At 43.9% G+C, this 72089-nt stretch overlaps 1 protein-coding gene and 1 long non-coding RNA gene across 2 annotated transcripts; both read left to right on the top strand.

Annotated features, from left to right (window-relative positions):
- Positions 1 to 11465: 11465 nt before the first annotated feature.
- LOC309568057 lies at positions 11466 to 18016 on the top strand. Its single transcript, XR_014225989.1, has 3 exons — positions 11466 to 11558; positions 13982 to 14095; positions 17881 to 18016. It is a non-coding gene; the product is annotated as an uncharacterized lncRNA (long non-coding RNA).
- A 12723-nt stretch (positions 18017 to 30739) lies between these two features.
- On the top strand, positions 30740 to 47566 carry LOC309568046 (uncharacterized protein; the record flags this gene model as incomplete). The annotated part of the gene is made up of 5 exons (XM_082273626.1): positions 30740 to 30848; positions 39304 to 39420; positions 42118 to 42261; positions 43788 to 43940; positions 47454 to 47566. Exons 1-5 carry the CDS (start codon positions 30800 to 30802, stop codon positions 47564 to 47566), a joined length of 576 nt encoding a protein of 191 aa, XP_082129752.1. The 5' UTR covers positions 30740 to 30799.
- Positions 47567 to 72089: the final 24523 nt, after the last annotated feature.

Genomic DNA, 72089 nt, shown 5'->3' with positions numbered 1-72089 from the left:
GCTTGCTGCATTAAATTCTATGGTAGAACCAGTGATATGTTTGATCAGAAGCACAACCTTGTTCCAAAAGGTTTTGATTATGTCACAATTCCAACAAATATGCAGAAATGTGCCTGTGTGAGCTAGGCATCTCCAACACCTTCCAGAGTTCTGTGGGGACCACGTCTTCATTTTCGCTGGTGTTATGTACCATTGCGTGCGGATTTTAAATGACGTTTCTTGAGTTTTTGTGCTCAGGGAGCATCTATGAGTGAATACACAGGCTTTCTCCCATTCCCTATCAGAGATTTTGCGTGATAACTCGAGTTTCCATAATTTCTTATATTTGTCGTCAAAATTCGGCGACGGGGCTATAAGCCACTGGTAGGTCATCGATGTCGTTTTCGATATTGGAGACTGTCTCTCACATATCCTCTCAAAAGCAGTTAGTTGTCTAGCCCACAAAGTTTTCTTTTTGTTATTTTGAACAAAGCTGTGCAGCTGGATATAGTTCCACTGGTTCAATGAGATGTTTTGGGGTTTTAGGTTGTTTAGTTCGTGAAGAGATAGGATTTTTTGATCACGAATGCAATGTTTAATGAGCAAAGGGTGGTCAGCAGAGCACTTTATATTAAGACCCGGAACAAAGTCTGGGTTGTGGGAAACCGGGGTCAGAGGGCTTGGGTTGGTGGATAAGTTATATGATTTCGCTAGCTTGTGATAGATGGTAAGGGTGGTGTTGATTAGGGGGTGGTGTTTAACTTCAGAAGGGAAGTTGTGAGGGTCTGTCCAAAGCAGGAACTGGGTCAGATACCGGGAGCAGTGCCTCTCCATGGCCACCCAGTCCTTTTGAGTTGAATGGCAGTGCCAGTCAATCGCTCTGGTAAGGTGAGTGGCTTGGTAATATTTATAATAATCCGGGACCCCTATGCCTCCATTGATCTTGGGTAATTGCATATATTTTAGTTGTATCCTGGGTCTTTTGTTAGCCCATATGAATTTTCTTTGAATAGTCGTTAGTTTCCTGAAAAAGGAGGGAGGTATTGTGATGGGTAAAGCGTGAAATAAATAAAGTAGTCTAGGCAATATGACCATCTTTAGGATGGCTGCTCTGCCGAACCACGAGAAATGTTTAACATCCTATTTACTCAGGTCATTAGTGATGTGTTTCAGGATTGGGATAAAATTGGCCTCATAGAGGGCATCTAGAGTTGGGGTAAGTTTGATTCCTAGGTATTTAAGTGAGGTCGAATCCCATTTGTAGGGGCAATTAGATTTAGTTAATTGTTTTACTTTATCGGGGAGTGAGACGTCCATGGCTTCCGATTTGGAATGGTTGATTTTAAAGTTTGATATGTATCTGAAGGTGCGGAAATGTAAGTTCAATTTTGGAATGGAGATATGCGGTTGTGATATATAGAAGAGGAGATCGTCCGCATAAGCAGAAACTTTGAATTCTCTTTCTTTAATGCCGAAGCCATGCACATCTGTGTCCCCGTTGATATGTCTAATTAATGGTTCTAACGCCAATATAAAGAGGATGGGTGACAGAGGGCAGCCTTGTCTAGTTCCATTCTTTAGATGGATAGGGGCGGAAAGGATGTTGTTCACCTTAACTTTGGCTGTGGGATTAGAGTAGAGGGATTTTATCCAAGATATCATACTACTTTTCAGTCCTATATGTTCACAAATCATCAACATGTAGTCCCAGGCCACTCTATCGAAAGCCTTTTCGGCGTCGGTTGAGATTAACAGACCTTCAATTCCTAAATTGTGGGCTCCGTGTATTAAATTCAGGGATCTGATAGTATTATCCCTAGCCTCACGGCCTGGCATGAAGCCTACTTGTTCGGGGGCCTATAACTTGTTGTAATAGTGGTCTTAACCTATTTGCCAAGATTTTTGCTAACAGCTTCACATCAAGATTTAGTAGGGAAATCGGTCTATAGCTGGCGCAGGTAGTCGGATCTTTATCCGCTTTCGGAATCACTGTGATGTGAGCAGTAAGAAAATCCTGAGATGGTTTATGCTGTTTGGTTAGTATGTTTAGTGCGTTTGTAAGGGGATCTGTTAAATAGGTTTCAAACATCTTGTAATATTGGGACGTTAGTCCATCTGGACCAGGACTCTTCCCATTTTTAAGATCTAGAATTGCCAATTTGGTTTCTTCTGGGGAAATTTCCTTTTCTAATGCCTCCACATCTCCATCTGAAATCTGAGGAAGGCCACTGTCAATGATATACTGTTTCATAATTGAATGTCTGGGACCTATGAGGTCGCTGGGTCTATTCTGAGGGGGCAAGTTGTAAAGCTTCTCATAGAAAGATCTAAAGGATTCCGCTATCTTTCTTGGGTCATGTGTTAATCTATTAGATTTGTCTTTGAGTGACATAATGTGTGTAGAGGTATGCGCGTCCTTTAATGCCCTTGCTAGGTACTTGCTTCCCTTATCCCCAAATTCGTAGTATATTGCCTTTTTAAAAAAAAGTGATCTTTTTATTTTGTTGTTTAGGATTTCGGACAATGATTTCCTAAGAGATAATAGTTCTTGGTGGTGTTCTTTGGTTAATGACATTTTATGTTGAGCCTCAAGAGTCGAAATTTTTGTGATCAAATCTTGGACCTGTTGCTCCTTCTCTCTCTTTCTCCTGGCCCCGCACTTAATGAATTCACCTCTCACCACACATTTGTGGGCCTCCCACAGGATCATGGGGGAGATATCAGAGGATTTGTTTTCATTGAAATAATTTGTTATTGTAGTTTGGATTTTACTTTGTATTTTAGCGTCTATTAAAAGAGAGGGGTTTAGCCTCCAATTGAATACTGGTTTACAATGTGTGGTTGAGGAGAGAGAGAGTGATATCGGAGCGTGGTCAGATGAAGAGATGATCCCGATGTTAGCGTCCGTAAGGTTGGGAAGGTCCCTCTGGGTAATGAGCAGATGATCTATTCTCGTGTATCTATTGTGCGATGCCGAGTAGAAAGTGAAATCCCTGTCAGCCGGGTGTAGCGATTTTCAGGCATCCACCAAGTTCAGTGATCTTAGTGCATTTTTGATTTTTTTCAGTGATTGGTATTTAATACATGAATGACCTGAAGATGTGTCCTGAAGGGGATTTAGGGGGACATTGAAGTCTCCCCCTAAAATAATACATCCTCTGGCAAAGCTTTTTAATTCATCAATAATTCTTGAGCAAAAGGACACATGTGCTTTATTTGGGAAATATACATTTGCTAGCGTGGTTGGACGTCCGAATAATGTACCAGAGAGGAACAGAAACCTGCCCTCTGGATCTGAGTGTTGTTTTTCAACTACAAAGGGTGCAGATTTGTGTAATAAAATAGCGACTCCTTTGGTCTTAGTGATGGTACTAGATGCCTCATATATTTTAGTGTAGTTTTTGTCAATCAGGGTAGGGATCTTGGGTCCCTTGAAATGTGTCTCTTGTAAAAACACAATTTGAGCTTTTGATTTTCGTAGTTCATATAACAATTTCCTCCTCTTTTCTGGAATATTAAGGCCGTTCACATTATGGGAAATTATCAGGGGATTCTTTCCCAGCTGCGAATAAGCCATGGTTAGTCAGGGGACAAAGGGGTATTGGACACGGGCAATGAGGGGGGGGGGAAAGGGTGGAAGAGAAAAGGCAAAGAGAAGAGAGAAGAGAAGGAGGAAGGAAGAATAGACAAGTAAGTAGTATCACCAACACGATGATCAACAGACCGTGAAGGTGAGAATCAAGATTAGGTACAAATCAAAGAATTATTTAACTTTGAATGAATTATGAATAATATTCCCTACTGGGGGGTGAGTGGAAGGAGTACAGTCCGGCCTGTCCGGTGAGAAGTCGTAAAAATTTGAACAAAGTACGGACAACACGCCAGTCTGAAGCCGGACAACTCCCCATCCATTATTAAACAAACAGGAAAAAAAAAAGATTTAACGTAAGCCTAAATTCAATATATAACAATAGGCAATGAATAAAAGGACTGCAAGATATGGTACATTTGGTGAATAACCAATGTATCCCTGGGTTCGGCAATAGCGCCCAAGGACACAAACAAAAAAAAAAAAAAAAAAAAATTTAATAATAAAATATAATAAAAAATAACTTTTCCTCTTTCCCTCTTTTTTTTTTTTTTTTTTCTCCTCTCCCCTCAAAGGCCAATGAAAATTAAAGAGGTACTGTGAAGTAGATTATGACTCCTTGAACTGTTAGCATGTTTATCACGTAACAATTGCTGTGATATGGGTCTAAGAACTTTTCAACATTTTTGGAGGAAATAGGGGCAAACGTCACCCCGAGAATTAGGGGACCCCCGCCTCCACATCCCCAATAGCAGGATAGCATTAACTATTGAGTCACATAAACCACTACATTGGATGAATCAAACCTTTTGAAAGAGGGAGAAAGGATGGATAGATTTTTTCCCTTTTTTTCCCTTTCTTGATCTTCATAGTTCCGCGTGGATGCTATAAGAAGTTAGTTACAGTACCTTGGAGTAGACCCAGGAATATAACCCGGTAGGTGTTTCAATAACGGTCCTCTGTGGAAGTCCCAGTGTAGCTGTCTCTTTTTGCTGCAACCCAAACTATCTCGGAGGTAGGGAGATAGAAGGACAAAAAAGAAAAGGAAAACAAACCCGTTATGGGGCGAGATTAATTAAATCAAGTATTGACAACATGAGATATGTCATTGCGAGAAAACATGGGTAGGTATGTCATTCTAATGACTCAGTATATCTGAGACTCCTGAGATTGAAATCAACTGCACAATATCGGTAACTTGTGGTGAACTAAAGTATTGCGAACCGTAGCATGAAGAGAATTCCATTAATGAAAAGTGGTAATGTCTTGTACGATATTATAGTGAATTCCTCATAAAGGCAAATCCCTGTGCGTAGGAACCTTTCACAATAGTCAGTCAATCAGGGCTTGCATGAGAGCAATCCTATTTTCATAGATAATGTGGAAACTAAGCATCATTGAGCCGGTTGGTCTCTTGTGTCTGTGTTTATTTCCACCTTCAAGAAGTGGTAACCTGTATGTTGACAATGACCCGTGGACATAGGAGAACAGTACATCTACCCATTGTTTCTGTGGGTCTAGCACCATCTACTGAACAGATGTTCAAACATCAATCTACACACAAAAAAAAAAAAAAAAAAAAAAAAAACTTGAAAGCAATTGAGCAGAACCAAAAAACAAAACAAAAAGAAAAAAAGGAAGAGACTTGCAGTCTTTTTCAACTTGAGTGAGCAGGATCAAGTGTGATCTTTGGGTCTGGGGGTTTTAGGAGGTGAGGAGAAGGCGTTGTGAGGATCTCTGCCTTTAGATTTCTTTCCTCCAATTTTAGTTGCAGGTGACCTCATTGATGTTGAACATGAGGCTTCGTGTGTGTCGCTCATGGATGTGGGCAACATAAATTCTGCATACCAGTCTGGCAATGAGATTGGCTCCAAATTTAGGTTAGCGCAGAATGTGGGGAGATCGTCTGGTGTGCGAAGAAAAAATTGTTTCCCTTGATATGACGCCTGGACCGCAAAGGGGAATTTCCACCTGTAGGTGATATTTCTCTCCTTTAATGCTTCCAACACAGGTCTGACAGCCCTTCTATTTTTCAGGGTGATGGGGGAGAGATCTTGGTATAATTGAATAGGCGTTTCATTGAACAAGATCTCTTCATTTTGCCTCGCCTTATAGAGGATTTCTTCTTTAACTGGGTGGTTTGAGAGGCAGCATATAATGTCTCTCGGAGGGTTGGGATCTGGAGCTTTGGGTCTGAGCGCACGGTGGGCTCTGTCGAGCTCAATCGGGGACTCTGGGGGTCTCTCCAGAAGATTATTAAAAATGGAGGTCAACACTGGTCTGATATTTTCACCGCTGACCGATTCAGGTATCCCCCTAATCCTGATGTTATTACGTCGTCCCCGATTGTCCAAATCCTCTAGTTGACGATTCATGGCAATAAGATGTTCAGAGTGTGAGGTGGCTACAGTCTCAAGTCGTTTAATAGCCTTATCTCTGCCTTTTCCTGCTCTCTCCCCCACCGCAATTTGTTCAGTGATCCTCAGTATGTCTGCCTTCAGGTCAGTTATAGCTGTGGCAAATGAATTTTTTATGTCTGCAGTTATGTCTGCAGCAAACACAGTCATGTCTTTAAATGTGAGTTGTCTGTCAGAGTGTGGAGAATCTCCCACCGTATCCTCCGATGCGGTGATTGAGTCTGCATCATATTCTTCTTCTTCCTCCTGTGTTGGTCTCCTCGCCATGTTGGAACCTGCTTTGTTCCTCCTCACGGGAGCCTGGGTTTTGAAAATATCGGCGATCCCCTTGCTGCTAACAACTTTTCCAGAGCGTTGTAATTTCCCCTGGGATCCTGTCTTAAGTATCCTGCCCATTGTATGTTGTCTTACATTAAAAATGTGGCTGCATGGAGGATGGGGAGCTGTCCTGTGACCGGCTCTCTCTTTTTAGTCGGCCATCTCCGCTGTGCACAGACTTTTGAGTGCTATTGTGTCAAATGGGCGGGTGGGTGAGCCCCGGTTTTACACAATGTCCGCTACACGCAAATAATGCCAAGTTTCTCTGGTTTCCAAGGAGGGGATAGCGGGTGTGTGGAACTACAGCCAGCTACACTAGTATGTCTCCAGGGGCAATTACTGGAATTGTTTAGTGGTGTGCTACTTGCTGAGTGTCTCTGTCCCCTTCTGCAGCCAAGATGGCGGACTGCTATGCTGTGTGGGCTGTAATATTTGTTGGGGCCTTACTTTGAGAAGCTGGTGGGGATGGGTGGGCAATTGGGGCGCCCCTAGGGGGAAGGATGGTCTCTGTGCGCTTCGGCTCCACCAAAACCCGGAAGCCGCGGCCTACTCCAGGAAAGGCCCCGGCTCCGGAGCCCAATTAGGCCGCCGAAATACCGGACCTTCAATCCGGTGTATTACTGCACAAAAATGTCCAGTGACAGTACCTGGAGTGCCTGTGGGTCCCCCCGAGGCGATTGTAGGCGTTTGCGGCCCTCCCCGGATGCAGCCTCACCCGGATCCCGTATCGCGGCCGCGGGCGCCGCAATTAGGCGAGTCCGCGGCTTCAGAGCCCGACTAGGCCGCAACCTCAAAAGTCGCTCCCGGAGTCAAAATGGTCACACAGATGGGTTCCTTAGGCTCCGGTGTGGAGGATTGTGGTGTTGATGTCGCTGTCAGGGTGATCAGAGAGGAGGATTAGGCCGGATTACTTCTGCCAGATAGGAGCCTCTCCACCAGACGTCCGTCCCGGTCCGCTTCCGACCACGCCCCCTGTATTCTTTATGTAGTGCGCTCCTGAGCCCTGCATTCCTTATTTAGTGTGCTCCTGAGCCCCGCATTCTTTATGTAGCTTGCTCCTGAGACCTGCATTCTTTATGTAGCACGCTCCTGAGCCCTGCATTCCTTATTTAGTGTGCTCCTGAGCCCTGCATTCTTTATGTAGCATTCTTTATGTAGCTTGCTCCTGAGACCTGCATTCTTTATGTAGCACGCTCCTGAGCTCTGCATTCCTTATGTAGTGTGCACCTGAATTCTTTATGTAGCGCACTCCTGAGACCTGCATTCTTTATGTAGCGCACTCCTGAATTCTTCTTATGTAGCACACCTGAATTCTTTATGTAGCACACTCCTGAGCCCTGAAATTCTTTATGTAGCGCACTCCTGAGACCTGCATTCTTTATGTAGTGCGCTCCTGAGCCCTGCATTCCTTATTTAGTGTGCTCCTGAGCCCTGCATTCTTTATGTAGCTTGCTCCTGAGACCTGCATTCTTTATGTAGCACGCTCCTGAGCTCTGCATTCCTTATGTAGTGTGCACCTGAGCCCTACATTCTTTACGTAGCTTGCTCCTGAGCCCTGCATTCCTTATGTATCGTGCTTCTTAGCCCTGCATTCTTTATGTAACGCACTCCTGAGCCCTGCATTCTTTATGTAGCGCGCTCCTAAGCCCTGCATTCGTTATGTAGCTTGCTCCTGAGACCTGCATTCTTTATTTAGTGCGCGCCTAAACCCTGCATTCTTTATGTAGCATGCTCCTGAGCATTGCACTCTTTATGTACTGTGCTCCTGAGCCCCTGCATTGTTTATGTAGCGTGTTCCTGAGCCCTGCATTGTTTATGTAGCTTACTCCTGAGCCCTACATTCCTTATGTAACGCGCTCCTGAGCTCTGCATTCTCTCTGTCACGCTCCTGAGCCCTGCATTCTCTTTGTTGCGCTCCTGAGCCCTGCATTCTTTATGTAGCCCGCTCCTGAACCCTGAATTCATTATGTAGCGCCCTCCTGAGCCCTGAATTCTTTATATAATGCACTCCTGAACACTGCACTCTGTAAGTAGCACACTCCTGAACTCTGCACTCTGTAAGTAGCGCACTCCTGAACTCTGCACTCTGTAAGTAGCGCACTCCTTAACTCTGCACTCTGTAAGTTGCGCACTCCTGAACTCTGCACTCTGTAAGTAGTGCACTCCTGAACTCTGCACTCTGTAAGTAGCGCACTCCTTAACTCTGCACTCTGTAAGTTGCGCACTCCTTATCTCTGCACTCTGTAAGTTGCGAACTCCTGAACTATGCACTCTGTAAGTAGTGCACTCCTTAACTCTGCACTCTGCAAGTTGAGCACTCCTGAACTCTGCACTATAAGTCGCGCACTCCTTAACTCTGCACTCTGCAAGTTGCGCACTCCTGAACTCTGCACTCTGTAAGGAGTGCTCTCCTTAACTCTGCACTCTGCAAGTTGCGCACTCCTGAACTCTGCACTATAAGTCGTGCACTCCTTAACTCTGCACTCTGCAAGTTGCGCACTCCTGAACTCTGCACTCTGTAAGTAGCACATCTCATTGACGAAATGTGAAAAATAACATATACGGTACTGTATATCTGAACAATCATTCCATAAACACATACCACATACACTGCACATATACTGTAGTTTGAGAAAAATATGCTTAAAAATAGTTTGCCATTTGCAAAAAAAAATATGTCCCCGAATTTAAATTTAATAATCTGGTCACCTTATATATAATAGTAGTCACATTCAGGAATAAAAAAATATAAAATATACAGGCTGTTGGAATTAATAAAGCCGGGTCTTAGGGTGTCAGTGTGCTGAATGCTGCCAATGTGGGGGATCCTATATCTTTTTAGAAGCAATCCATTCCCTGCATTGAATTACCCATCACCCCTGTGGAGGATTCATATCACTCTGGGTTTAATCTGATAGCGATTATTAACCTACATTGAGGTGAGTGGCAACTGCACATATAGGTGGTTAATGGTTTGCTGGCTTCCTGGGATCTTGCTCCTACTTTTTTCACAGAATACACTTATTTATTTCTTGGATGATCATGACCTATTGATATGGAAGTTATAGACATTGGCTTTTATATATTTTATATTTTTTGATTTTTGTATTTATTTACGGCTTTTCACTGAAGATTTATATTTGGATTTTATATTGCTTCTTTACACTTAGTACATTATGTACATTTTATGATGTATTTTTATTTGCATTTGTCAGTTTATACTTGCACATAACCCCTTTTTTAGTAGTCTTATGGTATTTATATGTTCTTTATTCTGGGTATTTTTAGCGCTGATTTTATATACCTAATTATTCTATTTACTGTATGTGGTGACACTACAAAAATTGGCTGCTATTTATTCTTTATACACAGTCATATATATCTCCATCTACTCTCTCATTGGTGAGCTTAGCGCATTGGTTCATTATCTCCATCACTGTGTTATTTTAACTGACAATTGCTCGGTTGCGTGACATTGTACCCAAAAAAAGTCCTTTTTTTCCCACAAATAGAGCTTTCTTTTGGTGGTATTTGATCACCTCTGCGGTTTTTATTTTTTGCGCTCTAAACAAAAAAATACAGACAATTTTGAAAAAAAACAAACAAACAATATTTTTTACTTTATGCTATAAAACAAATAAAAAATCATCTGCATGTATTGAACATTGGAAAAATGCTCAAAAAAAAAAAAAAAAATTAAATAGGTGGTATTTAACACCCTATAGATTATCTAAGACGTTCTCTTCTTACAATCCCCACAGTTGGAGATGTGAATGCCAAATAGGAACCCTTCATCATATTTTATGCAGTTGTAAAAATATTCAGAGTTTGTGGAATTCCGTATCATCATTTATAGCGTCCCTCATGGATGTTTTAACCCCACTTACACCAGCAATTGCACTCTTAAGCTTGACCATTTCCAACCCAAGGACGTCATATGACGTCCTGGACTTTGAGTAGAGATATATGAATGATGGGTGATTTTTAAGTACCGAAGTTTGGCGTCATTCCACGAGTGTGCGTAATTTTAAAGCGTGACATGTTAGGCATCTATTTACTCGGCTTACCATCATCTTTCACATCATACAAAAAAAAAATGGCCTTGTGTGTTTTTTAATTCCATTTTTTTTTTATTCATTAAAAAATTGCTGCGTGTGACATAAAAAGTTTCAAAGACCGCCATTTTATTCTCCAGGGTCTCTGCTAAAAAAAAAAACATATACAATGTTTGGGAATTCTGAGTAATGTTCTAACAAAAAAAAAAAGATGATTTTTACATGGCTACCAACAGGCTACCATGGACCAACGATAACAACAGAAAGAGGAATCAACTTGAAGGGGAAGGACACGTCAAAGAAATATGGACAAGAACCCTTTAGACAGAGCTTATGTAACCTTATGTAAAGGAAGTCTTAGCCTAGGTAATGAAATTTGCCATGGCACCCCAATCTGTCTTTGTAGTGGATATAATTCCAGCTACAGAATCTTCCATCCAACCACATATCAGTAGAATAGACTGAAAAACTACGTCTGTGGATCTAGGTCTTGTGTCCAGTGCCAAACACCTCCTTCCAGGAAGTGAATGTGGCAAACTTCACATATAGAAACATAGAAACATAGAATGTGTCGGCAGATAAGAACCATTTGGCCCATCTAGTCTGCCCAATATATCTGAATCCTATGAATAGTCCCTGGCCCTATCTTATATGAAGGATAGCCTTATGCCTATCCCATGCATGCTTAAACTCCTTCACTGTATTTGCAGCTACCACTTCTGCAGGAAGGTTATTCCATGCATCCACTACTCTCTCAGTAAAGTAATACTTCCTCATATTACTTTTAAATCTTTGCCCCTCTAATTTAAAACTGTGTCCTCTTGTGGTAGTTTTTCTTCTTTTAAATATGCTCTCCTCCTTTAATAATACAAAGAAAAGACCAATTGCAGGACCAGTATGTCTCACAATTTTGGCAGTGCCTGCTCTTCTCTCTGAATATAGGCCACAGTGTTTCTTTAAGGAATTGTCTACAGTCAAGTCTATGAATTTTTGCAAAGAGGAACATGGTGTGATGAAAAAAATCAAAAACAGATGGCAGTCCCTCCCTCCCTCTCTCTTATGAAAAGAATGCTGGGAGCCACCATGAATGTGAATCTGCAGAACGGGGAAAGAAAGAGAGAGAGACGGATACCTACGTCTATTGGCCGACAATGCAGCTTCTAATAGTGTCCTTCTTCTGGTTTATAATATGTACCAGTGGTAAGCATATTTTTTTTCTCCCAGATTTGTCACAGATACTTAATGGACACTGAGAATATGGTTTGGATTACCTCAAATGGGACAGTAATATTTGTCAGCCATGTATCTCGAGAAATATGTGAGGACTATTCCTGGCCTGTTTGATTCTGAACATGTTCATTGAAAGAGCTAATCACATTGGCCTCTGTTCCATGTTCTTCATTGTCAGAGACGGACCGTCTGTCACTGGCGGTCTTTTCCTATTGTCTGTGTATTGAGGTGTGATGTGGATTCTGTTAAGCCTGTCTGTCCCATTGTTAATTGTTAATGAACTCACATGTTGTTTCTGTCCTGATGGCTAGATAATTAGTTCAGGTTAATTCTATTTCTGTATACAATTTCCCCTGCATAAGATAATGTATTTAGACGACCCCCTGACCTGATGGGGTAATCTGATCAGGAGGGGGATGTCCATGCTGTATATAAACTGTGTGAGTTGTTTAATAAAGGAGAAGGTTCCTTAACTTGTACAAGCTAAGTTGTCAGCTAGCTTTGTATGGGGGCAGCTAGGATATTTGATATCTATGTTCAAGACTGGGAGGAAGCTGTGAAATTTGCACATCACACGGCAGTGGGAGGCAGCTATATACATATTTTTATTAACAGTTCACATTTATATACTTTGTACTTATACAAAAACTTTTTTTACCTTTAGCACATCATTTCCAGTGTGCAGGCTCATTCATAATTTTTTTGCACTTTACTAGGCTGTGTGAGTTAGCTGGTAGATTTTCATTCCAGCATATATATATATTTTTACAATAGCATCATACATCTTATGTTTGTAGAAGAGTGAACTACAAATTTGCACTGGCACTTTTAATTACAAAATTATTTTGATCATCCTCATATGTCCATCTAAAGGGGTTGATCAGTTCATCCTAGCCGGGTTTGGGTTATATAGGAATTTGCGCTAGTTTTTTCCTTGGCCTTATACATATGTAGCACATCTACAGTCAACCAGCAGCATTTTCCGTTGACCCTCACCATTCATTTTTAGATTTTCTTATCCAAATTTGACATCCAGGGCGCTTGATTATATATTTTCCTTGCACTACATAGTTGATGGTAGATCTAAAGGAAATTGCACAATCAAATTGCATAGTATATGGCCAGCCTGACAATGCAGGACCAGTGGTGGTTGCTGATCCTGCATTGTAAATTATGATGTTGGAGAGTAGGGCGCCTTTATGTCTTTAGAGAAAAAGCATTTTGAGGGGGGGGGGGGGGCAGTCCTCACCCCACCAGAAACAGTGGTGTAGCACCCTCCTAGGTAGGTGCTAGTGAGAGAGTATAGTTTTTGGCTCTGTCTGCCTATCAGAGGAGCAGCAGGCAAATCTATATCGCTTTCTGTCTAGCAGAGAGCAGGATCTGTGAGTGAGGTCTGCTCAGTGTGTTCAGCGTGTGATTCATTGGGTCTAGAAAGTGTTTCACACTGGTCCAATAGGGAGGCATGTTGGACAGTGGGATGAAACCTGACCAATGGATACATAGGCTTTGATACAGTCCTGGTGATTGGTAGAGACAGGCTGTCTCGGTGCATTCTGGGATACTGTATAAAAGCCAGGAGCACATGTGATGCGGGGTCTTTGGCTGGAGAGCAGAGTCCCGGAGGGAGGGGGGCATCTGCCCCCTCCTCTGTAGCAGTGGCACGTGGCATCAGGAGGTCATCCTGAGGGCCAGAGGAACGGAGCTGAATCCAGAGGTCCAGGAAAGCTGACTGAGGGGGAGACACTGGGAACCCTAGAAAAACAGTATAGTGAATACAGGGGATCGTGTCAAGGGGCCTGACCTGAGGGGGGTCACCCCGGAATAGGATAGTCAGTGGACGGGTTTCAGTTGTCAAGAAAGGGGATACTAGGAGAGTGTCCTGAAGATAACATTAGTTCATCAAGTCATCTGGAAAGAGACCTAATCCTAAATCCATCTAAGTGGCAAGGTGGATCAACAGCCTGGCTGTATCAACAGATAGATGTCCTCCAAACTTTATGCATAGTTTATCTGGAGTATCCCACTATTCCCTTCTCCCATCCCTAGTTTATCAATAAAACAAAAAACAAATACATACCCCTGGACTAATTATTGACTGAGCCAAGAAGTAAAGTGAATGTCAACGTTGCTAACTGTATCCCAGGCGGACCCGAAAGTGCAATATCCAGCAGTCCTCAAGGGGGCAGTGCAACAGTGGGAAGGAAGATTTCTGGACCATGAATTATTCCTCTTCCTGGAAAAATGGACAGTATCTGCTAGAAGGAGGGGAGGGGGGGAGGGGATTAAAAATCCTGGGCTAACCCAGATCCATTGTGTTTGTGACTGTTGAAGACACAACAGTGCACATATTTCTTCTACCGGTCTCTCTTTTTCTCTTGTCACCCCACTAATAGCCCTGCAATGCAAGTACTGCTCGGATAAAAACTCTGATCACTGCGCATCCGAAGACACCACAGAATGTGAGGACGGCGAAAGGTGTGCCACAGTGTCTGGTCTCTTACAGATAGGTAAACATCAGCATACTGAACAAACTTTTGGTGTTTTTAATATTTTTTTATTTAACAAATGGGGAATCAAACTGTATAAAGTGCTGTTTTTAACCACTTGCCACCCGCTCACAGTAGATATACAGCCAGGCCCCCGCAACATACCCGTACTTACCTCCTGGTTTGCCACCCCTGCTGACCCTTTTTGTGATTGGACACAGCACAGGTTTGTCAGCAGGGTACAGCTAATGAATATGGCTGTAAACATGCTGATTGGCTGTTGCCAATCACAGCGCAGATTTCTGTGTTGATAAACACACAGACACTAATCTGGCTGTTACTTCTCCCTGAAATCAGCTCCGACTTCATGGAGAACAAGCAGCCGGCTCTTTTAGTAAAAGCAACACTCATTACACTTGATAGGCACATAGTGAACCTCTTGATTGCTATTCAGTACTTCCCTACTGCCAATGGCTGATCAAATACCACCAAAGAAAGCTCTGATTGAGGGAAAAAAAGTACATCAATTTTATTAGGGTACAGCGCCGCACGATCGCCCAATTGTCAGTTAAAGTAACGCAGTGCCGAATCGAAAAAAAATGGCCTGGTCATTACAGGGGCAAAACCTTCCGGGCCAGAAGTGGTTAATTACCACTGCTATATAAACAAAAAAATGTTGACACCCAAAGGTCTTCTATCGGGTTGAGGTCAGGACTCTGTGCAGGCCAGTAAAGTTGCTCCACCCCAAACTCGCTCATCTATGTCTTTATGGACCTTGCTTTGTGCACTGGTGCGCAGTCATGTTGGAACAGGGAGGGGCCATCCCCAAACTATTCCTACAATGTTGGGAGCATGAAATTGCCCAAAAATGTCTTTGTATGCTGACACCTTGAAAGATTGTATTAACATGCCTTATTATATTTCATATATATTTCAGTTTATGCCCATTCTGTGATGGAGTGTGGGCCCTTGCATTTGCATGGTAACGAGCCAGACTGACACTCATTCATACGGCCCTGGACATCAGACAGCTGTGGTTTGCATTTAGACGACATGTTAAACACCTTTTCATTCATTCATTTGGACACTTGACAGGGTTAAGTCTGCGCATGGAAATTACTGACACCACCTAAACACATTTGACAATTGCTTGCATTAACACATGACAACTGAATACAGACAGAGCGACTCGTCCCACAAAACACAGATTCAGATACAAGAACACCTCATATTGACACAGATGCATAGCGAAAACAAAAGCCCTTTCATGTACTGTTCTGTGAGATATGTGCTATTGTTAATTTGACTGATGAATTGTAACCAGTTTGGAGCAGTCTTTCCCTCCCAAAAAGTGCCTTAAATATGAGCGAAACTTGCAATAAAATCAGTTGTGTCTGGGTTAAGTTTGAGTGCTATGTGTCGTCACAACTCCCGGCTGGATGAGGGAAAATTCACTATCCGGGAGGGTTAGCAACTGAAGGGTCTTATATCATCTTGTAAATTGCCTCCTGACGAGATCTTGAGCTAACACACCTTAAGAGTTCCCTTCACTGGAACTTAGGGGCCAAGCCCAACCCCTGAAAAACAACCCCACACCATAATCCCCCCTCCACCAAATGATTTGGAACAGTGCACAAAGCAAGGTCCATAAAGACAGGGATGAGCGAGTTTAGGGTGAAGAAACTTGACTGGCCTGCACAGAGTCCTGACCTCAACCCGATAGAACACCTTTGGGAGAAGGCCTGGCTCACAGTCCCTGCTCTAATTCATCCCAAGAGTGTTCTATCAGGTTGAGGTCAAGACTCTGTGAGGTCAGTCAAGTTCCTCCACCCCAAAACTCGCTCATCCATGTGTTTATGGACTTTGTTGGAACAGGAATGGGCCATCCCCAAACTGTTCCCACAAACTTGGGAGCATGAAATTGTCTAAAATGTCTTGGTATGCTGACGCCTTAAGCATTCCCTTCACTGGAACTAAGGGGCCAAGCCCAATCCCTAAGAAACAACCCCACACCATAATCCCCCCTCCACCAAATGATTTCGACCAATACACAAAGCAAGGTCTATAAACACATGGATGAGTGAGTTTGGGGTACTTGACTTGCCTGCACAGAGTCTTGACCTCAACCCAAAAGAACACCTTAGGGATGAATTGGAGCGAAAACTGCGAGCAATTCGTGAGGTCAGTGCTTGACCTCACAAATCGCTTCTGGAAGAATGGTCAAACATTCCCATTCATGTGCATGTAAAGGCAGGCGTCCCAATACTTTTGGTAATGTAGTGTGTCTTAGCCCCTCCTAGGGGAATGAGTACATGGTACACAGTACCTTTTATTATTCATTCACCATAAATAATGTAAAAAGTAAAATAAACAACACAAACAGTGAAAAAGTCCTTTATTTGGAAAAAAACCCCCCACAAAAAACCTCAATGTTTTCCAATGTAAATCCAACTTCAATCACACCATCCAGTGATGTAGATCCATTGTAATCATGGTGATCCACCAACATGACAACTCACCACTGTTTCAAATGACAGATCCCCACCTGGTTCTGTATGTAAACATGCCAGCAGGGATTCTGGGTGACGTCATTGTCCAAATATTTCCATGACCATATTTTGTTGATGACGTCACCCAAAAACCCCCGCCAGGGGCTGACTGGCAACTTTCGGCACAGGGGGCAAGTACAACCCAGAGGCCCATGGTGCCTCTTCCTACTCCCCCTCTTCCTGGCCTCCTCCTGACCCCCCATTCCAGGCTGAAGTTCCGCTCCAGGTACTCTCTACTCACTGGCCGAATCCAGGTTCCTAACCTGGCCACCAGAGGGGGTTGGGTGAAGCTGGGACAGCTCGGTCGAGGCTGGTCAGGGGAGGAGAGTCTCCAGTGGGGCATGGAACCGGCCTCAACTCAGACACAGTTTACACCATCCAGGTTAGGGGAGAAACCTGCGCTCTGTCCTTGTCTTCATCTTGCACTCAGTAGGTCAGCGGTGGGGACTTTTAACTTCTCTTCACCAGGAAATCATTAGGCATCGCTGTGGCAGAAGCAGTGCAGCCTTTTTACGGAGCAACAGAGTGCCCCCTGGCCCAGTTCTCCCCTAAACCCCGCTGACGTGTTTACAAACATAAACCACTGGTAATCTGTCATGTCAGTTAGAGGATAAGTCCACCCTAAAACTAAAATTCCTGCATCTATAGACCTCCACGATCTAACACTAACCTATCTAGCCCTGTAAAGAAGAAATCAGTATACATACCTTTTTTGAAGCCGATCTGACCCGATCTCCAGCGGCGGAAGCTCTGCAGAGGACACGGCCGACAACAGCTGTGAAATGAATGGGGAGTGACGTCACCCATGGACTTACTATGGGGCTTCCGTTGTCGGCTGTGTCTCCTGCACCCACCTTCACAGCTGACTGCTGAGCGTGGGATCGGATCAGCTTCGAAAAAGATTTCTTCTTTACAGGGCTAGATAGGTTAGTGTTAGATCGTGGAGATCCATAGATGCAGAGATTTTAGCGTTAGCTTGGACTTATCCTTTAATTATGGTTGCGCAGGGAGGCCACATTGCTAGATTATTTTTTGTTGTGTTGAGTTGGGTTTCAAAGCCTTGCAAAAGTTCGGTCAGCTTGCTGTAGACACTAGGCTAAATCAAGTTGATAGCTATAGGTACAAATCCTAAATATGTAGTAAAAGTCTGAGAAGGGGTTCAGTCTGGTTTACATGGCCAATGTATTTTGCTGCCAAGACATTTTGCAACATCCTTGGTCCAGGCATTAACAGAAGCCTCTTGTCTTATTACTCCAGGGTCGGAAAGGATAAAGTTTATTCGCAAAGGCTGCAATTTTCTTTTGGACTGCAACACTTGGCTGTGCGTGTGCATGAACGGTGGCTTTGCACAGTCCTACATCAGGTGCTGCGATGATGACATGTGCAACCCGGATTATTATAGTAAGTAATGTGAGCTGGAAAAGAACCGCCAAAAGGACAAGGTCACATGGATTTTGATTTGCCCATCTTTCCACCATTGATATCTTTGGATTTACTTACTTTATTCACTTTAGCCCGTGAGGATTTGGCTGCTCAAAGACCAGGGCCTATTTTGCGATTCGGCACTGCGTGACTTTAACGGACAATTGCGCGGTTGTGCGACGCTGTTCCCAAATTAAATTGACGTCCATTTTTTCCCACAAGCAGAGCTTTCTTTTGGTGGTATTTGATCACCTGTGCGATTTTTATTTTTTGCGCTATAAACAAAAAAAGAGCGACAATTTTGAAAAAATAACAATATTTTTCACTTTCTGCTATATGACATTCCCAAAAACAAAATTTAAAATCAAATTTTTTTTAACATTTTAGGCCAATTTGTTTTCTGCTACATATTTTTGGTAAAAAAAAATCGCAATAAGCGTATTTTGATTGGTTTGCGCAAAAGTTATCGCGATTACTAACTACGGGAAAGATTTTTGTCATTTTTATTGTTTTTTTTTAAAACTAGTAATGGCGGCGATCTGCGATTTTTTTTGCGGAACTGCGACATTGCAGCGGACAGATCAGACCCTTGACTGACATTTTTGACACTTTTGGGGGTACCGGTGACATTACTACAGTAATCAGTGCTATAAATATGCACTGTTACTGTAAAAATTACACTTGCAGTGAAGGGGTTAACTTTATTGGTGATCAGTGGGTTAAATGTATCCCTAGGGGCGTGATTCTAACTGTCAAGGGGCGTGGCTTGTTAGATCATAACAGAGACATACGATCCTACAGAGCAGGATCGCATAGTCCTCTGTCATGAGCTAAGGGAGAATGACAGACGGTTGTGTTTACATCAGCCGTCTGCCTTTCTCCTTCTCCTGCGGGAGATCGCGAGTGGCCGGCGGACATCGGAGCCGCTGTTCACAAGCGCAGGGATGCCCGTGAACGAGCTGGAGTGGGAGCGCACCTCTGGCGGTGCGTGCTCGCCCCCTACAGGCTCCTGGGGGAGCAACGTAGTACTACGTCAGTTTGCCCAGGAGCAGCTCACTGCCGCAGTAAATATATTGACGGCGGTCGGCAAGTGGTTAAACCTCACCCTAACCCCAAACTCTAACATTGGCATATACTTCTATATTTTCACCTTTTTTTTTTTTTTTAGGCACTCCCTAGCCCTTCCTACCTCAAGCCCCTCAAAAGAATCAGCTGTATCACCCCACTACAGATTGCCTCCTCCTGTCTGCATACTGATTGGCATGCCCCCCAATTCCCCCAGTTTAAACCCCCGCCCAAAGGAAAAAAAAACACTCCTCCTTGTACAAATTTTCTACCCCCTAAAACTTCCTCTCCTAGTACACATCTTCCATCCCCCACTTCAAATTACCCCCTCCCAGTACAAATTGCCCACAAGCACGCTGTGAGTCGTGTGAAACATGTCTACCATCCATTTTTCTGTACCTTGCATCCTTGTTCAATAAAGCCTTTCATCGTGAGCCATCACTTGGTGTGCGGCCATTTCTCTTGTACCCTGTTTGCGGTTTGCGGTGGCGATCCGAGGTCCTGCACCCATGGCTGGCTGTTAAGTTCCAACTGCCTGAGCGGTGTACATCTCTTTCACCAAGTCCCCCCACCTAGCACAAATCCCCCTAAATCAGCACTCTTAGCAATTCCCCAAGATTTCCCCTCCTAGAATAATACCCCCCCCTGCAGCCCCCAAATTTCCCCTTCTAACATAAATTCCCCCCCCCCCAATCTCCTTGTAGTGCCCACCTCACATGATACCACAATTCCCAGGGCAGCCGCCCCTCCTGCTCCCCCATGTCCTGGCCCTGCTTGGCAGTGGCAACAGCAATTGGTTGGAGTGGGAGTTTGGAAAGTGCAAGTATGTCAACCATTGAGAGCCCAAGAAAAGGACAGTATGGTTTATCCTGCTAGCAATAATGTAGAAGTCAGATTGTATTTGTAGGTGAAGATGGCATTTAAATGATTGATCCCTTTTTTCTTAATCTTTCAGTGCCCAGCGATGAGAATAAACCAAGTTACATCCTAGACTGCGGATCATGCTACAAAAGACACTCTGTAAAAAAACGCAGCCTAAGACAGACAGAGCAATGTGGCAGTGATCATGAGACGCTGTGCATTGGTTCTGGAGGAATTTTTAATAAATCAGGTAATGGACCCAGTAATTATTGGTAGGGAAAATCAAAGAAATGTTGGTGAAATAGATTCTACAGCAAAATTACTTTTTTGGATTACAATTCCCCAAAATGGGAAGTTTTGCTTTAAAGGATAAGTCCTCCCCAAAACTAAAATTCCTGCATCTTTAGACCTCCACGTTCTAACACTAACCTATCTAGCCTTACCTATAATATCTTTATAAATGATATCGGGTCTGGGATTTGAAGTACCATTTCAGTCTTTGCAGATGACACCAAGCTTTGCAGTGGAATAATTTCCTTACAGAATGTCTCCAACTTACAAGCCGAAACCTCAATGCACTGTTTTATTGTGCAACTATGGGGCAAATGAGGTTTAATGTTGATAAATGTAAAGTTATGCACTTGGGGGCTAAGAATATGCAGGCATCATACATACTAGGGGGAGTAGAACTGGGGGAATCCATAGCGGAGAAGGATATGGGTGTTCTGGTAGATCCTAAGCTTAATAATAGCATACAATGCCAAGCTGCGCTTTCCAAAGCAAGCAAAGTCCTTTCTTGTATTAACAGAGGCATGGACTCCAGAGAGAGAGATATTATTTTGCCCCTGTACAAATCATTAGTAAGACCTCATCTGGAATATGCAGTTCAGTTTTGGGCACCAGTTCTCAAAAAGGATATCGGGGAACTGGAGAAAGTACAGAGAAGGGCAACCAAACTAATAAGAGGCATGGAGGAGCTCAGCTATGAGGGAAGATAGGAAGAACTGAATTTATTCTCTCTTGAGAAGAGGAGGTTAAGGGGGGATATGATCACCATGTATAAATACATAAGGGGCCCATATAGTGAACTTGGTGTTGAGTTATTTACTTTAAGGTCATCACAGAAGACAAGGGGGCACTCTTTACGTCTAGAGGAAAAGAGATTTTGTCTCCAAATACGGAAAGGTTTCTTCACAGTAAGAGCTGTGAAAATGTGGAATAGACTCCCTCCAGAGGTGGTTCTGGCCAGCTCACTAGATTGCTTTAAAAATGTCCTGGATTCTTTCCTGGGTGTACTTAATATAACTGGATACTAATATTTATAGGTAAAGTTGATCCAGGGAATATCCAATTGCCTCTCGGGGAATCAGGAAGGAATTTTTTTCCCCTGCTGGAGCAAATTGGATCATGCTTTGCTGGGGTTTTTTCGCCTTCCTCTGAATCAACTGCGGGTATAGGATTGTGTATATGGGATTGTATGGTTGGGTTTTCTTTACTGTTTTTTGTTTTTTATTGGTTGAGCCGGATGGACTTGTGTTTTTTCAACCTTACTAACTATTTAGCCCTGTAAAGAAGAAATCAGTATACCTACCTTTTTTGAAGCTGATCTGACCTGTCAGCAGTAGCTTCTCTGTTGAGTTGGGTGTAGAGGACACAGCAACGGAAGCCCCATAGTAAGTCTATGGGTGACGTCACTCCCCATTAATTTCACAGCCATTGTCAGCCGTGTCCTCTGCAGAGCTTCCGCCGCTGGAGATCGGGTCGGATCGATTTAAAAAAAAGGTGGGTATACTGATTTTTTCTTTACAGGACTAGGTAGGTTAGTGTTAGATCGTGGAGGTCTATAGATGCAGGGATTTTAGTTTTAGGGTGGACTTATTCTTTAACCACTTCCACACTGCCCTCCATGTATTTACGTCGCTAATTTCACATTAAATACTGGAGTTATGGCAGTAGATAGCTGCCATAACCCCTGGATTTTCCTACACCGTCTGCGCTCCTCTTTCACATAAAAGTGGTCCCAGAAGTGGATTTGCCCCCCCCCCCCCACCGCTTCCCGGTCGTTTTCCGCACTTACCGGAGTTGTCGGTAGCGGGGAAAACGATCCGGGCCCCTCTAGTACTGGGAAGGAAGTCGAATGAGGGCAAGCTGGCTCCCACTCGACTCTATGGCCTTGGAGGACTGGAGTGACGGCAGACGTCACTTATGTCCAATGGCCTTAAAGGACCAATTTTTTTTTTTATTTGAAAAAAAATGACTTTTGTTTTTTATTGCTTTTAAGTGTAGATGTGAGATCTGAGGACCTGTCCTGCTGATTTCTAATACAAGGGATGTTTACGTTCCTTGTAATAGGAATAAAAGTGATCAAAAAAGTTTTTTTAGAGGGACAGTGTAAAAATAAAAAGTAAAATAAATAAGAAAAAAAAAAATGTAAAGCGCCCGGTCCCTCCGAGCTTGATCCCACATATGTAAACGGTGTTCAAACCACACATGTGAGGTATCCCCGCGATCGTTAGGGCAATAGCAATAATTTATATAGCACTAAATCTCTTCTGTAACTGTAAACTGGTAACCATGTAGAAATTTTTAAAGCGTCGCCTATGGAGATTTTTAAGTACTGAAGTTTGTCGCTATTCCACAAGCGTGCACAATTTTGAAGCATGACATGTTAGGTATCAATTTACTCGGCGTAACATTTTCTTTCACATTATAGAAGAAATTGGGCTAACTTTACTGTTTTCTTATATTTTAGTTCAAATAAGTATTTCGTTTCCAAAAAATTGTGCTTGTAAGACCGCTGCGCAAACACGGTGTGACATAAAGTATAACAATCTCCATTTTATTCTCTAGGGTCTCTGCTAAAGAAAAAATTATATATATATAATATTTGGGGGTTCTAAGTAATTTTCTAGCAAAAAATACTGATTTTAACTTGTAAACAACGTGTCAGAAATAGCCCTGGTCCTTAGGTGGATAAGGCCTCCTCCCCTCTCCACTTTAACATTTGGTAAATCTTTCAGGGGGAAGGGGGAGTGGGTACCTGGTTTTGACAGTTCTCATCCCCCCTACCTCCCCACAGCCTTCTGGGACACATCACAGGTCCTAGAAGACTGCGGGACCTTTCACAATGTGCAGCACGGCTCCCACATGCGCAGTGGGCAGCCGGCTGTGAAACTGCAAGCTGTCACAGCCGAGTGCCCACAGTTAAGATGGAGTTCCAGCCTGTCCAAAAAAAAAATTAAAAGTCAGCAGCTAAAAATACTGTAGCTGCTAATTTTAATATAAGGACACTTACCTGTCCAGGGTTCCCACGATGTCAGCGACGTCGGCACCCCAAGCTGATTTGTCCATCGACTTTAGGTGCAGGCGCTGGCATTGCAACTAAGGGAAACTGCGCAGTTTCCTACTGCGCATGACTGAATGGTGCTGCGCTTGCTGAGTGGTCCCTTGGTCTTCTGGGATCCACGCAGGTCCCAGAAGGAAGCAGGGGGAAGGAGGAGGGCCCAAAGCAATCTGGAAAATGACCTACCTTGCCACAGCGAGGTTGGATGGACGGGCAACCTAAAAACGTGAAGGGCACCAAACTATTGAAAAAAAAATATCCAAAAAACGAGGGGGGTGCTTTATTGTTCAGGACCTATTTGCTTTTAAGCCTTGAACTCTGCTTTAAGATGCCGACGCCAAGGACCGAAGATCTCTGGTGCCCCCCTCAGGTGACCACAGTGCTGGATCCTGGGACTGGCGCGTTACCGTTTATTAAAAGTCAGCAGCTAGAGTTTTCTAGCTGCTGACTTTTAATTTTTATAATCTGACTGGGGCTCCTCTTTAATTGGTGCTTAGGGATGTTTTTTTTTTTTTTTATAAAATAAAAGGTGGAGCTGTTCTAAAAAAATAAAAAAAAAAAGGATGTTGTTGCTGTCTCTTGTGACATTTAAGGAATTTATTTATGCACACTTGTAGGAATACTGATAGCTTCAGTTAAAGTGGCTGTATTTAGTGGGTACTGTGTGCTTCTATGTAATTATTATTTGTGGTTTTTTTTTTTTACCTTTTATTCTACAGGTGGAGGTGAAAACGCTGTTTCCTTTAATTGTTGCATCAATTCTTTGGAATTCTCTAATTATGATTATATCACTAACTTAAGAAATATTTCAGATGCATTCCTCAAAGCAAAGCTTAACAATTAATTAAAAAGTACAAAGACCAATATGCAGTCAGATCGGCCAATGGACAATTCCTGGTTGGCTACCATAAACTTTGCACATCATCATCATTGTGATTCACGTGGCCTTATGAAATAGGCTGGCTTCTTTAAAGGGTAACTCCACTTTCGTGGGGAAAAAAAAATAGCAAATAAAGAAAAAACAATATAGCGTATACAATTGTGAAAACAAATCATATTGTAATTGAATGTTATTAAAAAATACCTTTCCTTTTTAATCTGCAGCTGTTGTCATTTTCAGAAAATGCAATGCAAAATGGCTACCTGGATACTGACCACACCCCCAGAAACATCATTTCCTGCTTGTGTGATTGGCTCACTAATTTTCCCAGAAGTCTGCACTAAGATACAAGTCAGATTTCTGGCATCCCCTGCAACAAAAATGTCATTTTTGGTAAGATACTCCCAATAGAAACAGGTCTAAGGCTCCATTCAGATATGGGCGTTTCGGATCGCGGACAGAATTGCCGCGAATTTCCCCATGATTCCGAACCATTGCAAGTCGCAGGATGCCCGAGCGACTTGCAATGGCACCCCAAACGCTGCACGATTTGGCCCAACCCAACTTATCAGGCACCCGCTGGAGGGATATTGCTAGGGATGACAGCCCTAGGGTCCATAGCTGCTAATTAAAAACCCAAAAGAAATTATTGACAAGGCCCAGGCATGCGAAACATGGTGTCATGGTGACGGGAACACACACTAACTGGCTTGCACTCCACGTACCCTTCTGTCCCAGCAGTCTTTGCTTGCCTTTCTGGACACAGCAATTGACATAATCGCCGGCTGCCTCTGCACGGACTCAGTCCTCCTGTCATCCTATTATGGTCCTCTGAGACTGCGGCTTCCCCTAGCACTCAGGCCACAAAGTCTGTCCTACAGCTCTACAGCCCAATGGAAGCTTGGTGGACCTACTATCCAACGGCAGGTACCCCCAGCTTTTTTTTTCTACTGGAAGACTTACCTTGGACACATTCATCTGTCTGGCAAGTAGGCGGGTTCAGCCGCAGTGGGTCTTTTTTTTCCATCCAGTTGGTTATTAGGAATTGCATAGCCTTGCCTTTTAATGTCTTATGAAGCTTATATTATGAACTTTTATAGTAAAAAAAAAAACTCCTTTTATCATTATTCCTGTGGATATCTGTGAAATCCTACATTGATCAAGGTTTCATTGACACAGCTCAATCCCCCTACTTTCAGCCTGGCTTTAAGCGCTTTTTACCTTTGGTGCTATGCCCAAAGCTCTAGCCTATTTACCACCTTCCTGACCCCCTTCTGGGCACACCTGCCCAGGAATTTACTAGAACATAGTAAATATTCAGGCAGGACATTTGAATCTTCCCACCCTAAGCTCTAGAAGACTTTAACAGAGGCAGGAGGAAGAAATCAAACTCTCAGCCCATGGAATCATAAACAGACTCAGGTAATCAATCTTTGCTGCTCTGATTACAGAACAAACCAAACTAAATTTACCCAGCGTACTATGCTACCCCCCCCCCCCCCACTAAAAAAATAAGCCATGTCCTTATGGGCTGGGATATGAAAATAGCTCTGGTCACCAAGAGTGGAGTATCCCACAATAACAGGGATAGGAAAAGGGGAGAATAAACAGAGTAACAAAATATGTATGGCATTCCACATAGAAAAGTTCAAAGTGTAAATTTTGAGTGCAAACCTTTTGCACAAAATACTGGGACACTGGCGCCAGGCCAATAAGCAGCCGTCCGGTGACAGAATTCTTGCAGCAAACATACACATAAATATTTATGTACACGTCTATATCCTATCCAGGTAGAGCCTTACCTCTAGTTAAAAATAGTTCACACAATTAATGCAAATAAATCTTGATTTAAGACATTCTCAAAGGAAACACCCTGTAAAGCAAGCAATCAGGCCAATAAATCAGCAGATGCAGTATCAGAGGGGTGAAGCATCATCTCCGCAGAGATGATCCTCCACAACAGTATCAGCAGCAATAACTGTTTGTTAGACTAAATGTCCATAAAAGTCAATAATTTAAACCATCAATAAATGTATCTAAATAAACTTATATACATTTATATAAAGTACACAGAGCTTTTTTTTTCTTTGAGAATAGGAGCAGGAACTCTCCCCTTCAGAGTCACCCCTTGTCTTTGCCCACCCACCTCCCAGTACCACCCATATTAAAGAATAAAGAACTAGGTAACATTTGTGGTGCTAAGTAATTTGTTTGGAATTTGTCAATGATAACAAGAAAAGCAGTAAAGTAGATCCCTTGCAGCTAGCAAAAATAGACCCCCCCATCAACAACAGATCCCCTTAGCAACAATGGACCCCTTGCAACAATATACCCCCCCTCTCAAGCAACAACAAATCTCCCCACAGCCAGCATCAATAGACCCTACAGCAGCCAGCAACAATATACCTCTTCCCTTTAAGCACTTAAGTCCTGGAGGATTTGGCTGCTCAAAGACCAGGGGCTATTTTGCGATTCGGCACTGCGTGATTTTAACGGACAATTGCACGGTCGTGCGAAGCTGTACCCAAATGAAATTGACGTCCTATTTTTCCCACAAATAGAGATTTCTTTTGGTGGTATTTGATCACCTGTGCGATTTTTACTTTTTGCGCTATAAACAAAAATTTGAAAAAATAAAATATTTTCACATTTTTTTATATGAAATTCCCCAAAAAAATGTAAAAATCAAAATTTTTAACATTTTGGGACAATTTGTTTTCTGCTACATATTTTTGGTAAAAAAATTGCAATAAGCATATTTTGATTGGTTTGCGCAAAAGTTATTGCGTTTTTACTAACTAAGGGAAAGATTTTTGTCATTTTTATTGTTTTTTTTTTTAACGAGTAATGGCGGCAATCTGCAATTTTTTTTTTGCAGGACTGTGACATTGCGTCGGACAGATCGGACCCTTGACTGACATTTTTGACACTTTTGGGGGTACCAGTGACATTACTACAGTAATCAGTGCTATACATATGCACTGTTACTGTAAAAATTACACTGGCAGGGAAGGGGTTAACTGTATTGGACAGGGAGGGGTTAAGTGTGTCCTAGGGGCGTGATTCTTACTGTGCAGGGACAGGTCTCCTAGTGTAAAAACAAAGATCAACGGTTCTACATAGTAGAACCGTCTGATCTTCATTTTTACACAGGGGAGAATGACAGGCGGCTTGTTTACATAAGCCGCTCTGCCTTTCTCCCGCTGTACCGGCGATCGTACTGCACTCCTCTGTGAATGAGCCTCAGCGGGCGCGCGCCTCAGCGGGCGCGCGCTCGCCCGCCTCAGCGGGCGCGCGCTCGCCCGCTATTGGCTCTAAAAGGAGTGACAGGCGAGTGACGTTAATTAACGTCACTCTGCCTGGCCGGGGCTGACCGCCGCAGTAAATTTACTTGCGGCGGTCGGCAAGTAGTTAAAAGGCTCCCATCTCTGTTTATGGATGGTTAGTCAAGTTTGACATAGGTGGCCTCTCTCATGCCCCTTGCAAACCAGTTGCCCTCACTGCCCAAATTGTGCACCTCTCTGTTCTCAAAAAAAGTATACATTTTCCGTCCAGTATAGGAAGACTTCTGAATCTTTAACTCTAGAATTTTGCCCTCCTACGTTGGGCCACTCATCTGTTGAGAGATGTTTTTGTCACCCCAATGTACAAGACTTTGCACTCCTACCTACATGGCACTGCATGTACAAAATGATATTGCTTCTGCTTGGATGTTGGGTCCTTTGGATTTACAAAGTTCTGTCTCAGTGTACTGCAGGGCTTGAAAGACCCAGTCACGTAATGTTTGTTACAAATCCTTCTGAGTTCTAATTCCCCCCCCCCCCTCTGTTTCATGGTTCTGTGTTTGTGCTTGACTTTGTAGATGTAGAAACTAAAGTCCAGTCTGGGTACTCACAATATTTCAAAGCACTCCTGAGATAAGTTCCTTGTCTGTAGACCCACCTTTAAAATGAAACAAGTAGTCCAAATGGTTTAATTTGCTATTCTGTGCATTTTCCTGTGTAAACTGGATATTTTTGTCCACTGAGTTGTTGTGTTCACTTAAAGCTCTTATTTCTTATGTTCTAATCTCAGCCCATTTATCATCCACGTGCTACTGACTTGGTGTTCCCCTAAAAGTGTGCAAGACTTTCTATACCACTTCCATGCACAGGTTAGCTACAATGGGAGATACAGGTGATTCCATAGCACAGCCAAGGAATTATCTAGTTAGCCTTTTACTTGAAACATTGAAACTGGTGGTAGGACAAAGGTCCAGCATGGAACCTATTTGACCTGGTTTGAGTTGCGTTCATCTGTCAAGAGTCTTATCTTGTTCCAGACGTTCCAGACGTTTCCTTACAGACTCAGTAGCCTCAGTAATTTGTATACAAGTGGAAAGGGATGTGACATCATGGGGCACCATTGTCTGCTGGCTGTAACTTCAATCGATGTACCTTGTTGACAAATTCTTTAGAGTTCTGAATATGGTGTACCATGTTGCCAACCAAGGGTGATTGGATAATAGCCAGATACTTAGCAATACTGTATGTAACAAAGTTATTGCTACTGTCATTCGGGCTTGTAACTAGTAATAATAATAATAATAAACTAGCCGCGCTTAGTTACACTATGGATGAATACAATAGATGAAGTTGAACATCAGAAGACTGCCAGTATATAAACTGAAGGATCAAAAAGCAAAAATATAAAGTACAGCGCCAACAAATATTAAACACAAATGTTGAGAATTTCAGTTTGATAGAAGGTCCCACAAATGGGCGAGAGAATGTCCTGAGTGGGACGAAACGTGTCAACACGCTGATCCTGGCTCCTATCTTCCCATGCGCATTCATATGGGTGGATTTGTGAGTTGCCATTTTACATGCTCTTTTATTCAATAAAGATTAGTTTACTATGCCATTGGAGTTTTCCTCTTTGTTTTGAGGTATATGGCACAATAAGGTTGACTTTTTGCACCGATTACCGTTTGGATACCATTTGGATATTGGAGACCTGCTTATCCCAGGGGGATTCCATTGGAAACCTTCAATCACATGCTCCATCTGACCTACCTTGACCGGGGGTCATGATGTTCCGGTAGGCAGACACCCCGTTTATCTGGTGCATGTGGTGATATTTCCCAGCTTTATTGATCCCATCCTCTGGTGTTGGACTTTGGACTTTTGGGCGTTTATCTTTGGAGGTTTATTATCTGCATTTGTGGGACCTTCTATCAAACTGAAATTCTCAACATTTGTGTTTAATATTTGTTGGCGCTGTACTTTATATTTTTGCTTTTTGGGCTTGTAACTAGAACATAGTGCTTCCACAACTTTTACACTTCCCATGCTGGTCTTCGACAATTGGCCTGGATACTTTCCATGGTCATTGGATTAAGGTGTCTGGGTTATGTCCTTGACAATCATTAGATATGAAGAAGTGGCTTGGATAAACTTTGAAACATCTTCAATATTACAAGTTCATTGGAGTGTAAGTTACTGTTACTAGCTATACTATAACTTAGAAGAATGAGAACCTTCACAGACATATTGTCAATTTTGGTGTGTATACCTTGAAACTGGTGCAGAAAAATGAGAAAATGGCAAGAAAATGTGCAGATTACAGGAACACCCTACATTTTAGCCTTCGGTGTCAACATCATGGGCTTACCCCTATCAGTCTTTGGTTTTAACAGTAGAGGTCATGAAGCCCATACAATTTTACAAAGAGCTAAAAAAAATACTGCTAATTGAATTGGTGAGACAGACTCACTTCTATATTGATGCTTTGAGACAGAAAACAAACTTTGGCCTGAAAACTCTCTCCTGAGATCCTAGCGGTTGCAGAACCTTTACAGATAAACCCCAACTCTAAGGGAAAGGAAAGAGAGTTCAACAAATTCACCAACAGGCTACAAAGGACCAACGATAACAACAGAACTGGGGAGGAAGGGGAAGGGTGATAGAAGGACACATGAAAGAAATATGGACAAGTGGGTAAAGAACCTTTTAAACAGAAAGCTTATTTAACTAGAGAAGGAAGTCTTAGCCAAGGGAATTAAATTTGACTTGGCACCCCGATGTGTCTCTGTAGTGGATCTCATTCCAGCTACACAATCTTCCATCCAACCACATATCAGCAAAAGAGACCGAAAAACTACGTCTCTGGGTCTTGGCAGATCTGTCCATTGCCAAAGCACCTCTTTCCAAAAGCAGGTCCAGGTGAATATGGTTAACTTCACTAGCTTTACTTTTCTCCAATTTTTGTAGATTGGAGTACATTGGGTTAATTTAGAAGAACTGGAGGAAAGAAAACTGCCTGCAGGATTCCTAATAATAATACAAACAGAAGCTTAATTGCAGGATCTGTAATAATGTCTCTTAATTTTGGCAGCACCGGCTCTTCTCTTTAAATATAGGCCACAATGTTTCTTTACTGAAGGTGTCTAAAGTCAAGTCTATGAAATCTTGCCAAGAGGAAGATGGTGTGATGCAGAAGGAAAACCGATGACCGTCCCTCCCATTCTCTTTCTCATGTATAAGAATGCTGAGAGCCACCATTGGAACTGGAGAACAGAAAGAGAAATAGAGAGAGGAACGGACCCCTAAAACTATTGGCCGACAATGCAGCTTCTAATAGTGTCCTTCTTCTGGTTTATAATACGTACCAGTGGTAAGCATATTTGTTCTATCTATCTATCTATCTATCTATCTATCTATCTATCTATCTATCTATCTATCTATCTATCTATCTATCTATCTATCTATCTATCTATCCATTTACTATCTATCTATCTATCTATCTATCTATCTATCTATCTATCTATCTATCTATCTATCTATCTATCTATCTATCTATCTATCTATCTATTTATCTATCTATCGCATCTCTCTCTATCTATCTATCTATCTATCTATCTATCTATCTATCTATCTATCTATCTATCTATCTATCTATCTATCTATCGCATCTCTTTCTATCTATCTATCTATCTATCTATCTATCTATCTATCTATCTATCTATCTATCTATCTATTTACTATCGATCTATCTATCTATCTATCTATCTATCTATCTATCTATCTATCTATCTATCTATCTATTTACTATCTATCTATCTATCTATCTATCTATCTATCTATCTATCTATCTATCTATCTATCTATCTATCTATCTATCATCTACTATCTAGAGTATCTATCTATCTATCTATCTATCTATCTATCTATCTATCTATCTATCTATCTATCTATCTATCTATCTATCTATCTATCTATTTATCTATCTATCTATCTATCCATTTACTATCTATCTATCTATCTATCTATCTATCTATCTATCTATCTATCTATCTATCTATCTATCTATCTATCTATTTATCTATCTATCGCATCTCTCTCTATCTATCTATCTATCTATCTATCTATCTATCTATCTATCTATCTATCTATCGCATCTCTCTCTATCTATCTATCTATCTATCTATCTATCTATCTATCTATCTATCTATCTATCTATCTATCTATCTATCTATCTATCTATCTATCTATCTATCGCATCTCTATCTATCTATCTATCTATCTATCTATCTATCTATCTATCTATCTATCTATCTATCTATCTATCTATCCATTTACTATCTATCTATCTATCTATCTATCTATCTATCTATCTATCTATCTATCTATCTATCTACTATCTATCTATCTATCTATCTATCTATCTATCTATCTATCTATCTATCTATCTATCTATCTATCTATCTATCTATCTATCTATCTATCTATCTATCTATCTATCTATCTATATTCTCTTGCCCTCCCTGTCTCTGTCTCTTTTATCCCCCCTTTCTTTCTCTTCAGCTGTCTTTTTATCATTCTCTCCATCTATATTGTGTCTATTTATATCTCCCTCCCTCTTTATATATAATTTTGGATGTCTGGATATAAATCGGTGTGTGATATACGGTCCTAATTATTTATATAACATATTTAATAAACCAAATAAATGTTAACATTGCCAAAGAAAGTGGGTAAGAGGACTGAGGAATTGTTCCCTGTGTGGAAATGAAGAATATTAGAGCTGACAGTTAAGGCGGACATACATTAGTAGAATGTACTTTTAAAATTTTGTTTTAAGAACATTTGTTTTATATTATAATTGTTAGTGGGGTCAAATTAACATTCGTTTTTGACCAGAGTGAGGGGAAAATTTTAGGGGCAGGATAGAAATTTTTTTTCTAACAAATGAATTTCTAACAGTGATTTTTAATTAACCACTTAAGCCCCGGAAGATTTTACCCCCATTCCGACCAGGGGGTATTTTGCGATTTGGCACTGCGTGACTTTAACGGACAATTGCGCGGTCGTGCGACGCTGTACCTAAACAAATTTGGCGTCCTTTTTTTCCCACAAACAGAGCTTTCTTTTGGTGGTATTTGATCACCCGTGCGATTTTTTGATCACGCGCTATAAACAAAAAAAGAGCGTCAATTTTGCAAAAATAGCAATATTTTTCACATTTTTTTATATGAAATTCCCCCCCAAAAAAATGTAAAAATCAAAATTTTTTAACATTTTCGGCCAATTTGTTTTATGCTACCTATGTTTGGTAAAAAAAATCGCAAAAAGCGTATTTTGATTGGTTTGCGCAAAAGTTATCGCGTTTACTAACAAAGGGAAAGATTTTTGTCATTTTTGTTGTTTTTTTTTTTCACCCGTAATGGCGGCGATCTGCGATTTTTTTTGCGTTACTGCGACATTTTGGCGGACAGATCGGACCCTTGACTGACATTTTTGACACTTTTGGGGTTACCAGTGACATTTCTACAGTAATCAGTGCTATATATATGCACTGTTACTGTAAAAATACACTGGTAGTGAAGGGGTTAACTTTATTTGGGAGGGAGGGGCTGTGTGTGTCCCTAGGGGCGTGATTCTTACTGTGATTGGCTGTGGCTTCAGCTGTAAGGACACTGATCAACGGATCTACATAGTAGATCCATGTGATCAGTGTCTTTGCAGCGAGGAGAATGACAGGTGGCTTGTTTACACAAGCTGCCTGACATTCTCCCTCTCCCCCGCCGATCGCCGAGTGGCCGCCGGACATCGGGTCCGCTGGTCACACGCGCGGGGGGGTCCGTGACCACGCGGGAGCGGGAGCGCGCCTCCGGGGGCGCGCGCTCGCTCCCTAGACCCTCACAAGCAAGCAACGTAGCCCTACGTTAGTTTGCCTGTGAGGGGCTGACCGCCGACGTAGATAGTCGTGCGGCGGTCGGCAAGTGGTTAAAAAAGCCAATTTGTTTCAAAATGTAATGTTAAAAGCAAATTACATTTTGAAGTACATTTGAATGATATTCATCAAGTCTGACTACTCTGGTTTCCTCTCACACTCCAAAGACATGCTGGTAGGTTTTAAGCCAATTATTTTTCAATTTTTTTACATGTATATTTGACACTTCATCGAATATATCGAGGGCTGTACCTAACGTAATGCAAAAGTGGGCATGAACTTTTTCTTGTTCAAAGTTTTTATTGATGTTTAACATAGGAATGTACAATAACTGCCATACCATGGAATATAGTATACAGAAAACGCATGGTGTGGTGCGCATAACAACATTGAAACAACAATTAGCTTTTCTTAGTACTCAGAAAACAACTAATTTATCACTTCAGCCCCAGAAGGTTTTACCCCCTTCCTGACCAGGCCCTATTTTGCGATTCGGCACTGTGTTACTTTACCAGGCAATTGTGCGGTTGTGCGGTGCTATACCCAAAAAACATTTATGACCTTTTTTTCCCACAAACAGAGCTTTCTTTTGGTGGTATTTGATCACCTGTGCGATTTTTATTTTTTGCGCTATAAACAAAAAAAAGCGACAATTTTGAAAAAAAAAAAACAATATTTTTCACATTCTGCTATATGACATTCTCAAAAAAAATAAATAAATAAAAATCAACATTTTTTTAACACTTTAGGTAAAATTGTTTTCTGCTACATATTTTTGGTAAAAAAAATCACAATAAGCTTATTTTGACTGGTTTGCGCAAAAGTTATTGCATCTACTAACTACGGGAAAGATTTATGTCATTTTTTATTCTTTTTTTCTTTTTTTTTTTTTTTACTAGTAATGGCAGCGATCTGCGATTTTTAGCGGGATTGCAACATTGCGGTGGACAGATCGGACCCCTAACTGACATTTTTTACATTTTTTGGAGGACCAGTGATATTACTACAGTAATCAGTGCTAAAAATATGCACTGTTACTGTAATAATGACACTGGCATGGAAGGGGTTAACATTATGGGTGATCAAGGGGTTAAATGTGAGCCTAGGGGAGTGATTCTAACTGTGGGGGGGGGGCGTGGCTTCTGAAATGACCATAGAGACATGTGATCCTATATAGAAGGATCACAGGGGCTCTATGATCATTCCAGGGAGAAGAACGGTCAGCTGTGTTTACAACAGCTGCCTGTCCTTCTCTCTCAGCGGGGAGCGATCACAGGTGGCTGACGGCAATCGGACCTGCCTGCCCCGTGCATCGGCTTCCCCACTGACGAACGGGGGTGCCACCAGCGGTGCACGCTCGCCCCCTAGCTGCAGGCACACGAGAGATATAGGTGTACGTCGGTTTGTGCAGGAGGGCCACACTGCCGCAGTAAAAAGGCGGCAGGCGGTCGGCAACCGGTTAACCACTTAAGCCCCGGAGGATTTGGCTGCTAAAAGACCAGGGGGTATTTTGCGATTCGGCACTGCGTGACTTTAACGGACAATTGCGCAGTCGTGCGACACTGTACCTAAACGAATTTGACGTCCTTTTTTCCCCACAAACAGAGCTTTCTTTTGGTGGTATTTGATCACCTGTGCGATTTTTTGATCACGCGCTATAAACAAAAAAAGAGCGTCAATTTTGCAAAAATAACAATATTTTTCACATTTTTTATATGAAATTCCCCAAAAAAAAATGTAAAAATCAAAATTTTTTAAAATTTTCGGCCAATTTGTTTTATGCTACCTATGTTTGGTAAAAAAAATCGCAAAAAGCGTATTTTGATTGGTTTGCGCAAAAGTTATCGCGTTTACTAACAAAGGGAAAGATTTTTGTCATTTTTGTTGGTTTTTTTTTTAACGCGTAATGGCGGCAATCTGCGATTTTTTTTGCGGTACTGCGACATTGTGGCGGACAGATCGGACCCTTGACTGACATTTTTGACACTTTTGGGGTTACCAGTGACATTTCTACAGTAATCAGTGCTATACATATGCACTGTTACTGTAAAAATACATTGGCAGTGAAGGGGTTAACTTTATTTGAGAGGGAGGGGCTGTGTGTGTCCCTAGGGGCGTGATTCTAACTGTGATTGGCTGTGGCTTGAGCTGTAGAAACAGTGATCAACGGTCCTACATAGTAGAACCGTGTGATCACAGTTTCTACACAGGGGAGAATGACAGGCGGCTTGTTTACACAAGCCGCCTGACTTTCTCCCTCTACCCCGACGATAGCTGAGTGACCGGCGGACATCGGGTCCGCCGGTTACACGCGCGGGGGGGTCCGTGACCACGCGGGAGCGCGCCGCCGGCGGCGCGCGCTCGCTCCCCAGAGCCTCACAGGCTAGTGACGTACCCCTACGTCACTTTGCTTGTGAGGGGCTGAGAGGGATGGGCTGTGTGTGTCCCTAGGGGCGTGATTCTAACTGTGATTGGCTGTCTGTTGAGCTGTAGAAACAGTGATCAACGGTCCTACATAGTAGAACCGTGTGATCACAGTTTCTACACAGGGGAGAATGACAGGCGGCTTGTTTACACTAGCCGCCTGACTTTCTCCCTCTACCCCGACGATAGCTGAGTGACCGGCGGACATCGGGTCCGCCGGTCACACGCGCGGGGGGGTCCGTGACCACGCGGGAGCGCGCCGTCGGCAAGTGGTTATAAGTCAATAATGCAAAACAGGGTGAGAATGGCAAGGAGCATGCATACATTGCATACATTGTAGATTAATGAAAGCGGCACAAACATGGACGCTGCAAAGCAATTTTTCTGCGACTCAATAACATTGCATAGTCTATATAAGTCTGTATAACAGGAGTCTCTAAACTACGGCCCTCCAGCTGTTGCGGAACTACACATCCCATGAGGCGTTGTAAAACTCTGACATTCACATCAGTGTTAATTTTGGCAGCAAATTTCAATTTAGTTTTAGTCTTAGTCTTAGAACTAAAATGGCATTTTAGTTTTAGTCCCATTTTAGTCTTCTGCAAGTGTTTTAGTCATATTTAGTCGACGAAATTAACACTGATTCACATACATGCCTAGGCATGATGGGAATTGTAGTTCCTGAACACCGGGAGGCCCCCCTAGCCTCCCGAGAGCGAGCGCCGTACAGTTACGGCGATTTGCCTGGGAGCGGCTGCCTGCCGCAGTACATCTGCGGCGGGCGGTCGTAAACTGGTTAAACATATTAGAAAGTCCAATGTGAATCCAAAAAATACGAAAAGCATATCAGAAAAATATGAATAAAATATCAGGAAAAAACAAGAAAAGTGTCCCAGTGCAAAGAACAAAAAGGTTTGTATCACTCGTGAACGTTGTCCTCCACTGTTTAAATAAAATGCACACTCACCAGAGCTATCCAGGTTATAAGACAGTAATAGCGCATGTAGCTACTGGTGTCTTGGACCCTTTTGATCCTGAAGAACAAATCAACCAATGCAAAGAGTCTCCTCATATGGAACTGTGGCATCAATATATGAAAATCCAAATAAAAAATAGGGAGATACTCATAGTGTAGCAATCAATATAAAAGGTCTTTAATTAAAAATGCAAAGTTACAAAAATAGTTAAAAATGACACTGACCAAACGCAGTAACAGCAATACGATGAGGTCCAAATAAAATACAGAAAGCAAAGATGTATCCGACAACTTATTTTTTTTTTAGGAGCCTCTTTGGGGGGGGGGGGGGTTGGTGAAATATCAAGGGTTTAAACAGACCCCTGATGTCTCACTTTTGAGACAGAGAAAAGAACTGAGGCCAGAGCTTCCCAGTCCCAGCCTCAGCTGCACTGGACTGAACTAATGGGAAGCGCTCTGTGCTGAGCCGCCTCCTGTTCATTCACAAAATAAAGCATAGCAAACATAATTTACTATGTTTCAGTTAAGAATGAACACATAAGCGACCGGTACAGATCACTCGCTGTGTTCATTCAGAAAAGGAACGGGCTGGTAAATTAAATATTTACTGGTCCCTTCCTCCGCTCTCCTTCCTGAAACATCCCCCGCAGCACCTGGTGGGTGAGAAGAATAGGGAAGGTGGTAGCATTGCATGGAGGGAGACAGGGGGTGCCAAGAAGCAGGGGAAATTGGCACTGCAGAGGGTGACTAGGGTGTGCCTAGGCACCCCCGGCACACCCTCTGCTCATCCCCTGGAAAAATAACATTTAATATTTGTGGCCAGACCAGATCTATTGTGTTTGTGACACAGCCACGCACACATTTCTGCCATCGGTCTCTCTGATTTTCCTAATGTCTCTGCTCTTTCCCATTATCCTAAATTGTTACATAGTTACATAGTTACATAGTTAGTGAGGTTGAAAAAAGACATCAGTCCATCCAGTTCAACCTATGATGTGTGTGTGTGTTTGCTGTTAACCATACATTGTATACCCCTGTATGTTGTACGTTGTATACCCCTGTATGTTGTACATTGTATACCCCTGTATGTTGTGATCTCTAAGGCGCCCATCTAATAGTTTTTTGAAACTATCAATGCTTCCTGCTGATACGACTGCTTGTGGAAGAGAATTCCACATCCTTACCGCTCTTACAGTGAAGAACCCCTTACGCATTTTAAGGTTAAAACGCCTTTCCTCTAGTTTTAGTGAGTGGCCACGTGTCTTATTGTATCTCCTTTCTCTGAATAGTTTGTTCCTTATGCTAGGGTCACCAGTACAGTATTTGTACATTGATATCATATCCCCCCTCAATCGTCTCTTCTCCAGAGAGAATAAGTTCAGTGCTTGTAGTCTTTCCTCATAGCTGATGTCCTCCATTCCCCTAATTATTTTTGTTGCCCTTCTCTGGACTTTCTCCAGTTCCAGCACATCCTTCCTGAGGACCGGTGCCCAGAACTGGACAGCATACTCCAGATGTGGCCGGACCAGAGTCTTGTAGAGCGGAAGAATAATCTCTTTATTTCTGGAGTGAATCCCCTTTTTTATATATCCCAGTATTCTGTTGGCTTTGCTTGCAGCTGCTTGGCATTGCATGCCACTACCAAGCCTGTTGTCTACCAGTACCCCCAAGTCTTTTTCCATCCTAGACTCACCCAGAGGTTCCCCCCCTATTGAGTAGCTTGCTTTCTGGTTTCTGGCCCCCAAGTGCATTACTTTACATTTTTCAACATTAAACCTCATCTGCCATGTAGTTGCCCACTCCGTTATTTTGTTCAGGTCTGCTTGTAAGGTTTCCACATCCTGCATAGAAGATATTGGCATGCCTAATTTAGTATCATCCGCAAATACTGAGATTGTGCTAGATATCCCCTCCTCTAGATCATTTATGAATAAATTAAACAGGATTGGTCCCAGGACAGAACCCTGGGGGACCCCACTTTCCACACCCGCCCAATCCGAGTACTTCCCATTAATCACCACCCTCTGTACTCTCCCCTGGAGCCAGTTCTCTATCCAGGTACTCACCTTATGGTCCATACCTACCTTCCTTAGTTTGTACAGTAAGCGTTTGTGGGGAACGGTGTCAAAGGCCTTTGCAAAATCCAGATACACCACATCCACAGGCTTACCTTTATCTAGGTGGCTGCTCACTTCATCGTAGAAGGTTAATAGATTGGTTTGGCAAGAACAATTTTTCATAAATCCGTGCTGATTAATACTTATAATACCATTTTCATTACTAAAGTCTTGTATGTGGTCCCTTAACATCCCCTCCAAAATCTTGCAGACTACAGATGTTAGGCTGACCGGCCTATAGTTACCCGGGATATATCTCGGCCCCTTTTTAAATATTGGTACCACGTTGGCTTTTTTCCAATCGGCTGGCACCATACCCGTCTGTAAACTATCCTTAAAGATTGTTATATTGATCTCTTCCTCTTGTTGCCCCCACTAGAAGCCCTGGAATGCAAACACTGCTTGGAGCGATACTCTGATCACTGTGCGTCTGAAGACACCATAGAGTGCGGCGACAGCGTTGGGTGTGGCGCAGCGTCTGGCTTTTTTCAGAAAGGTAAATGCCAGTATGTTATGTTTTTGATATGCCGTATTTAAATGTTTTTCATTGGAAAGGGAATTTCGATGTTAAAGTGTTATTTCAAGGAGCCATAAGCAAGCAGGATACTCTATAAGGTGAGTTCAATGCCAGCGATGCTATTTGTTATTGTTATCCGCATCTTTGGGTTTAAAGCGAAGTTCCACCCAAAAGTGGAAGTTCCCCTTATCTTACTCCCCGCCCCCCCCCTCCGGTGCCACATTTGGCACCTTTCGGGGGAAGGGGGGAGCAAATACCTGTTTTTGACAGTTACCTGCCCCCACTCCCGGAGGGGGGGGGGGGTTAGTGGGGTACCTAACCCCACTTCCGGGAGATCGGGCCGCGGTGCAATCACTCGGAAGTTTGGCCCCCTCCTCCTTCTCCCGCCAATGGGCCATTCTGAAAGCGCAGCGGAGAACCGGCTGTGAAGCCTCAAGGCTTCACTGCCGGTTTCCCTTACAGACAATGGCAACGGCAGCACCCGAGAGCCGATGAGCTGCATTGCCGACATCGCTAGATTCCAGGACAGATAAGTGTCCTAATTTTAAAAGTAGGGATAGACCGATATGATTTTTTCAGGGCCGATACAGATATTTTGGTCACAACATATCGGTATCGGCCGATATGGACCGATATTTTGTACATTTAAAGTTTTGAAAAATAAAGACAATTTTTGACACAAATCTGGTACTGAACATGTTAATTTTTGTTTAATGCTTAATGGCTGGCTTGCTGGCACCCTGTGGTAAATGGCTGGCACCCTGTGGTGGATGGCTGGCTGGCAGGCACCCTGTGGTGAATGGCTGGCTGGCTGGCACACTGTGGTGGATGGATGGCTGGATGGCACCCTGTGGTGAATGGCTGGCTGGCTGGCACACTGTGGTGGGCGGTTGGCTGGCAAAATGGCTCCCTTTGGTGGGTGGGTGGCTGGCACAGGGGCTGTGGGTGGCTGGCTGGTACAGTGCCTGTGGGTGGCTGGCTGGCTGGTACAGTGCCTGTGGCTGGCAGGTACAGGGCCTGTGGGTGGCTGGCTGGCACAGGGGCTGTGGGTGGCTGGCTGGTACAGTGCCTGTGGGTGGCTGGCTGGCTGGTACAGTGCCTGTGGCTGGCAGGTACAGGGCCTGTGGGTGGCTGGCTGGCTGGTACGAGGCCTGTGGGTGGCTGGCTGGCTGGTACGAGGCCTGTGGGTGGCTGGCTGGCTCACTGGTATAGTGCCTGTGGCTGGCTGGCTGGTACAGGGCCTGTGGATGTGGGTGGCTAGTTGGCTGGCTGGCTGGCCCTGGGCTGCTGTGGAAGGGTGTATGGCTGTGAGCCAGCCAAGGACAACGAGAAGCAGCTGCTCTAGAGCGTTCCACGCGGTTTAGCTTTCCCAGCCACAGCGCTCCTGTCTGTTTCTGCCCAGCCGCTTCCTGGCCCAACTCTGCATTTCAGAAGAGTGTCAAGCAAGCCAAGGACACCTAGATGCTGATGCACACCACGATGGTGGCCTCTGCATTCTTCAGCGCTTCTTCTTTCTAACCACCCAGCAGCTTCCCGTCTGATCTCTGCACAACACCAGCGGCTTGCCTGCCGATCTCTGCTAGACAGTGGCGGTCCATTGGGGACGCAGGGGCGCCACCCCCTATCCATGCGTCCGGCCCCCTAATCTACATGCAGGGCGCCAGAGGCATGGATTCCAATGGGGTTTTTTTGTGAAGCTCGTTATTAGAGCCAGAGGCTCTAATAGGCTTCAAAAAAGGGTTGGCTTGGGGTCTTCCTGGCCAATCAGGAAGCGGGTCCTGAGACCCATTTCCTGATTGGCCAAAAGGAGAAGCCATGCTATTGGCCAAGGAGGAGGAGGGAGGAGACGCAGGGGAAGCCTGACCCACGGAGGAGACTGAGGGGGAGCTGCCACCGCCGCCGCTGCCTGCCAGTCCAGGGTGAGTGAGTTGGGAACCGGGAGGGGGGGGGGGTGTATGGTGTGCGGGCTGGAGCTAGTGTGGTTGGGGGGGGTATGGTGTGGTCCATCTGCCGCCCCCCCGGCCCATGGAGCACCAACCGCCACTGCTGCTAGAGATGTTAAGACTTCCACAGATGACAAGCTGATATTTCCTCCATTAAATGTGAGTGCTATATTTCTTCATCACTACCAAATAGTTGTTTCCAACTCCACACTTAGATAGAGGCGCCCCCTGTTTTTTTTTTCACCAACTAGGTTTACTCAGGAGTCAGGACCTATATAGGGTAGCTGCCTCTTTCCTCCATACGTTGATTTTTTCAACTGTTTATCCCCTTTTTTCATCCCTCAGATCCACCCTTCTGCATTACTGGTCTGGGTAATGATATAAAATTAATTTGGGTACAGCGTTGCATGATGGAGTAATTGTCAGTCCTACTATCACAGTGCTGAACAATGAAAAATGATAATAAGGGGGTGTAACATGCTGGGGTGGTTAAAGACTTCATCAAAACTGTTTTGGAGAATGTTGAAAGCTCAACAAAGGCGCAGTGACAGCTTTGCTGTACACACCATTCCTAAACTAGCTGAATGCCATGAGTACAAGTCCTAAATATGTGGCATGGAAGGGTGAAGGGGTCCAGTTTTGTTGAGGTGTCCAATGCATTTTGCAGCCAAGACATTTTGCAAGATCCTCTTGTTTACGGCGTTAACAGAAGTCTCTTGTCTCATTACACCAGGGTTGGAAAGGACAAATTTTTTTTACAAAGGCTGCCGGTTTCCGATAGAATGCAATTCCTGGCTGTGCATTTCCATGAATGGGACATATCTGCAGTCCTACATCACCTGCTGCGATGGGGAGATGTGCAACCTGGATTATTATAGTAAGTAAAGTGACCTGGATTATTATAGTAAGTAAAGTGACCTGGAACAGAACCAACAAAGTCCGGGGCCACGTGGATTTTGAAGTGCCCATCTCCCCACCTTTGATTTGTTTTGGTTTACATTTACCCTAACCCCAAACCCTAAACTTTGCCTAGACTCCTATACCTAACAGCTGAGATCCAGATATGATGTGTATTGCCTACATACATTGGTCCAGTGTACCAATGTAAATAAGTTTAATATACAGAGTGTAGGGTTCAGGAGTATGCTATGTACAGTCTACTAAACAGAGTGTAAAGGTCAGTAGTATGTTATGTACAGTCTACCATACAGAGTGCAGTGGTCAGGAGTATGTTATGTACAGTCTACCATACAGAGTGCAGTGGTCAGGAGTATGCTATGTACAGTCTGATATACAGCATGCAGAGGTCAGGAGTATGTTATGTACTGTCTACCATACAGAGATCAGTGGTCAGGGGTATGCTATGTACAGACTAATGTACAGAGGGCAGGAATATGGTATGTACAGTCTACCATACAGAGTGCAGAGGTCAGGAGTATGTTATATACTGTCCACCATAGACAGTGCAGAGGTCTGGAGTATGCTATGTACAGTCTACCAAACAGAGTTCAGAGGTCAGGAGTATGCTATGTACAGTCTACTATAAAGAGGGCAGAGGGCAGGAGTATGCTATGTACTGTCCACCATGCAGAGGGCAGAGGTCAGGAGTTTGCTATGTACAGTCTACCATACATAGAACAGAGGTCAGGAGTATGTTATGTACTGTCCACCATACAGAGTGCAGAGGTCAGGAGTATAGTATGTACAATCTACCATATGGAGTGCACAGGTCAGGAGTATGCTATGTACAGTCTACCATACAGAGTGCAGAGGTCAGGAGCATGCTATGTACAGTCTACCATACAGAGTGCAGAGGTCAGGAGTATGTTATGTACAGTCTGTCATACAGAGTGCAGAGGTCAGAAGAAGGCTATGTACAGTCTAGCATACAGAGTGCAGTGGTCAGGAGAACGCTAAGTACAGTGTACAAAACAGAGTTCAGAGGTCAGGAATATGTTATATACAGTCTACCATACAGAAGGCAGAGGTCAGGAGTATAGTATGTACAACCTACCATAGGGAGTGCACAGGTCAGGAGTATGCTTTGTACAGTCTACCATAAAGAGTGCAGAGGTCAGGAGTATGCTTTGTACAGTCTTTCATACAGAGGGCAGAGGTTAGGAGTATGCTATGCACAGTCTAACATACAGAAGGCAGAGGTCAGGAGTATTCTATGTACAGTCTACCATACAGAAGGCAGAGGTCAGGAGTATTCTATGTACAGTCTACCATACAGAAGGCAGAGGTCAGGAGTATTCTATGTACAGTCTACCATACAGGGGGCAGAGGTCAGGAGAAGGCTATGTACAGAGAACCCTGAAACACCCAGAACAAATAAGAGCTAAGAGTATGCTATGTGAAGATGGCCTTTACATGATTAAGTATTCTTTCTTGATCCTTCAGTACCCAGTGATGAAGATGAACCGTATAATGGTAAAATATGTGAATCTTGCTACGTAGAAGACACTGCGGATGGATGCAGCTCCAGACAGACACAGAAGTGTAGAGGTGATGAGACTCTGTGTGTCAATTATGGAGGATCTCGCAGGAAACAAGGTAATTGAATTATTAATTAATGGTAGGGATGAGCAGAGTGATTTTAGTGAAATTTGCAGGGGAAATACATGCTAAGTAACGAGTCAGTAAAAAACTGGTCCTGCACTGTTTACCTTTTTTATTACCAACCTCCTTCCATCCGACATCCTTCGATTGAAAAATCAAGCTGGGTAAAAAATTGTTGGCTGCATCCAATCAGATAATACAATAGCCTAGATAGGGGGGATCTTTTATATCTTTCTGTGTGTATGGCCACCCGAACACTTTGAGCAGTCACAGAAATCACAATAATTTAAATCCTGGTGTCTGCTTAGATTTTCGATGTGTTTACAATTTCAACCCCCTACCTTGTACCTTGCTGCAAAATTACAATGTTGCGGTCTGATCAATGAAGGAGAGGAGACTGAGGAAATGCTTCCTCCTGCTTGCAGCAGACTGATGACATAACCTCAGCCTAGGAAAAGTCACCTAAAGTGATACTAAACACACACTGTTTATTTTACATTGTCCCTTCTCTTTCTATATGTGGATGATGGCACTGTAATTGTTTTAATTAAAAAAAAAGTAAATTTTTCCTAATCAGTATACAGCTGTCACATGACCCAGCTCTCTCCCAGCCTGTCTGCAGGGAAACATAAGCAGGGGGAGCGTCTAGTTCTCTGCTGCTGGTAACATGTTCAAAATAATAAAAAAAAACAGCCTTTGCAATACAGAGTAAAAAATAAATAAATACATAATATCAATGAATTGTTTTACCCACTTTTAGACCGGAAGGATTTGCCCCCTTAATGACCAGGCCCTATTTTACGATTCGGCACTGCGTTACTTTAACGGATAATTGCGCGGTCACTGTACCCCCCAAAAAAATTGACAAATTGAAACAATATTTTTCACATTCTGCTATATGACATTCTCCAAAAAAAAAAATGTAAAAATCAAAATTTTTCAACATTTTAGGCCAATTTGTTTTCTGCTACATATTTTTGGTAAAAAAAATCGCAATAAGCGTATTTTGATTGGTTTGCGCAAAAGTTATCGTGTCTACTAACTACGGGAAAGATTTATGTAATTTTTATTTTTTTTTTTTTTTCCTTGTAATGGCGGCGATCTGCGATTTTTGCGGTACTGCGACATTGCGGCGGACAGATAGGACCCCTAACTGACATTTTTGACACTTTTGGGGGTATCAGTGACATTACTACAGTAATCAGTGCTAAAAATATGCACTGTCACTGTAATAATGACACTGGCAGGGAAGGGGTTAACCCTGTGGGTGATCAAGGGGTTAAATGTGAGCCTAGGGGAGTAAATCTAACTGTGGGGGGCGTGGCTTCTGAAATAACTATAGAGACATGTTATCCTATATAGAAGGCTCACATGGGCTCTATGACCATTCCAGGGAGAAGAATGGTCGGCTGTGTTTACAACAGCCGACCGTCCTTCTCTCTCAGCGGGGAGCGATCGCGGGTGTCAGGTGGCAATCGGAGCAGCCTGACACACGCAACTGCTTCCCCGCTGACGATCGTGCGCTCGCCCCCTAGCTGCCACCAAGCGAGCAACATATCCATACTTTGTTTTGCCTGTACGAGCCACCCTGCCGTTGTATCTATCTATCTATCTATCTATCTATCTATCTATCTATCTATCTATCTATCTATCTATCTATCTATCTATCTATCTATCTATCTATCTATCTATCTATCTATCTATCTATCTATCTATCTATCTATCTATCTATCTATCTATCTATCTATACAGGGCTTTTTTTTCTCAGAGAATAGGTGCAGGAACTCCCCCTTCTAAGTTACTTTGTGTCTCCGCCCCCTACCCACCTCCGAGCACTAACCCTTGGTTCTACCCCTACCCACCTCTGAGCACTAACCCTTGGTTCCACCCCTTCCAACCTCCGAGCACTTACCCTTGGTTCCACCCCTTCCAACCTCCGAGCACTTACCCTTGGTTCCACCCCTTCCAACCTCCGAGCACTTACCCTTGGTTCCACCCCTTCCAACCTCCGAGCACTGACCCTTGGTTCCACCCCTTCCAACGTCCGAGCACTTAACCTTGGTTCCACCCCTTCCAACCTCCGAGCACTGACCCTTGGTTCCACCCCTTCCAACGTCCGAGCACTGACCCTTGGTTCCACCCCTTCCAACGTCCGAGCACTTACCCTTGGTTCCACCCCCTACCCAGCTTCCAGTACAGCCCCTTATAGAGAATATAGAGCCAAGTATAATTTTGTATTGGAATGTATAGGATTAGATTATGATAACAAGAAAAGCTATAAAATAGATCCCCCACAGCCAGCAGCAATAGACCCCCCCCCAGCAGCAATAAACTCTCATCAGCAGAAAAAGATCTCCCAGCAGCCAGCATCAATAGACTCTCTAGCAGCCAGAAACAGTGGACCCCTCCCTAAACAGTAGATCCCTGCTAGCAACACTTAACCCTCAGTACCAAAAGATCCTCCCCCAACAATAGATTGCCATGCAAAAATAGATCCTCTCCAGCAACAATAGATCTCCCAGCAGCCAGCATCAGTAGACTGTCCAGCACCCATTGGAGGTGCCGGAACTGCGTTCCCCCGCGTTCCCGCTGAAAAAAAGCCTTGTATCTATCTATCTATCTATCTATCTATCTATCTATCTATCTATCTATCTATCTATCTATCTATCTATCTATCTATCTCTCTCTCTCTCTCTCTCTCCCTATATATATATATATATATATATATATATATATATATATATATAGTAAGCGGTCGGCAAGTGGTTAAATCGTCATACAAATATAAATTTGAAATCAAATCCTGATTATTTTTTCGGCAATAACATGGTGTGGCCAGATTTCTGCCAGTCACAGGCTGTGTTACGCCCCTCCAGCCTGTGTCTTAGAATAAGAGGGAGGTGAAGCCTCCATCAATCTACATGTAATATCCCACCCCCATTGTGTTTAGCTGGTTAGTGGGCATGGAGGAGGAGGGAGGGAGTGGGCTGTCATTTACCACTGTGTATACGCCCACATGTGTGACTCTATAGTCACATGGGCTGCTCAGATGTGATAGGGAGGAAATGCTCAGCATAGAAATTCACTGAAAACTGAGCATGTGCAGAGCTGCCAACACCGCACTGCAAAATCCCTAGCTGAATTGGGGACATGGACAGGGGGGGGGGGGATAGAGAACAGCCGGATCAACCAGGTTTTTTACAGAGTACAAAAAATGAATCTCATAGTGACTGAGTGAGTGTGAACAGCATGGAATACACCATTTATTGATAGTTTTTTATGAGGTGGGTTTAGTGACACTTTAACTGAAGCTCAAAGATGGCTTTTAAATAAAATATGGAGCTTTTCTGAATGTTACTGTTGCTGTCTGTTGTTACATTTCATACATTTATTAATGCACATTTACATTTACTGAAAGGTTCAGGTAAAGTGTCTGTAACTATTGATTAATATATGCTTGTATGTATTTATTTTTTGATTTTTTTTGTTATCTTTTTCATTCTACAGATGGAACAGAAACTGACGTTTCCTTTAAAGGCTGTGCCAATACTTTGGCATATGAACATTTTGAGTACTTCTATGGCTTTGAAGAAACTGGGACTGAATTCTTTGAAAATTAAAAAGTTCAAAAACATATTTGGACAACAAGTGCAGAGTGCAGTAATCAGGGCCGGGACAAGGGATGGGCAGGAGGGGGTGGCTGCCCTGGCACTGTGGTATCATGTAAAGTGGAGGGGGGGGGGATGTCGCGAGGAGATTGGGGGGAGGGAGATTTGTGCTGGGAGGAGGAATTTGGCAGATGGCAGGGGGAAAAAAATTGTTCTAAGAGGGGGAATTTGGTGGGAGTGCTAGGAGGGGTGATTTGGGGACATTTGTGTTGGGAGGGGGATGAGGAAAGGGGATTTGAGCAAGGAGGGGGGATTTGAGGGCTTTGTGCTAGAAGAGGTTATATGGTAGAGGGGGGAGAAAATTTGTGCTAGGAGGGGACATTTTTTTTTTAGGAGGTGGAATTTTTGCTAGTAGGGATGATTGGGGGATGGTTTGCTAGGAGGGGGAATTGGGGGGGGGGGGGGGTTGTGCTAGGAGGAGGCAATGAGGGGAGAATATGTGCTGAGAGGGGGATATGGAGTGGGGGAGAGAGAATTTGTGCTTGGAGGGGAAATTTGAGGGTTAGAGGATTTGTGCTATGGTGGGGGTGATATTTTTTTTTTTGGGGGGGGGGATTTGAGCTGAAGGGAATTTGGGGAGAGAGAGGTTTTAAACTGGGAGGGTGGATGGGGGGGAACAAATATTTCTTCTGGGGGGGGGGATTGTAGCAGGGGGGCAGATTTGTACTACTGGAAGGGGAAATGTATGCTTTGAGAGTACACATACAGATTAGCACTCAATTTTTTATTTTTTTTGTTTTTTTTTGTGGGGAGGAGGGTTTTTTCCTGATACTCGTACATCTTGGGGGGGGGGGGGGGTGCACTTTGGCATGTTTGCCCTGGGCTCAAAATGACCTTGTTCCGGCACTGGCAGTAATCAAGTGCAGTAACCTGGTAGCTAACCAGATTACAGGTCACTACAGTCAGATCAGTCAACAGACAATTCCTGACTGACTACCAGGAACTTTGCACATCCTTATTGTGATTTACATTGTCTAATGGTATGGGCTGGTTTATTTGCAAAAAGTTAGAAAATTAGGAGCTCTTAATAGGAATAGTTTATCATTTTCCTGGGAATTGAACAGCTACAACAGCACAAAAGTTATAAGAAAAAAAAAAATAAGAAAACTACTCAGCATCAAACCCAGGACAAGAATGATCATTAAAGGCCAACTCTGGGTGCAAAAAACCCCAAAAAACCCTTGCAGGCCCCCCCCCACATTCCACATTGCAAGGTTAAAAAGCTTACTAAGACTAGGGGGTTGCAGAAGAAGTTGTATTGTTGTATTATTTATCTGATTCCATTGATCCGGTCCTCCTCAGCTTGCTCTGTGAGCTGCTCCCGGCTGCGGTTACACTCCTGACTCCACCACACACAATTCATACACAGATGGGAGCTGGTAGGCAAATACCTGTAGTGAAATCAATGGCTGAAAACATCAGGCTAAACACACTTCTCAGTTCTTAAGAGGTTGAATTATCTGAACCGCTAGACTGATGATGAGTCACAAACCAGGGTCGGTGCAGGAGAAGAATTTCATAGTCAGGGGTCAAAAGCCAAAGCCGATGCAGGAGAAGATTTTCCTAGTCGGGGGTCACAAGCCAAGGCCAATGCAGGGGAAGAGTTTCATAGTCAGGGGTCACAAGCCAGGGCCGATCCAAGAGAAGAGTTTCATAGTCAGGGGTCACAAGCCAGGGCCGATCCAAGAGAAGAGTTTCATAGTCAGGGGTCACAAGCCAAAGCCGATGCAGGAGAAGAGTTTCGTAGTCGGTGGTCACAAGCCAAGATCGGTGCAGGAGAAGAGTTTCATAATCAGGGGTCACAAGCCAAGGTTGGTGCAGGAGAAGAGTTTCGTGGTTGGGGGTAACAAACCAAGGTCAATGCAGGAGAAGAGTTTTATAGTTGGGGGTCACAAGCCAAGGTCGATGCAGGAGTAGAGTTTCGTAGTCAGGGTTACAAGCCAAGGTCGATGCAGAAGAAGAGTTTCGTAATCAGGGGTCACAAGCCAAGGTTGGTGCAAGAGAAGAATTCTCGTAGTCGGGGGTAACAAACCAAGGTCGGTGCAGGAGAAGAGTTTCGTAGTCAGGGGTCACAAGCCAAGGTCGATGCAGGAGAAGAGTTTCATAGTCAGGGGTCACAACTCACAAGCCAAGGTTGATGCAGAAGAAGAGTTTAATAGTCGGGGGTTACAAGCCAAGGTTGATTCCAAGCAACAATAGAGGTAGCTCAGGGCAGCGGGTGGGATAATGTGTGAAGCACAATAATCTGGCAAACAGGAAGTGCAGAGACATGGCTTAAATCAGGAAGTTCATGGGAGGAGCAAAGAATTCAAGGTTCAGCAGAAATGAAGGCACAGGGCAGGGTTGTCCAATGGATCAGGCAGGGTGGTGTCCAGTATCTCAGGTAGCTCAGCAAGAAGAGTCATTGCCAGACACAAAAGAGGTTCCAGGTTCAAATCCAGACCCTGAGAAGAGCTTTGTGGAATAAAAGAGAAGGAGCAGGGAGTCAGGTAAGTAATGCAGCCTAGTCCTTCCACCCCTTAGTCTTAATGAGAATTTAACCCTTGCACTCAGGGGGCTTTAAATGTATGTTAATGGATGAGGATTTTAGAAGGTATTTAGATCTGTTGATATTTTAGTTAAAAGGCTAACCTCTAAAACCTAAGATCCAGTGGATCCTGAAAAAGACCTCAGTGGATTGCAAGTAGTAAATCTGGTAGAGTAAAGAGAACACAAGATGTATGACTGAGAGCCCCCTTCAATTTTTTTGTTGTCATAATAGTAAAAAATTGCCAACATGTTTCAGGGGGCTCAACTGATCCTCCTTCATCCAGGTTTATGCAGATAAGAGTTGGAAGAAAGATGGACTGAAAGCGGCTATCCTTGAGTAGATACCTCTAGCATGGATTAAAGGCCTGCTCTGGAGGCCATTCTATCAGTCTTCTAGAGACTGGCTGCTAGACCGAGGAAGAGAAAAATTTGGTTAAGCAACCAAAAATTGTTGGCTATTCTTTTTACTCTCATGAAATTGAACTGGACTCTCAACCATATGTCTGGCACTCCCTTCACTCTACCAAGATTGACCATTGGGAGCCACATGGAAGAAAAATATATTTAAAATATATTTTTTAAAAAATTCATTTTTTTCCCCCAAATATATTGGAAATATATTTGAAATGCTACAATTTTGGCCATATTCAATATATTTCTAAAAAATTGTTCCCTAAATATATTGGAAATATATTTTTCTTCCATATGGGGAACAACAATAGACACGTGGTTAAAGAAGGTGGACACAAAAAAGTAAATTTCCCTTTACAGGTATTGCCATTTTTTCTTCATCGTTTGTAGAAACACGGTTATTTCTTTCAAAGATTTCGGCAATGGTTGATCCACCTATGTCGTATCTTTATATTGTATGCTGTTTGGATGTACTTTATTTGAACCTCTTCTGTATAACAACTTTTGGCAAATCATTGTACCATGTCAATTGTGGAATGACAAAATTGTTGCAGAGTGCGATCACTGGGTGCAGCGGAGTCCATTCAGATCAGACATTGTGGAGTAAACAGGAACTGGCTTCTTTATTGGAACATAACACAGAAATCAAAGATGTCACCTCATTGTAATAAGAACAACAGAACAGGAAGAGATAACCAACAAGTTCAGTACAGTGTGCAGGAAATTACAACACATCATAGAAATGCATAGCATATCACTGAGCATTAGCGACATCTAGTGTCCTATTTGTGAACTGCAGTTAATCTGCTAAACTGAAAGCTGTTGTATCTCCAACAAAAATAAGGAATTTTAAAAAATCCAATAAAGCAAAAATGGCTGCATTTTAATATAAAACCAGCAAGAGGGTGACTTCAGGTAAGCCTGCCCTCAGTTTATGCATTGCCATACATCCTTTCAAAGGTAAGAATTTGAACATTTATGTTGTCAGTTTGTTTCTTTCTCTGTGCACTCACTTTTGCTAAAAATAAATCAATAAATAAATAAAAAGTACATTTTGTTGTCTTCCTATTTTTGTCTGTCAGCCTAAAATAATAAATCAGAGCAGGGTATCTATAAAAATGAAGTATATTATTAACCAGTTGGTGTCATATATGCCACATCACAGACAAATGTGTGTAGCACTACTCCCTAGGGAGCTGCAGATTACAGATTCCCCTGGGTTACCCATAGCAACAACATCACAGTTTAGCATTTTCAAAGTGCTTTGGCTCAGTCAGGAAACAGTCTAGGAGTTTTTTTTTTTTTTTTTTTGTGGTTTTATTGAGAACTTGGATAGAGGAAGAGAATGAGTTGGATACTCCAACTTGAATAAACTATGCACAATTTGCTGGGGCGACTAAATATAGCTGAGTGCGGCAAGGCCGCTGCTTCACCTTGTCACTTGCAGTGAAGAAGACACTAATGAACTGTATTAGATAAGCTTTACTATACTGTGGAACACTCTTCAGGGCCCTTCCTGGCACCCCCTTTGTCCCTATTCTTCAGCGCTCTCTACATGGCACCCCCTTTACTGTAACACTCTCTGTGTGAGCTAGCTCCTTGATGCTCTGACTTCATTGGAGTGGTCCTCCTTCCTGGGCAGACCCTTTGGCAAATCTCCTGGTACTCACGGACACTGTTTTTCCCGAAAGACTGCCAGCAGTTCCACCGTCAGCTCCACTGGATCCTCTGTAGCTCAGCTCCACCGCCTAAGACCACCTTCCTCACACACTGCAGGAGGAGAGACAGCCATCAGCCTCCTCCTGGGACTCTGCTTCCTGCCAAAGACCCCTTGTCATATATCACCCCGGCTTTTATGGGCAATCCCAGGATGCATTGCAAGAATGCCCTCCCACTGGGACTCCCACAAAAGCCAATGTGTCACTGGCTGGGTTTCCTCCACTGTCCAACAAGCTCCCTCATTGGATACAGTGGGGACACTCCCTCAGACCCAGTGAATCAAACCTGAAGACATGCAACAGGCAACCTAATAGCTCAGGCTCCCCTGATAAGCAGAAGGAGCAATAGATGCTTTTTCCTAGCACCTACCTAGGAGGGTGCTACACGTGTATGTTGGATGCATGCTTCAGGAGGGTCAGCATCACATGATTACTGCAAAAGTCTGTGATTGGCTATTGCCCACCACCCAATCACAGTCACACTATAAGACGCTGATCACCGCCATGACCAGTATAGCATCTATAGCTCCGTAAATTCCAATATACTTTGTATATACCATAGCTTGTAGACGCTATAACTTTCACACAAACTAAATAATATACACTTATAGGATTTTTTTTTTTTTTAACCAAAGACATGTAGCAGAATACATTTTATCCTAAATTTATAAAACATCTTGATTTTTTTTTTAATTGAATACATTTTATAGAAGAAAGTAGATAATATTGTTTTTTTTTTCTCAAAATTTGGGGGGTTTTTTTTCCGTCTACATAGCAAAAAATAAAAAACCTAGTGGGGATCAAATATCACCAAAATAAAGCTTTCCTGACAGACTCCATGGCAGCATACATATGGGTTAATTCCGCCTCCACTGCTCCCATATAGGTCCCCACTTCCATAAATCTTTGCTCTGAACCAGAGGCCACGTTCCTTTTTTGTCCTCCTCCTAAGGACCAGAATGGTTGAAGTCTTACCTTGGATATAGTTTCCATAATGCCTGGTTGTTTGGCAAGCTGTGCCCCAGAAGATGTGTGGGTATTCAAGAGTCTTTGAGTGTTTGAAACTCCGTAGTTCAGGAGCCGGAGCTGGTGTCGGTTTCCATGGTGAGGCTCCAATTAACATCCTCTGGCATAGTGGCGTGGGTTATGCTCCCGACAGTTACAGCAAAGTGAGTGCTATGGCTGGGGCCTGGGCATGCTGATCCCCCCTCTAACAGGCCTAGTGTAGGATTCCTTCGAGGGGCTTCATCTTTTAGCAAGCTGGATAGCACCATAACCCGGACCAGAGTTGGCAAGTTGGGCCTTGCCTCAGGACCAGCGCCTACTAGGCCGGAAGACGACACATTCTAGAGGACAAAGTTCAGAGCGTGTGAAGGTAGCACGTTTTTACAGACCAGGTCTGGATTTTAAGGAAAAGCTGGTGAAGAGGCCAGATATCCCCTCAGAAGTATGCTAAAAGCTTGACCTCAGGTACCCAAGAGTCAAAGCCATGGTTCCCCTTGCTAGCACTGTTCAGCTACCTGAACCCTGTGCCCCTTCTCATCAGGCCAGACCTTCTGTCACTGGCTGCTTTTCTACATCTATGTCCAGTTACGTCTGACAGTCTGGTTCTTGAGATTGGACCTCGGCTGCTCCTCTAGAGTCATTTCTTCTCTCTTGAATGCTAGGAGAGTAAACACAATCAAAGTTTATGGGAGAATCTGGTCAAGGTCTGTGCAATACATGTCTGAAATACATGTCTGCTCCTGACAGATCATGTACTGACCTAGAAGTTCTAAATATTCAGGACTTCCTCTAGTCAGATTTAGAACTGGCTCTATTGATCAGCTCCCTCAGATTACAAGTGTCAGCTTTAAAGGCCTTCGCAGGTGTTTCTAGGTCTAGGCATCTTTTCTTGTCCAACAATTCTTCAAGGAAGCAACTAGGCTCAGACCTCGGAGTAAGCGGAGGTTTTCCAAATTAAGTCTTCCTCCTGTTCTTAACTTCCTCTCGAGTGTTCAAGGCAGGGCTTTTTTTCAGCTGGAACCACCACCTCTGGCTCAGGCCCTCTGCTCACCACTATCACTTGTAAACATAGAAGTCCGACTTGACAAGTGACAGCTTGTCTTCCAACGGCCTCCCACAGATCTGATCTCCTAAGTGGCTCCCACTGAATGCAGGATGAGGACAAGGGAGATGCAGATGCCTGGGATGTAGTGTGGATGCTTACACCCCCATTGAATAATCTCCCTGCAAGTGAGAGAGGTGGAGCTACAGTGTGTAGGGAAGTACTAGTAAAGAAGAGGGGTGAAAGTTAGATGTGGATGGGGGATGCAAAGGTAAACAGCTGTGGAAGAAGGCTGAACTCTGCATTCTGGGTAGTGCACCCCTGAATTCTGCACTATATGCGTAGTGCACCCCCAAACTCAGCATGTAGCGCAAATCTGCAACCTCCACTGAACTCTGCACTCTGTACTTACTATGTACTGTACTATGCACTTTACTAACCCTTTAGGGCCCTCCCACTGTTAGTGAAATTTGACCACACTCACTATTTGATGCGGTTTGGAGGGTGTGTGTGTGTAGGTGGGAAAAGGGTGGTTTTGGTGGGTTCGTGATTGAGTTCCTTCACCTTTTTCATGAGAAAAAAAGCCCTGGTTCTAGGGCTGTCTCCGTTAAAGGCCTCTCTGTCATGTTCGCCTTTTTCCTGGCTTTCACGTCGGCATAAAAGCCTAGAGATTGATTCACTGGTTATGGAGAACTTTTCTTAACGTTCTTCAAGTTCAAGCGGTGCTTTTACCTATGCTTGACTCAATTCCCGAAGGTACATCAGTCTTTCATGCGAACCAAGTAATTGTTCTGCCAACCTTTGGAGTACTAATACTCTAGACATGGTAGAGGTCGTAATGTGGCTTAGTTGGTTAAAGCACATGTCTAGTAAACAGGGAATCTTGAGTTTGACTCTCAGCAGTGCCTTCCATTAGTTCTAGGAATCTCTCAGATATTGTGAAATTATATCCAAAAGCTACAGCTTCCTTCAGGCTTTGGAATGCCTTCTTTTTTGCCGGTAAGGACAAAGGGAAATGTGTTTCAGGACAATTGTGGCAAGGATTGTGTGGGCCATCCGACTGGCTCACAGAGCCAAGGACTTGGCTCCTTTGGGGATGGTGACTGCTCACACGATCAGGAGTGTGTCTACATTCTGGGCAGCTTTGCAGCATGTGGTTCCCAATGTTATCTGTAGAGCGGCCTTGAGGTCCCCAATTAACCACTTACCGCAAAGTGACGTAGATCTACGTCGGCAGACTTTGCGGGGTTATACCGGGATGATGCCTCTAGCTAGAGACACCATCCCGGTACCGTGGTTTAGTGTCAACGGTCGGCTTTCCGTCCGTAACGACCGATGCGATCGTTACCCGGGTGAGCGGGAGGGGACGTCCCCCCCCCCCCTGCCGCCTCTTCACTGACTTTGCTCGGGGCTCCCGTCCCACCGTCATGTCTGGATGAAGTCCCGATCAATGCCAGAAACGGGTCTCCGATGACGTAACACGGAGGCGGCGTCCATGACGTCACTTCTGGGTTACTGTGCTGCAAAAAGCGGCAAATTTAAAAAACGGCTGTATGCAAAAATGCCGTTTTCTGCGTTTTGCATACATGGAAGCGTAATGGAGGGGTCTAGGGTCTTTTAGACCCTCGATCCCTCCATAAAGAGTACCTGTCACTACATATTGGTGTCACAAGGGATGTTTATATTGCTTGTGACAGCAATAAAAGTGATCAGATTTTTTTTTGTTTAAAAACCTGTAATAAAGTAAAAAAAAAAAAAAAAAATAAATAGGAAAAAAAAAATGTAGCTGCCCCCGTCACCGTTAACTCGCACACAAAAAATGGATACAGAAGTCGAGCCGCGAATGAAATCGCTGTTCAAACCACACATGTGAGGTATCGCTGTGATCGCCAGAGCGTGTGCAATGATTAAAAAAAAAAGAGCTACACTCTAACTCTAAACTGGTAACCGTTAAATACATTTAGAGCGTCGCCGATTCAGATCTCTATTGACCGTAGTTTGTCGCCATCCCACGGGGGGGGGGGGGGGGGGCGCAATTTTAAACTGTAACATGTTGGGTATCTATTTACTTGGCGTTACATCATCTTTCACAATATACAAATAAATGGGCTAACTTTACTGTTTAGTATTTTTTAAATGCAGTGAAATGTGATTTTCCAAAATTTTTCCAAAAAAATGGCGTTTTAAAGACCGCTGCGCAAATTCCGCGTGACAAAAAATATTGCAATGACTGACAATTTATTCTCCAGACTCTTTGCTAAAAAAATATATATAATGTTTGGGGGTTCTAAGTAGTTTTCTAGGAAAAAATACTGGTTTTAACTTGTGAACAAAAAGTGTCCGAAATAGGGCTGGGGCTTAAGTGGTTAATACATTTATGGCTCATTATTGTGTAGAGCCCGCCTCTTTATCTTCTATTAATTTTTGGTTTACAAATCCTATCGGTTGACGGTGTCAGTTAAACCCTTTTCTTTTTTTCTGCAATTGCACACCCATGTGTGTATGGCGAGTTATTTCCCATACGTATGCTGCCATGGAGTCTGTCAGGAAAAAGGAAGATTTCTTACCAAATGCAATTTTCCTTTCCTGATGGACTCCATGGCAGCAGGAGTTCCCACCCAGATTCATGAGTAGGCTAGTTACGGAACGTGGCCTCTGGCTCAGAGCAAAGATTTATGGGAGTGGGGTCCTATAGGGAAGGAGTGGAGGCGGGGTTAACCCATACGTATGCTGCCATGGAGTCCATCAGGAAAGGAAAATTACGGTAAGTGTTTGATAGGAAATTTTCCTTTTTATTTGTAGAAAAACGAGAAAATTATATAATTTTAATTTGGGTACACTGCGCAATTGCCAGTTAAAGTAGCACAGCTATCAAAAAATGGTCTGGTCATGAAGGGGGTGTAGCAGGTTTTCCAGGCCTTGAGCCTGACATGGATCTGCCATGTGACACATCCAACACATTTAAGTTGAGAACACAAGTATGAGAATTTAGACACTGAACACTACGGCATCTTTGGTTGTTTTTGTTTATTGAATTAAGGGGATGGGAGAAGGGAATGAGTGGGATACTCCTCTGGCTCAACTAGGTTAACTGGGACACTGTACAGAAAAATGGCCGTTAGCGCTGTCTTGACGCCAGCTGAATGCCGGCCAACGCTCCCTGGCGCTTAAAGATCCTGTTCCGCTGAACTGTGCTGAAACTTCGACTTTAATACTCAGATTAACTCAGAAGATCCAGGACTGTATGACATTTAACTCCTGATGCTTTGTTTAGCTCAGGGGTCCTCAAACTACGGCCCGCGGGCCGCATGCGGCCCGCCAGGGTCCTGAGCCCGGCCCGCCGGCCGGTGTTCTGACAGATGGCTATACCCACCGAGGTCCTCAATAGGCGGACTCCGGGCCGCCTCCGGACCCACACGGACTTCAATCTGCTTCCTTCTGTCTCAGCGGGGGGCAGAATAGGGAGGATCGGAGTGGCTGTGTGTGTTACACTTACAGCTCTGCGGCTGCATGATTACAAAAAGCCGAGTTCTGCGGCGGAGAAGATGTCCTACAAATCCCCGCCTCCTGGGCCGGCTCTTACCTATGATAGACAGAACACTGGTGACGTCTATCATAGGAGCCAGTGCCCAGGAGGCGGGACTTTGTAGGACATCCTCTCCGCCGGGTAAGAACTTGTACTCGGCTTTTTGTAATCATGGAGCGCTATAAGTTTAAAACACAGCCACTCCGATCCTCCCGATCCTCTCAATTCTAACCCCCCCCCCCGCTGATGACAAAAGATAGCAGACCGCTTCGGCGGTCCAGATTATTGGGGGCACACACACTGGGCAATCTGCATTACTGGGGGCACACACACTGGGCAATCTGCATTATTGGGGGCACACACACTGGGCAATCTGCATTACTGGGGGCACACACACTGGGCAATCTGCATTATTGGGGGCACACACACTGCTCACTCTGCATTATTGGGGGCACACACACTGGGCAATCTGCATTATTGGGGGCACACACACTGGGCAATCTGCATTATTGGGGGCACACACACAGTGGCACGCTGTGGTCAATCTGGCATTGAAAGTGGGCACCCTGTGGTCACTTTGGCATTGAAAGGGGCACGCTGTGGTCAATCTGGCATTGAAAGTGGGCACCCTGTGGTCACTTTGGCATTGAAAGGGGCACGCTGTGGTCAATCTGGCATTGAAAGTGGGCACCCTGTGGTCACTCTGGCATTAAAAGGGGCACGCTGTGGTCAATCTGGCATTAAAAGGGGCACGCCGTGGTCACTCTGGCATTGAAACGGGCACGCTGTGGTCACTCTGGCATTGAAAGTGGGCACGCTGTGGTCACTCTGGCATTGAAAGGGGCACGCTGTGGTCAATCTGGCATTGAAAGTGGGCACCCTGTGGTCACTCTGGCATTGAAAAGGGGCACGCTGTGGTCACTCTGGCATTGAAAGGGGGCATGCTGTGGTCACTCTGGCATTGAAAGGGGGCACGCTGTGGTCACTCTGGCATTGAAAAGGGGCACGCTGTGGTCACTCTGGCATTGAAAGGGGGCACGCTGTGGTCACTCTGGCATTGAAAAGGGGCACGCTGTGGTCACTCTGGCATTGAAAGGGGGCACGCTGTGGTCACTCTGGCATTGAAAAGGGGCACGCTGTGGTCACTCTGGCATTGAAAGGGGGCCATGCTGTGGTCACTCTGGCATTGAAAGGGGGGCACGCCGTGGTCATATATATATATATAAATAAATAAAACAATAAATATTGTATTGTTTTTCCTGTTTTTTTTGTGCACAACAAATAAAATATGCGCATTGGAATTCGTTCATATTTTTTTTTTTAAACTGTAGTCCGGCCCCCAATAGTGTCTGAGGGACCGTGAACTGGCCCCCTGTTTAAAAAGTTTGAGGACCCCTGGTTTAGCTCAAAAGTCTTTGACTGTTCTCTCCGGCCCTTCACTGACTGAGGTAGCTCCTTATTACTGCTTGTGCTGCTGCAACTCTTAACTCTGTACACTGCACACTGTACACTGACTCTTTGAGGCCCAACCGCTGCACCCCCTTTACACTTCAGGGTCCTCTTCACTAGGCACCCCCTCTAACACTTCAGGGTCCTCTGACTAGTCACCCCCCCTAACACTTCAGGGTCCTCTTCACTAGGCACCCCCTCTAACACTTCAGGGTCCTCTTCACTAGGCACCCCCTTTAACACTTCAGGGTCCTCTTCACTAGGCACCCCCTCTAACACTTCAGGGTCCTCTGACTAGTCACCCCCTCTAACACTTTAGGGTCCTCTTCACTAGGCACCCCCTCTAACACTTCAGGGTCCTCTTCACTAGGCACCCCCTCTAACACTTCAGGGTCCTCTTCACTAGGCACCCCCTCTAACACTTCAGGGTCCTCTGACTAGTCACCCCCCCTAACACTTCAGGGTCCTCTTCACTAGGCACCCCCTCTAACACTTCAGGGTCCTCTTCACTAGGCACCCCCTTTAACACTTCAGGGTCCTCTTCACTAGGCACCCCCTCTAACACTTCAGGGTCCTCTGACTAGTCACCCCCTCTAACACTTTAGGGTCCTCTTCACTAGGCACCCCCTCTAACACTTCAGGGTCCTCTTCACTAGGCACCCCCTCTAACACTTCAGGGTCCTCTTCACTAGGCATCCCCTCTAACACTTCAGGGTCCTTTTCACTAGGCACCCCCTTTAACACTTCAGGGTCCTCTGACTAGTCACCCCCTCTAACACTTCAGGGTCCTCTTCACTAGGCACCCCCTCTAACACTTCAGGGTCCTCTTCACTAGACACCCCCTTTAACACTTCAGGGTCCTCTGACTAGTCACCCCCTCTAACACTTCAGAGTCCTCTTCACTAGGCACCCCCTTTAACACTTCAAGGTCCTCTGACTAGTCACCCCCTCTGATACTTCAGGGTCCTCTTCACTAGGCCCCCCTCTAACACTTCAGGGTCCTCTTCACTAGGCACCCCCTTTAACACTTCAGGGTCCTCTGACTAGTCACCCCCTCTAACACTTCATGGTCCTCTTCACTAGGCACCCCCCTCTAACACTTGCAGGCTCTAGCATCCCTGGGACCTTCACCGGAGTGGTCCCATCTACACTAGGCAGACTCCCAGGGGCAGTTCACAGTACTCACGACCTTGGAAGGCTTTCCTGGAACTGAACCCCTCTTCCTCCGCTGGTCCACGGCACACCGGATACTCTCTGCAGCTCAGCTCTCTCTCTCCCGGATTCTCAGACAGCCACCCGAGACACCGATCCTTCTGACAGGAGGAGAGACAGCTGTACTCTCCATCCTGGGACTCTACTTCCCGCCAAAGGCGCTGCGTCATGTGCTCCCCTCAAACTTATACCCATTCCCAGAATGCTGTGCGGCAGAATCTGCCTTTCTGGGGTAGATACAAGCCTGGGTGTGCCATTGGCTGGATTTCCTCCACTGCCCAATGAGAGCCTGCTCATTGAGCACAGTGGGGAGACTCCCTAGTCTCAACAGCCACACCTGGGAACCATGACAACCTGACTGAAAATCATGGCCCTGCTGTTAAGCAGACAAAGCCCACTATACTTTACCTAGCACCTACCTTGTAGGGTGCTATGGGGGTAAAACCTTCCAGAGGTGAAGTGGTTAATAAATAAATAAATAAATATTACACAGCTAGATCAGGGTAAAGGCCAGGGTTGGTGTGTTTTATGTAGGAATAAAGAATTAAAAAAAAAATTTAATTAGTGTCAGTGTAAATGTGTCTGCACAGGCTATGTACAATACAATGATGATGTCTCTGTTAATTTTACAAGGTAATATCCTGGTTTGCAAACGCAATAGGTGCACACACAGTGGATTTATATCCTTTGTTGCTGTTGACGACTATGTTTAAATTAATGCTTTTGTGCCTGGAGTTCAACTTTAAGGGTTTCTTTATGTCTCTTATGTAGTGTGTTGCTTTATTTTATGTGTTTATTGTGTTAAGGGGGCCTGTTTTTTTTAATGGTCTGCCAACACACCAATGCACATTTTTTTTTTTTTTTTTATGTATTGTACCACATTGTACAGGTGTTTTGTTTTGTTAAAATGGAACATCACTCCCCCCAATCGACTTTTAATCCTTATGCTGCTAGCATTAGTAAAAAGATAGGAAAGTATATTATATTTACTACTTTTTTTTATTTTTTACATTTCTTCAGTTACTTTTTTTCCCCAGGCAAATTATGTCGTACACCCCAGGAGCCTTCAGGAGGGGAGAAGGGCTTTCTCATCTAAGCACACCCTCCTGGCCTGCATGCCTGATCTAAGGGCAGATAGATTCCATTAACCACTTGCCGACCGCCGCAAGTACATATACTGCGGCGGTCAGCCCCTCACAGGCAAAGTGACGTATCGGTACGTCACTAGCCTGTGAGGCTCTGGGGAGCGAGCGCGCGCCGCCGGAGGCGCGCTCCCGCTCGGTCACGGACCCCCCCGCGCGTGTGTCCCGCGGACCCGATGTCCCCCGGGCACTCACAATCGTCCGTGACAGCGGGAGAAAGGCAGGCGGCTAATGTAAACAAGCCGCCTGTCATTCTCCCCTGTGTAAGAATGGAGATCATACGGTCCTGCTATGTAGGACCGTTGATCACTGTTCCTACAGCTCAAGCCACAGCCAATCACAGTTAGAATCACGCCCCTAGGGACACACATAAAACCTCCCTCTCAAAAAAAGTTAACCCCTTCCCTGACAGTGTCATTTTACAGTAACAGCACATATTTATAGCACTGATTACTGTAGTAATGTCACTGGTAGCCCCAAAAGTGTCAAAAATGTCAGTCAAGGGTCCGATCTGTCCGCCGCAATGTCGCAGTCCCACAAAAAAAATCGCAGATCGCCGCCATTATGCGTTAAAAAAAAAAAAACAACAAAAATGACAAAAATCTTTCCCTTTGTTAGTAAACGCGATAACTTTTGCGCAAACCAATCAAAATACGCTTTTTGCGATTTTTTTTTACCAAACATATGTAGCAGAAAACAAATTGGCCGAAAATGTTAAAACATTTTGATTTTTACATTTTTTTGGGGGAATTTCATATAAAAAAATGTGAAAAATATTGTTATTTTTGCAAAATTGAAGCTCTTTTTTTGTTTATAGCGCATGATCAAAAAATCGCACAGGGGATCAAATATCACCAAAAGAAAGCTCTGTTTGTGGGAAAAAAAGGACGCCAAATTCGTTTAGGTACAGCATCGCACAACCGCGCAATTGTCCGTTAAAGTCACGCAGTGCCAAATCGCAAAATAGGCCCTGGTCAGGAAGGGGGTAAAATCTTCCGGGTCTTAAGTGGTTAAGTAAATGCTACATGAATCATTTGCCCTTACTCCAAATAGCCACGACCAGAAATGCTAGGAGGGTTGTTTTCAAAGTGATACTTAACAAAATAAATCATGGATGGATGGATGGGGGAGTTTGCTTTGAATATTAAAAATTAATTAACCACTTCGTCGTGATTGTACCGGATTGATGCCTGCAGCTAGCGACATCATCCTGGTACCGTTTTTTAGAGCCGGCGGTCGGCTTTCCAGCGGTAATGGCCAATGCGGCTCGAGAGCCAATCGATCGTTACCCCAGCGAGCAGGAGCGGACGCTTCCCCCTCCCACCGCCTTCCGTGGCTCTGCCCGGGCCTCCCGTCTTACCGGGAGACCCGAGCAACCAATCGGCATGTCCGCCGGCGGGTTGGAGTCCCGATCAAAGCTTCGATCGGGTCACGGATGACGTAACCTAGAAGCGGCGTCCATGACATCACGTCCGGGTTACTCGGCGGCTAAAGGTGCCGAATTTAAACAGTGACAGTATTCAAAAATGCAGTTTTCTGCATTTTGAATAAATACAGTCAAGTGCAGTGGAGGGGTTTGGGGTCTTTTAGACCCCCGATCCCTCCATAAAGAGCACCTGTCACTGTCTATTTAACAAGCTGTTTTACTTCCTGCGCTACGGAGCCTTAAAAACCTTAATTGCAGCTGTTCCTCACCAAGTGATCATTCAAGAAACGTTTAAAACACAGCACAAAAATTGGTGTTACCAAATCTTAATCTAGATGTATATCTATATATATTTATATATAAATATAAAGATATATATTTTACATTTATATATCAGTATAAATGTGAACGAAATAAATCCTCACACCAAAAAAACAAATAATCAGTGAACTAATTATAGTATAACCATCACCACGACAAGTAAAACTGGCTCAAAAATCCCCCTCACCGCGTTTCGTCCTGATTGGACGTCTTCAGGAAACTGAAGCTGTGATTAATAGGCTGTGATTGTATATGTATAAATATGGCATAATATGTGTTTTATGTAGAGATTTCACCGTTGGAGAATCAGGTGTCAGTCTACCAACATCCCAATGTCAGATAGACCCAATTTTCTCCCCATAGGAGTGGGGATTTTTTAGGCAGGCTTGACACCAATGTAAATAAAATAAAAAATATACAGTTCTATTTAATATTTGTTGTTTATATCATATTAAAATAACAAATAATATTGTATAACCAATACAATATTATTTGTTATTTTAATATGATATAAATCAAACTGTATATTTGTTTACATTGGTGTTACATCTGCCTAAAATATCCCTACTCCTATGGGGGAAAAATTGGATCTAATATGTGTTTTACGTATAGCACGGTTTAGTTTTGTTTTACACTATCCATGCGGCAGTTTTCATTTTTTTCACTGGTGAAGCTGGGCAGTTTTCGTGTTTTTTTTACTGGTTTTAAGTATACGTGATTACTTTGCACTTTAGGATAACTGCAGCAGCTGAAATTTGTTATTTTTATTTTTCCACACTGCGATTGGAGTAACATCATTACTTTTTTTTTTTGGTTCCACATAAAATATTGGAATTTACTTAAAGCGGAGTACTGTTCTTCTCCAGCGCTGCCATCTCAGGTGTGGGCAGCTGAAGCAGCAGCGTCCCTCTTTGTGTCCTCTTCGGTGACGTCGGAGTCCCAGAATGCCCTGCACCGGCCCCGCTCGTCACTTCCGGTGCAGGCGCGGCATCCCGGCATGCCCAGAAGCTGTTTAGCAGGGAATGACGCGCCTGTACCGGAAGTGACGAGCATGGCCGGTCCAGGTGCATTGATTCCTGGGAGCGATGACGTTCAGCTCCCAGAATTCATCGCAAACCGGAAGTGACGGCGCGGGCCTCGGCCGCAGATGGAGGAAGTGGAAGGAAGGTGAGTATATTTTCTTCTATAATAAGGTAAGTGACCAAAAAAAAAATCGGCAGTATCCATTTCTTTTTCAGGTTGCCCTCAGCAAGCGGATGGCCCAAAATCGATTTTGAGGCCGGAACTCCGCTTTAAGCACCCTTTTTGGGTTGCATGGAGGTGGATCCATCAGAATTGATGAATTATTACAAAAGGAATGTAAAAAAAATTATTTCAGATTTATTCGTTATGTTAGGATTCAGAGATTCTGATGGGTCCACCTTCATCCAACAAAAACAAAACACATAGGAATCATCTTATTATACTAGGAAAAATGTTAATGCAACATAAAAACAAAATGGATCCAAAATATGGATCATTCCTAATGTTGGTTATTTTGGATCTAAATGAAACAAATCAATTTGTTGATACATTATAATTTATTATGGATTCATTGAACTTTATTACTGTTGGGATTCAAAGATTCGGATACCTTTGAATCTCCAAATAATGAACATTTTGTCTAAATTTTGATTTGTAATGAAACAAATTGCACATGTCTAATAAAAATTCAGTTCAATCATATGTTTTTACTGCCCCCTCCTCCTGCCACAAGTGTACACAATCCCTTAATGTGGGCTACAGCTACTTGTATACTCCTTCACTTTGCCCGTTCCTGGAGGCCAAAGTGCTTTGGGTTTTAAAGGACCGGAGTGACTGCAGGGTTCTTAATTAATTCCAAAGCAGAACAAACAGAAGCTTAATAGCAGCAACAGAACAGGTCATGTAAGGTAATGTCTTGCCATTTTGCCAGAAGCCTCTAAATCTTAATTTCAAAGTTTATTTACTGAAGGAGTTTAAAGTATAACATCTTTCCAAGAGGAACATTATATAAGAAGAGTCAACACAAGTGTGAATCCTGCAGAGGATGGGAGGGATTGAGAGAGAGAGAGCGAAAGAGAGAGAGGAGGGGAGAGAGAGAGGGGGGGGGGAGAAGAGGGGGGGGGAGAGAGAGAAAGAGAGAGAGGAGAGAGACAGAAGGGGGAGAGAAATAGAATGGAGGGAGAGAGAGAAGGGGGGGGGAGAGAAGGGAGAAAGAAAGAGAAGGGTGAGAGAGAGAGGGAGAAGGGGGAGAGAGAAAGGGGAGATTGAGAGAAGGGGAGAGAGAGAGAAGGGAGAGAGAAGGAAGAAAGAGGGAGAGATAACGAAGGGGAGAGAGAGAGAAGGGAGGGAGAGAGAAAGTGAGAAGGGGGAGAGAGAAAGGGGAGAGAGAAGGGGAGAGAGAGAAGGGGGAGAGAGAGGGAGAGAAAGGGGGGAGAGAGGGAGAGAAGGGGGGGGGGAGAGAGAGCGAGAAGGGATAGAGAAGGAAGAAGGAAAGAGAGAGAGAAGGGGGAGAGAGAGAGGGGAGGAAGAGAGAGACAGAGAGAGAGAAGGAGGGGGGAGAAGGTAGAGAGAGAGAGAGAAGGGGTGAGAGAGAAAGAAAAGGGGAGAGATAGAGAGAAGAAGGGGGAGAGAGAAGAGAATGGGGAGGGGGGAGAGAATGGGAAGAGAAGGGGGAGAGATAGGGGGAGAGAGAAGGTGGGGAGAGGGAGAGAGAGAGGGAGAAGGAGGGAGAGAGAGAGAGGGGGTAAAGAAAAAGGGAGAAAGAGACAGAGAGACGAGGGTGAGAGAGAGAAAGAGAGAGGGGGAAAGAGAGGGGGAGGGAGGGAGAGAGAAGGGGGAGAGAGAGTAGGAAGGGAGAGAGAGAGAGAGAGAGAGAGAAGGGAGAGAGATAGAGATAAGGAGGGGGAGAGAGAGAATGGAGGGGGGGAGAAGGTGGGGAGAGAGAGAGAGAGAGAGAGGGTAGAGAGATAGAGAGAAGGAGGGGGGAGAGAGAGAGAAGGGGAAGATCAGGGGGGGGGGGGGGAGAAGGTGGAGAGAGAGAGAGAAAGAGAGTGAGAAGGAAGAGAAGGGAGAGATGGGATTGTATGGTTGTTATTTTTTTATTTTTTTTTTTATTAGTTGAACTAGATGGACTTGTGTCTTTTTTCAACGTCACTAACTATGTAGATAGAGAGAAGGAGGGAGAGAGAGAGAGAGAGAGGGAGAATGCGGGAGGGGAGAGAGAGGGGAAAGAGCAGGGAGGGAGAGAGAAGGGGGAGAGAGAGTAGGAAGGGAGAGAGATAGAGATAAGGAGGGGGAGAGAGAAGGGGAAGAGCGGGGGTGAGAAGGTGGGGAGAGAGAGAGAGAGAGAGAGAGAAAGAGAAGGGAGAGAGATAGAGAGAAGGAGGGGGAGAGAGAGAGAATGGGGAGGGGGAGAGAGAGGGGGAAGAGCAGGGGGAAGAGAGAAGGGGGGGGGAGAAAGAGAGAGAGAGAGAAGGGGGAGAGATAGAGAGAAGGAGGGGGAGAGAGAGAGAGAGAGAGAGAATGGGGAGGGGGAGAGAGAGGGGGAAGAGCAGGGGGAAGAGAGAAGGGGGGGGGGGAGAAAGAGAGAGAGAGAGAAGGGGGAGAGATAGAGAGAAGGAGGGGGAGAGAGAGAGAGAGAGAATGGGGAGGGGGAGAGAGAGGGGGAAGAGCAGGGGGAAGAGAGAAGGGGGGGGGAGAGAAAGAGAGAGACAGAAGGGGGAGAGATGAGAAAATTGGTCAACTATACAACTGCAAATAACTTCACTCTGTAAAACCCACTCCCCAATTGTATAAAATACTTACTGTAGTTTTCCTTTCCTTGCGCCAAATTTAAGGCAGCATAAGTCCACATGTATGTTGTCATGTTGGCTCCATTAAATGAAAAATTGTGTCAAATACTTACCATAATTTTCCTTTTCTGGACCCAATCCATGGAAGAATACATGTGCATGTTGGCGACAGGCAAGATACATTGAGGGGAATTTTAAAGACCAGGGCCACCAGAATCTGGAACAGCTGTGCATGGCAACCAATCATGTTCCCGCTTTCATTTTCAGAGCTTAACTGAACAAACTGAAGATAGAAGCTGATTTGTTGCCATGAACAGCTGTTCCAGATTTTGGTTGCTCTAGTTTTGATAAATTCCTCTTATTGTATCTTTTTCTCTTAGTCAGTGAAGAATGGAAGAAAAAGCAGGTAGAAAAAAAAAGCAAGAATAAAATGTAAAAGCAGCACACAATACACTTATAAGACATGCAAAGCCCCAGAGGACGTCACAAGCGATGAAACACGTAAGGCGGAGCTGGCTTGGATGTCATTGTTTAACCGGAAGTCCTGTAATTTTCTTGTTGGCTGGAGAGTATTTTTAAGAGCAATTGCAACATTTTAATTGTAAGTGTAATACTATTTTATAATGAAGGATTAATTTGATGGTTTTACACTATGTTGGGCATTCTGCTTTTATTCCTTGTATGAGTTATATGTGGGTGGATGGTTCAACAAGGAAATTCCAGTCACGTATTGCTGATGGTAGCGATCGGAGTGTAATCCGACCTTCTGTGGAGTATATATCAGGGGACTCCTTGGAAACAACTCTGCTAATGCTTATTCTTACCTTGCTTTAGTTATATAACTATAGACTATACTATAACTTTCACACAAACCAATTAAAATACACTTATTCTGATTTTTCTTTTACCAAAGACATGTAGCATAAAATACAGTATATATACATACATACAGTATCTCTAAATATTTTATTATAACTTTTCATGTGACAACACTGAAGAAATGACACTTTGCTACAATGTAAAGTAGTGAGTGTACAGCTTGTATAACAGTGTAAATTTCCTGTCCCCTCAAAATAACTCAACACACAGCCATTAATGTCAGCAAAAGTGAGTACACCCCTAAGTGAACATGTCCACATTGGGCCAAATTAGCCATTTTCCCTCCCCGGTGTCATGCGACTCGTTACTGTTACAAGGTCTCAGGTGTGAACGGGGAGCAGGTGTGTTAATTTTGGTGTTATCGCTCTCACTCTCTCATACTGGTCACTGAAAGTTCAACATGGCACCTCATGGCAAAGAACTCTCTGAGGATCCGAAAAAAAGAATTGTTGCTCTACATAAAAATGGCCTAGGCTATTAGAAAATTGCCACATCCCTGAAACTGAGCTGCAGCACGGTGGCCAAGACCATACAGTGGTTAAACAGGACAGGTTCCACTCAGAACAGGCTTCCCCATGGTCGACCAAAGAATTTGAGTGCACGTGCTCAGCGTCATATCCAGAGGTTGTCTTTAGGAAATAGACGTATGAGTGCTGCCAGCATTGCTAGAGATTGAAGGGGTGGGGGGTCAGCCTGTCAGTGATCAGACCATACGCCACACACTGCATCAAATTGGTTTGCATGGCTGTCATCCCAGAAGGAAGCCTCTTCTAAAGATGATGCACAAGAAAGCCCACAAACAGTTTGCTGAAGACAAGCAGACTAAGGACATGGATTACTGGAACCATCTCCTGTGGTCTGATGAGACCAAGATAAACGTATTTGGCTCATATGGTGTCAAGCGTGTGTGGCAGCAGCCAGGTGAGGAGTACAAAGACAAGTGTGTCTTGCCTACAGTCAAGCATGGTGGTGGGAGTGTCATGGTCTGGGGCTGCATGAGTGCTGCCGGCACTGGGGAGCTACAGTTCATTGAGGGAACCATGAATGCCAACATGTACTGTGACATACTGAAGCAGAGCATGATCTCCTCCCTTTGGAGACTGGGCCAAATTTCCAACATGATAACGACCCCAAACACACCTCCAAGATGACCACTGCCTTGCTAAAGAAGCTGAGGGTAAAGGTGATGGACTGGCCAAGCATGTCTCCAGACCTAAACCCTATTGAGCATCTGTGCGGCATTCTCAAACTAGAGGTGGAGGAGCACAAGGTCTCTAACATCCACCAGCTCTGTAATGTCATCATGGAGGAGTGGAAGAGGACTCCAGTGGCAAACTGTGAATCTCTGGTGAACTTCATGCTCAAGAGGGTTAGGGCAGTGTTGGAAAATAATGGTGGCCACACAAAATATTAACACTTTGGGGTGTGCTCACTTTTGTTGCCAGTGGTTTAGACATTAATGGCTGTGTGTTGAGTTATTTTGAGGGGACAGCAAATTTACACTGTTATACAAGCTGTACACTCACTACTTTACATTGTAGCAAAGTGTCATTTCTTCAGTGTTGTCACATGAAAAGATAGAATAAAATATTTACAAAAAATGTGAGGGGTGTACTCACTTTTATGAGATACTGTATATATATATATATATACAAAGGCCTATTCTGGCAGCCAGTGCAGTGACCAATATGCAGTAAAATCCAAGCAGCTATCCGGGTTTCAGGTGACTGCCGTCAGATCAGTCAATGAACAATCCTGATTGGCTACTAGAAACTTTACACATCCTCATTGTGATTTTTGTTGCCTAACAGAAAAGGCTGGTTTGTTTAAAATAAATAAGTACAAATTTGAAGCTTATTGTTTTTCCAGGAATTAAAAAGCCACAAAAGCATGAAAATTCTTAAAAAAAAAAAAAAAAAAAAAACTAAACTACACAATTGCTCAGATTCAAATACTTTTATTAGAGATTACAACAAGCAACAAGATGCAAAAAAAGCAAAACAAAACAAAACAAAACAAAAAAAAATAAAAACTGACAATATTGACCTTAGATAAGTTGGTGGCTCTAGATTAAGGTCCGGTTCACACTTATGCGAGTGCGGGAAGGCTGCGAATCCGCAGCCTGTTCCCGCATCGCACACGCACCCCCGGCAGGTCACACTGCCATATGCGATACGCTGGGGTTGTCAATGTAATCTTAACGACACCCCCAGTTTGATCGCATATCGCAGTGCGATTGTGCAGTTCGCATAGGATCGGATCGCACAAGTGTGAACCGCTGTGCGATCCGATCCTGATGCGGCTTCCAAAAAGGGTCCCTGTGCGTGTTTGGTGCGGCTGCGGTGCGAATTTAGCCATACAAACTGTATGGCTAAACTCGCAACGCACAGCCGATCGCATGTAATGTCGGAGCAGTGCGCTCCGACATTACATGCGAACCCCGCACACGCACAAGTGTGAACCGGGGCTTAGAGTACATTATTAGATCTGTTAATATTTTAAATCCAAACTTTTATTGATAATAAAAATCAATACAAAAATATAATATCAGCATAGTTTACCATATATAGAATATACATAAACATGTAAATGGAAACAGAGAAATCAGAGAAGGATATAATTACTACAACTGAGACTATAGCAAAGGCCAAGTCTCTTAGTCCTCCAGACTAGAAAATATAAACAGCATTTAAGCTGCATTTATATGTATGACAAGGTTGTGACCTGAGTAATAATTTTTTGTAAAAACGTAAAAAGAAAAAGTTTAAACTAACCAGTGTTCATAAGGTGGGGGTCTTGGAAACTAGGCAAGTTGCGGTCGTCTTTATTTATATCTGCAATAACCTATTTATTACTAGTTGTGGGTGAGTCCAGCCAGGGGAGGACTGGGCCAGTGGCAGAGGGGCAACTGCCCCCTGGGCCTCTCTGATTCCCCCTAAAAAGGCTGCACTCCTTCTGCCACAGACATGCACAAAGGATTCCTGGTAAAGAGAAGTAAAAAGTCCCCACTGCTGACCTACTGAGTGCGGGATCCAGACAAGGACAGAACGCAGGCCTCCCCCCAGCATGGATGGTGTAAACTGTGTCTGAGCAGAGGCTGTTTTCATGCCCCATCGGAGACTCTCCTCCCCCAAGCAGCCCCGACCGAGCTGTCCCAGCTCCCCCCAACTGCCCGCTGATGGCCAGGTCGGGAACCCTGATTTGGCTGGTAAGTAGAGAGTACCTTGAGCAGAGCTTCAGCCTGGAATGGGGGTCAGGAGGAGGTCTGGAAGAGGGAGAGTGGGAGGGGAGCCGAGTCGCTGCACCATGGGCCTCTGGTTTGTACTTGCCCCCTGGGCTGAAAGTTGCCAATCAGCCCCTGAGTCCAGCCAACCCTGCCAGACCAGGTGAAACTTACGCTTGGCATTTCGACGTCGGTATGCTAGTTGCTCTCAGTAATACAGAATTACCATGGTAAATCCATTGTTTAACAGACGGAGCGGAGGGACTCATCCAATATCTGTCTATCATCTTTCTAGTACAGGAGGTGTTGAATCATTAAATATGTCCCTGATTGACACAATTCAGGGTCCAGGACGCCTAGTAGGCATATTAAGAGGTCAGTAGTTATATCAATTTGAGAAACTAATGAAACAGTTTGTACCACTTGCGTCCAGTATCTTTTAAGTTTTGGCCACCTCCACAGCATATAGACAGGGCCGGTGCTACCACTAGGCAAACCAGCCGGGATGCCGATTCACGGGGACCGGCAGCCACGATTGGCACAGCTGACCGTTCTTCTCTCTGAAATGATCACAGAGCTCCTGTGATCCTTCTATGTAAGATCACAGGTCTCTATAATCATTTCAAAGGTCCCTCCCCCATACAGTTGGAAAACACCCCTTAGGCTCATACTAGGAGCAGGAGAGTTCTTTGCTTTCCAAGGTTATGGTGCTGTGTGTTTCTTTTGATGCACACAGTGCGTATGCAAGAGTGACTCCATAGGATGCTGTCCTGAAAC

Source organism: Pelophylax lessonae (assembly GCF_965119305.1).
Source record: "Pelophylax lessonae genome assembly, chromosome: 12".
Classification (NCBI taxonomy): domain Eukaryota; kingdom Metazoa; phylum Chordata; class Amphibia; order Anura; family Ranidae; genus Pelophylax; species Pelophylax lessonae.
Note: the sequence above shows the minus strand (reverse complement) of the source record. Positions and strands in the feature narration are given on the sequence as shown.